Source organism: Falco rusticolus, chromosome 10 (assembly GCF_015220075.1).
Source record: "Falco rusticolus isolate bFalRus1 chromosome 10, bFalRus1.pri, whole genome shotgun sequence".
NCBI classification, from domain to species: domain Eukaryota; kingdom Metazoa; phylum Chordata; class Aves; order Falconiformes; family Falconidae; genus Falco; species Falco rusticolus.
Genome location: NC_051196.1, coordinates 13,884,232 through 13,956,320, shown reverse-complemented (window position 1 = coordinate 13,956,320; position 72,089 = coordinate 13,884,232). Strand labels below are relative to the sequence as shown.

General features: G+C 47.4%; 1 protein-coding gene across 4 annotated transcripts; it reads right to left on the bottom strand.

The window, feature by feature from the left end:
* Positions 1–26,813: 26,813 nt before the first annotated feature.
* BDNF (brain derived neurotrophic factor) lies at positions 26,814–66,034 on the bottom strand. Of its 4 annotated transcripts, none has more exons than XM_037403339.1 (2): positions 65,720–66,034; positions 26,814–27,795 (listed from the first exon to the last, which is right to left on the bottom strand). In XM_037403339.1, the coding sequence occupies exons 1-2, from the start codon at positions 65,720–65,722 to the stop codon at positions 27,034–27,036; spliced, it is 765 nt and encodes a 254-aa protein (XP_037259236.1). In that variant the 5' UTR covers positions 65,723–66,034; the 3' UTR covers positions 26,814–27,033. The 4 variants fall into 4 exon arrangements, with proteins under 4 accessions (XP_037259236.1, XP_037259238.1, XP_037259237.1 ...); XM_037403341.1 differs by lacking the exon at positions 65,720–66,034 and adding an exon at positions 64,763–64,859; XM_037403340.1 differs by lacking the exon at positions 65,720–66,034 and adding an exon at positions 45,678–45,958.
* Between the last annotated feature and the right edge of the window lie 6,055 nt (positions 66,035–72,089).

The window sequence follows — 72,089 nt, the reverse complement described above, 5'->3', positions numbered from 1 at the left end:
CCTGTTGTTTTGACTAGAAATTCTTGTGTGAGCCCAGCAACTTAGTGGTAAACATATTTCTAAGGACCCTACTCAAAATTTGGTCAATAACACACTTAGTCTTTTCTTACTTACATGAGAAGGTTGGTCTACCATTTCTGGCTAGACCCAGCTTGCACGCCTACCAAAGTGTTTTCCAAACTATTTATGTCTTAAAGGGAAAAAAATAAAAAAATCAGTAAACCAGTGAGTTGAAATCATAGAATCATAAAGTTGTTTAGGTTGTAAAAGACCCTGAAGATCATCGAGTCCAATCGTTAACGTAACTCTGCCAAGCCCACCACTAAACCCTGTCCCCAGGTGTGACATCCACACGTCTTCTCAACACCTCCGGGGATGGTGACTCAGCCCCGTCCCTGGGCAGCCTGTGCCAGTGCCAACAGCCCGTGCAGTGAAGACATTTTTCCTAAAATCCCATCTAAACCTCCCCGGCGCAACCTGGGGCTGTTTTTTCTTACTCTGTCGCCCGTTACCTGGGAGAAGAGACCAACACCCACCTCGCTACGGCCCCTGCCAGGCAGCTGTAGGGAGGGATCAGGCCCCCCCCGAGCCCCCTCCTCTCCGGGCTGAACCCCCCCGCTCCCCCCGCCGCCCCCCCAGCCTTGTGCCCCATCCCCGGCCGGGGTCCCCTGCAGCTGGCTGAGGGCGCTGCCCCCCTGGCCCAGGCCGTGGGCAGAGCCATGGCACAGGGCTGGCCCCAGCACGGAGCCCTGGGAGCACCCCGTGTGCCCGGCGCCCCCGGGAGGTGGCTCCATCCACCCCCGCGCTTCGGGCTCGGCCGCCCGGGCAGCTTTGACCCCAGCGCAGAGCTCGCCCGCCCGGCCGGCAGCAGCCGCTGGCACAGGGGGTGCTGGGGGAGACGGGCCAAAGGCTCCGCTGGGCTCCGGGTGGGCAGCACACGCGGCCTCCCCTCACCCGCTCAGCGGGTCGCCTTGTCGTAGGAGGAGATCGGGTTTGTCAAGGAGGACCTGCCTTTCACGACCCCGCGCTGGCGGGGCCCGATCCCCCGGTTGTTCTGCATGTGCCGTGTGACAGTGCTCAGGGTGACCTGCTCTGTAAGCTTCCCCGCGTGGAGGCTGACAGGCCTGTAGTTGGCCAGGTCCTCCTTCCTGCCCTTCTTGTAGGTGGACATCACACTGACTAACCTCCCATCTTCTGGCACCTCCCCAGTCAGCCAGGACTGTTGATAAATGATGGAGAGCGGCTTGGCGAGCTCCTTCACCAGCTCCCTCAGTAACCTCAGTGGATCCCGTCTGGCCCCATAGACGGGTGTGTGTCTAAGTGGAGCAGCCGGGCACTGACCTCCTGGGCTGTGGGGGCTTCATTCTGCTCCTCGTCCCTGTCTTCCATCTCAGGGGGGCTGAGTACCTGGAGAACAACTGAGGCAAAGAAAGCGTTACGTACCTCAGCCCTTTCCTCATCCTTTGTCACCACGTTTCCCCCACATCCACTGAAGGACAGAGATTCTGCTTACCCCTCCTTGTGTTGCTAATGTATTTATAGCCACATCTTTCATTATCTTTTACAGCAGTAGCCAGGTAAGGGAGAAGCAGTATGCTGAACCTGCTGAGAAAACCCAGCAAAAAGAGCCCTATTCCCTCCTGCCGCACACCGGGGGCTTGGTCAGGGGAAGTGGTGACCCACTGCTTGTTTCGGTATCACTTCCCATCGGTTTAAATAGCAAAAATAAACAGCAAAAATGCTGTTTATGCAGTAGCGCATTTGTGGGGCAGCAGCACAATTGTATTCTCTGTATTTCTGTTGATGATGTTGCTTTAAGGGCATGCTTTCCCAGGTCTTTGAAAGCTGGGAGTGGTTGAGTTGCTCATGGGTTCAGGTGAGGTGTGATGTGAACTCACACATGGGTGTTCCCCAGCAGCAGGGCACCCAAAAATCCGTAGTTGCAAAGTGAGGGCACCTTTTAACTCAGTTCATAATGTTTTAAGGACCTGAAAATGCTGCTACTATTGGGAAGCTGCCTTTTGTTTTCAGAGAGGGTTTTTGCAATCCCATTGCATTCAAATGTAGAGCAACGAGTCCCTCGTCAACCTCAGCAAAACTTTGTGTATTCACACGGACATTTCATGGCTATTTTCTCTGCACGTGCCATTTCACACTGAGCACAGCCAGGTGCAGTCTCTTACTCAGCCCAGAGCCTGGCTGCGTGAGGTTGAGGAAATCTCTACTAAAATTTTCTCTGACTTATTTTCAGAAGCCTTCTTGGTGCTTTTCTCCACAGAAGCCCAACCGCTAGCAAGCCTGACACTTGCAGTTCCTCAGAATGTGTTCCCCCCGCTCCCCCACAAGACTCTTTGCTACCTGGCTTCTGTGGCACATGAGCACATTTTTTTTTTTCCCCTAGCATCTATAACGTTATGCTATTCCAAAAACACAGGTAAAAAATATTGGCTAAAATTCTGACTATTTCTGTCCACAGGAGTAAAAAGTCAGGATGTCATGAGGCATATAAACTGTGAAGGAGTTCTTGCTGCTGTTATTTTGGATTTGTGCAACAGCTTCATAGGAAGTTCTCTAAGAACAAGTGAATTACTGTGTACATTTAGCATTTAATGTTTTCTGATGAGGGCATCTGAGGCCGTCCTCTGTTCATGCCTGAATATATAAGTATTTCAGAAGGGAATATAAAAAAAAATAACATGTAGCTGAAGGTAGAGTAGAGACTGTGTTTAAATATCTATGCTGAAATATAGCAATTAAGTATCCATTATCAGCTTTAAAAAAAAAATTCCACATTGGTGGAAATCAGGGTGCTATTACTTTTTACTGAATAAAAGACATATGGGCGATATGTAAGAACTCTTCATGTAAGAAAGTACAGTTAAAAAAAATTAATCAAAAAAATCAGGACTTGTTGGAAGAAGCAGCTAGCTGCATTCCTAGCTCTAAGACAGACTTCGCTAGTCTTTTGCTGTTACCTTCCCTGGGTGAGTAACCAGACCCTGCGCAGCTGCACGCAGCCACTGTGGTTGAGGAGCTCTTCTCTCTTGCCTCCCTGCCCTGGGCCGGAGTATGGCTGTGGTGACCGATGCCTGTGCCCGCAGGTGTCAGGCGAGGGCTCCCGCTTGCCTCCAAACACTTACTTGACGTGGCATCCCCGAAGAGCCTCTAATCCTTGTTTGCCTTGTCCTGCGTTGCTTAATAGCTAGTGACTAAGCACCATTCCCTGCCACCCACTGGCATATTTTCTCTGTTCTATGTTGTGAAAGCACCACGAATTCCTTTCCATGGGGTGAGGAACCTGCCCTATGTTGTTACCCAGCACGTTATGCAGGATCTTAGCAGGGAACTCTCACAGGCCCAGGAAAAGCTTAGCTCTCGTAGCTGGCATTTGAGGAAAGGCTCAGTTTTGGGAAAACGTGGTTATGCTCCTGCACTCTGTTTGCAGAGGCTCTCGCTGGCCTCCAGCAGCTGTGCACCAGCTTCCAGCAATAAAACCCACCAGAACGGCCCGCCAGCGGGGGCGTGGCGCACCAGTTAAACGGGGGAGCTGCAGAAATTGCCCCGGCTGTGCATGTAATGGAAGCAACATTTTGGTGGGCAATCATACAGCATCCAGGAAATCGAGATAATTGGGGGGGAAAGCACTGAGGAATAGTTTCTGGTGAGTAACGAGCAGATGCTCGACAAGAGGCACTAAACAAGCTACAGAGCTGCACCAGAGCAGGCGGGCAGCCTCTCCGGGGCCAGACAGCCGCGGCAGCTGCTGGTATATTCCTGCTCCGTGGGATAAAGAGAACCAGACAATACAGCCCCAGCACCGTGCCTTGACAGCCCTGTGCTTCCACGCTGCTTTCCAGAGCCCGAGTACGGTTTGAATAGTCATTAACACGAAGCAGGCATCCATCTTGTACTGGCAAAGAGACAGCCCGCTCTGATTTATGGCCCTACAGGACATGTCCGTACTAACTCTGGGTTTAAAATAAGAAGATTGTGTTCCTTAAAAGGAAAGAGCTTAAACACTTCTTGGATTTTTCTGAGGTGGTTAAGGCTTTTAGCTTAGAAGTCATCTCCCTGTATTTTTCCTGTTGCGTTCCACCAGCCAAGGGCTTCACCTGTGTTTTATGCAAGGCACAACTGTGGGATTTGCACCTCAAAGGTTGATTCATGAAGACTGTCAATACAGTATAATAAATGCCATTTATCCAAGCAGACATCAGAAGCAACAAACTTCCTCCAGCACTGAACATGCCATGGCAGAGGCTAGAAACGAGAGAGTCGTCTATGGAAACTGGTCCGTAAGCAGAACGATGTACCCGCAGCACGGCCCCGGGTCCCAGCCTGCTGCCCCAGCCCCGGCAGGGCCCAGTACCCAGATCACGCCACCCACGTAGGCATTCACCTCCGAGCACGGAGTGGCAGTAAACGCTTAGGTCTAAAAACCTGTAGGGAGTTGGCTGGCCTGGGAGATGCACTGAGCCAGTGAAGTAGGTGGTGATGGTGATGGGCTTACATCATGGGACAAGGATGCACTGCAAACCTTCCTTGCTATGGTAAATGTGGGCTTAAGGTAGCAAACCACAGTCCCTAGGAAAACGATGGCTATTTCTTATACGATGCAAATTTTAATAAGAAGTTAATTACTTACTATTAAATTCACTTACCAGGCCCCGCTCCTGATACCCTCTGACCATCTCTCATCAGAGGCAGACTTCGATGTCCTCACAGACAGGTTCAAGAGGACCACCAGAGGAACAGCAGTAGCACCTAACCACAGGGCACCAGATTTTGGGTGCTAAAAACATGAAATGCAAGTATGTTCAGAGGAGGCAAATCTGGGTTTTGCTTGCGGCTGTAAAAAGTTTAACACCACCTTTTGAGAAGATCACCATTGCTGAAACTGGTGTTACTGCCATTGGAAAAATAGCTCTTGACATATCTACAAGGAAAATCCCCAGGAGCAAAGATACAGCCATATACAAACCGTACACACATTATAAGAACTTCCATGACTGCAGACACACTTTCTAAGTATTTGAGCACCTAGCAGAGCAAAATCCAGAGTGGTGGTCAACATACCAGCCTGACTAAAGACAACAAATTAAATAATAATTTTGGCACAGTAAGAAACGTTCCTGAGACATTATATATGTGGTTATGATATAGGACCAGTCAAACAGGGGAACCCATACCCAAAGAGGAAAAAATTGGTCTCTGGGATGAAATAGGAATATATTTCTTTGCAGTGAATGTTTCCAAGATAATTCTCATTCCCCTGGGATAGCCTCACCAGAGGATATAATGGATAAATGAATGATTACATACGTCACAGCTATTGCACTTCTCATCTAATTATGTCACACAATAGGGTTCACTGGTGATAATAAATATAACAGATGAAGTAACTCAGATCAAATCCATACCATAACCACAACAACCACAGCTGAAGGATTCACCACCATCACACAAAGTAAAACTAGATTAGATGTTTTGGAAAAGACTTCCAGGCCCACACGACACAACAGGGCTAAGGGACTCGATTAGTTTAGTTCAAGCTCTTCTTATGTGTGTTTGAAATTCTGCATCGCTTAAAGGCTGAACACTAAATGTCATTACTATTTCTGTTTGATTAAAATAAAAGGAGAGTAAACTGTACCTATAGGACAGTTGCTTGAGCCAAAGGTACCATGATTAGCGGAGAGACCCTTGGCTTTAGTGATTTATCTTGAACTGTCCCAGAAGCATTTGCTTATCCTAAGCAACAGTTAGAAGAGCCTGTTTCACTTGCCTTAGCCAAACTACAGCTGAGAGGGGACATGACAAATAGCCGTAAGCCAAAGAAAACCCCATAACAAGAATAAGAGATATAATCTGAGCATGACCAAAGTTAGACCAAAAATGAAGGGGGGGAAAAAAAGGTTTCTAACCCCAAAAAAGGAACAAAGGTGTGAGAAAGTTTCTTAACAGGAATGGGGATGAAGAGCGGGAGAATGGGAGCAGAAAATCCTTTTTGTTTTAGCAAGGAGCCCAGTGGATGGACGGGCAGGACTACATGTTATGATGGCTTCTTGGTGCTGTGGGGTACACAGCTCCGCCTGCTGCTTCTGGTTTTGTGTCTGGTGTCCCCACTTTACAAAGAACAAGAAGTGAAAAAGCATGTTTTATCTCAGTTCTGAGGTCAACGTTGCTACTAGAAGTTTACTCTGTTAGTATGGATTGGATGTTCTTAGTACGTGTGCAGCTCTGGTCTCAAATAGCTATAGCAGAACTGGGGAAAATGAAGGCAAAAGGGCAACTGGGGACATAACCCAGAGGCCCCGAATCATGGGAGCAGGGAGCAGAGCAGGTTCAAGCATTCACCATTCTTTTTTTCACTACAGGCATTGGGAAGCATTGGAGGGATCCAGGAGGAGCCAGAGCTGAAAGAGGCATGCAGGCATGGTCCCTGGCATTCCCTGCCCGAGGATGCAACATCTGTGGGGCCAACAGGAGCCTCAGCGAGTACGGGCTCAAGAAGTTCCCTCATCTGCAAAAACTCATTTGCAGGAAAACCATTAGGGGAAGGATGATCTTTACGTGCTCTGGTCTTATTCCTCCGTAGCCTGCTGGAGATGGGCTACTGGGCTGCAGGGACCTTCAGCCTGGCCGCCCTTACGTTCCCTTCTGACTTCTATAAGATTGTGGAGGATGAATCAAAAGCAGCTTGTGGAATCAAGTAAGATAGATGGAGAAAGCATGGCTAGATTTGTTTTCCTTGGAGAGCAGCCATATGGAAATAGTATAATTAGTTCTGGAAATGAGTAGTGTGACTTAGCTATGCTCCCAGCCACCTTCTCCTCTGTTCAGTCTTTGACATCTTTCCAGGGAAACAGCCTCAAGTCATGGGAAATTTTCTGATTCTTCACCTTCTGCAGAGAATTGCTGACAGCAGTCTGCTTGGTCTAAGTGCACTTCAGTTTCTCTTGAAATAGTTTATTTGTAATTAACTTTTTTTGGCAGGGAATGAGAACCGATCTGTTGACAGTCGGAAGTGGTCGTAAGGCTTTTATATTTTCAGGCTGGATTGGAAAACCTCCGAGAAATACTGAGTAAAAACTGAACTCCTGGCAGTAATTGCATGCTATAGGCAAGATGTAGACCACCATAATACAGTAAATATGAAGGTAGACAACACAAGAAAGAGAAGAAAGGATCTGGATGTTTTTCCTCCTCATACCTTCCCACAAATTCATAATTGAAAACAACTGCATCATTCTGCAAAGAGAAAAATTTGTATCATTTGCCTTATTTCTTTATCCCAAACTTACAAAAAGTTCATAAAAATCTGGCGCAAGGAACATATCACAGGAGTACAACATCTTCAGTTTGACCATTTCTTACCCATCATATAAGGTAGGCTGTTACCTGGTATTCAAAATTCATGTTATAAATAATTGCAGTGATATGTTACTAAGAATGCTAAGATTTTGATTGCTTTCCAGCAGATTTCCAGCTTTCCAGACTGCACTTCCCCTGCGCTGCATCTGCGCTCTACAGATGTTTAAGCCGGAGGTGCTCTTCCAGCGGCTAACAGTTTGGCAGCATTTGCAAAACAGTCGGGGTGTTAAAACTCAGAACACGTTTGTAAAAGCCTGGTACTAGAAGGGGATGATATTGTTCGTATCAAGTAACGATACCTATGACAGTAATCACAGTGTCTTTTCAGCAACCTGTTTATAAAGATCAAAACCTGCTCCTGCCACCTATTCTCACACTAGGTCTGCTGCCACATTGAAAGCTATGAGTAGCCGACTACTAGCAGCAGCAGGTTTTACTAGCTGAGGGGAGGGAAAGCAGCAGGTTCCACTCTTCTTCTTTCAGTCCTCCTCAAGCAGATCTCCATGGTTTAGTGGTCATAACCAAGCAGGGACTTGGCTCAAAGGTTAAATGCTCCATTTGCTTTGTTTCGCGTGATTTTGAAGAATTCCCTCTTATTTTTGCAAAGACAACTGAGCACATAAGATGCATAGAACTGCTAGGAAGCAGGGAGACAAGTAGGATTGGCAATATTAGTGCTGAGGATTTAATTAATTGAGTAGTTTTTGATGGTATATTCAGCTGTATAACTCTCTACCTTTGTTCTGAAGTATATTAAAACATTTGTAGAATTATCTATCTTACCAACACTTCTGTATTGACAGGGCTCTCTGCTATAGCCATTACGATTTTCCCCTGGGAGGATCTAGCTTGGTAGCTTGCTAGTTTGAGTTAAACGACTTAAATGATAAGTGGCATTTTGTTCTCATTACACTAAGAAAAGTCAATCAATATGAAGCACATCAATGCATTAATGTAAGAGCAGAAACCAAAGAAAACTGATATTAAATGGAAATTTAGAATCCATTATATTGAACACTACAACTCAATTTCCTGAACTAGAGTTGACAAACCACCAGTAAATGTCCAGCAGGGAACAGTTCTGCACTGATTATACTGACTAGAAGATTTAATAGGTCTTTTTCCTCTCTAATTCCTACGAACATAGGAAAATCAATGTCAGCCCACTTAGTGAAAGTACCTTCCCCTCTCTCGCTTCAGACGTGTGGTTTGAGCTACTTACGCAGAGCAACGCTAACAGAGAGGCTGCTGTGCGTTACCTCTGGGGGCGGGGGCAAGCCCCGTACAGAAATCCCAGGGAAAACCCTGAACGATTCCACTTTCAGCTCCAACAAAATGTCTCCTCTTTTCCTGCGGAGGATCTTTGTTCCAAGCCTGGCTCTGGGAGAGGGGGGTGCCACCCCCCAGACGTACTACAACGCAGGGACTGGCCAGCAGAAGTGGGGGAGCAGGAGGGGCTGTGCCAGCATCCCTTCCTCTCCCACGGATGCTCTTGGAACACTGGCCCCTGCAAACCTGTGGAGAGGGGATGGGGCAGGCACACGGCTGGGACCAGGCACTGACTTCTCCCCCGTGATGGCTTCTCCTCTCTTTTAAGAGCCTTGATAAAGCCTAACTGAGGAACGTGCCAAACAGCCTGGCTATGTGGGTTTATCCAGGTTGGTCTCCTAATCACGTTGTCCCACGGGCTGCAGAAAGTTTACGCCTGAGGAGTGGCAGCAGCCACCTCCCCTGCATTGCCAAGGTTTTAATGCACTTTGCATTTCTGAGCTGTCATTTCATTTAATTTCCAGTAGATGCTCCTCTACTCTAGATGCTCACTGGAGCCAGTAATCGCTCCTTCCCTGAACGCCAGACCTTTACAGCAATGTTTCTTTGTGTATTTTCAGAATACAGGAAAACAGTCTTCAGCCATCAAAAATTGATCAATGGTACGAAACTGATTAATTAACAAGCAAAAAGGAAGGAGCAGAGCTATGACCCAGATCCTGTGCTACACCTACCCGGTGAAGCCCATGGTGAAAGGCTACTAGAGGAGCAGATTCACTAAGTTAAAGGCATATTGGTAAATGGTAGCAAGAATATGTGAAATCACATAGTACATCAGCAGTGCTGGTAAAAAGCAAGCGTGGGTATATGAGAAGCAATAAGATCTTGTTGTTCAGTAGTGAAATAAAGGAAAATTGAATAAAACATCCTCTTTGAAAGATTCTTTATGAATATAAACATACATTTCTCCACAAATCATTTCATGTTCCCATTTACAATATTGAATGTTATTTGCACAGCTATTTCTGAGCAATTTTGACATATTTCTCTGCTTTTCTTAAATAAAAAAAAACCCCACCAAAATCGTGTTTGGTGGAATTCTTTTCATTAAAGAAAGAGTCATAGGTACCCTTGCAACATCTTTTGGGGCAAAGGACACAGTTTAACTAAAAAGAAAAATAAATGTATATATATTTATATTATTTCTCAGCCATTTTAATCTGTATATCCCGTGCACACTGTGCTGTGGACACAAAAACCTGCCATCCATTAGAGAGCATGGAAAAAATTTTCTCCTACTCTGAGCTGGGTTGTACTGGAAAGAAAAGGTAAGTTCCTTGCCCAAATTTGTATTCATGCTATTTCTAGTCACACTTTTTATGTGCTCATGCTGGAAGTACCGGAATGATAAAACCTGATTCCAGGTGTCCCACATAAAGTAATTGCTCCACGTGAAAGGAGGCAGGATGCTTTATTTCCATAGGAGCCCCCTGTCCATATATCAATCCCCTGGCAGGATAAGGACCGACAGCACCTGCTTGGAGACATCCCTATTCAAAACCTTCGCCCTCTTCACTGCCTCTGACCAGTGCATGCCCTAAAACTCTTCCTCCTGCCCCTGCTTTCAAAGAGAGAGAACCACGCACGCTGACTAATGAAATGACTCCATAAATTCTGTGAAATTACCCCAAAGGTAAAAAAATACATCAAGGAAGTGTTGCTTCAGACTATAATTAGTGAAATCTACTGTGATTATTAATGAATGACGCCGAGCAAAGTTTTACCAACGTTGCGTATTACTATAGCGACTCATCAAGTCTTTGCCTGTTTTTTCCCCTGATACTTTCAGTACATTTTAAAATCAGTGGCAGCATTAACTTAATCTTTTATTTAGCTAATAGGAAAAGATTACATTAGAGCTTTCCTGGAATAAATGTAAGTGTACTTTAAACCGAATGCATAATGGCAATTCCCTGTTCAGCTGGGAACTGCACTAAATATGGCTTTGACAGATCTTGAGCTTCCATTGCAAGTGTCACATTATCTGACCTTTTTTCTTAAAGCTCTAGTTACCAGAATCACATTGTTATGTGAAAGTCTCGGCTTTTATTAAGGGAATAAAGGTTTCCAGCCCTGGTGGCTACAGAACAAATGTCAATTCCAAAGCCTTCTAAAGCAAATGAGAGGTACCTGAGCATCTACTGTTAAACAGCCATAATAACACAGCTCTGCACTTTGGGCATCGATAACCACGAGCGTTACAGACAGTATAGCTGTGTGGGAGAACACACTACTACACGCAGAGTGGGGAAAAATGGTTCAGTCATCCTCCCTTTACCTGAGCAGCCACCATTCAGGATCCCTGCCTGAATCAGGGGATGCCCATCTCCAGGTATCGTTACATATCCAGGCTTTAAAGTCCTTCAGCAGTGCTGGTGAAGCCTGTGGAAGAGATTCCACTCTACTGAGCTAGGATTAATTTAACTGCAGCTGTCTTATTTGTGCATCTGATAGCCTTTTAATTCCAACATTTCAGGCAAGGCTGTAACCTCGCTAGAAGATGCTGGCTTCCTTCCCTCCTCACCATCTCACTGAGCCCTGGTCCTCCCCCACCCCATTCCCAAGACAGTTTGTTTCTCATTTGAACTTCAGCTTCTTGATAGATAATGTCAACAGCAATTACAGCAGAGGCAAGTTTTGCAAACAGGATACTGTCGCTTTGCATAGAAGATAATCTTTGCTGAATGTTTTGCATGGGAACCTTAATTCAACATCAGGAGAAAGATGACTACAAAAGCGCCCCAAGCAGCAGAGTGTACACACATTGGTGTAACACTCACAGTAGGAGCTACAAACATGGTCCTGTACAGCACAGAAGTTACACCATGGAGTAAAGCCACCCCAGCATCAGTTCTGCCATTACCTGCTGGTCCTTCCTGGTGCCTCTTGCATCCCAAAGCTGCCTGCTCCCCTGCCAGTGTCCATAGGAACTTCAAACAGAGCAAACATAAGGGGAGTGGATCCTGCCATCACACCATGAACATAAGAAAATTGAGGTTACCGTGCTCCAGCTGAGCTGTGGGCAGAGATGGAGGGGTGCAAATCCAAGGGTGCAACACAAAGACCAGGTTCCTTGCACCTTCACAGTGCTGGGCTAGAAGAAAAAGAGGGTGGCTGGCCGTCCCTGGGGTACCAGCAGGTCCCCGGGCAGTGCCACTTTTGCCCTGTCCCGCATGGCGGTGGCCCTGGAGGGTTCAGCCTCATCCTGCCCCAGCCAGGCTGCCTGCACTGCCTTCACCTCTTTCTGACAGCTGCCTCTGCACCCAAAACCAAGCCCTTCCCTTGCAAACACTGCTTCCTTACTGCAGCACAGGGAAGGGAGACACAAGGTTTTTCTCATTTTCTTTCTAATGAAACGTGATGGGCCAATTTGGAAAAGAAAGGGGATGCAGTGATTCTGCCAATACTTTGCTGCAAGATCTTGAGTGAATCCCTTAAACACTCTGTGCTGAGTTTAGCCAACCATAAAACGCCTGCAGACCTCACAGCAGTGTTCTGAGAATAACAGCAATTTGAGATTTTCCAGGATAAACTGCTCAAACAGGGAAAAGCATTACGATTTATTGATGATTTCTTCAGCGTTTAGCATTTTCCACAGGCCATGGTTAGCCAGGAAAGACAGAGGATGCCATGGTTGTGATCTTTTTCCCTTCCATGCAAATGGTAACCTAGGCGATATGCAAACACATCTGCTTAAATCAAAGCAGAGTTTTACTCCTCACAGTTCCTGCTCGGGCACAAATAACGGCGGCAATTAGGGAGGTTCAGCAATACCATTCAAACACGGAGAGCCAAAGATGAAAAGCACAGAACTGCATATTTAAATAAGGCAAGACTAGTAAAGAAAAGGAATCTATTTTCAAAGGCCAGCTAAGCCATTAGGAAAAACAAACAAGCACTTATTGTTATTATTTGTTCCGTCTTCATGAGAATGTTTTTAGCACTAAAGAGATACTTACACTTCAACCCTCTGCGGTGTCTGTGCTAGATGTTAATTCTCACACTTATTCTTCTGCCTTCTGTGGCGTCCATGCAAGACACTAATTCTCAGGTGATAAATGAGAAACCAAACAAGACTTTTCCAGAAAAATGGAAGAAATCAGGCTTGTGCCTCAGGTAGGCTATAATTAAGCCATCAATTACAGTATTCACTATCTAAACCCCACAGGGTTGGGTTTTTTGCTTTACAGCTGGATGTGGTATAAACAACGTCCTTTGTACAATGTCTCTGCCAGTGGTTTTAATTGATTGCTGCATTGATGAGGTGCATGCAGATGTCTGGGGATTTCCTCCGAAAAGTTTGTGATATCTCATTGTAGCGCTCATGGCTTACGTGAGCAATGTTTAGTCGTTACTCTATGCTACCCCCATGTTTTTTTACATCCTCAGCATCCCCACAGCTGAGCTGGCTGCCGCGTGATGCTGAACGGCTGGCAAATTTGGAGGAGATGGATGGGGCTGTGTCTCTGGTACTGTTCTCTCTGCCCTGTTCGCAATTTGGGTGCAGAATGGAATGGGGTGACCTTACTAGGCAGCTCCAGAGCCAGGTGTGAAGAAACGGCAAAGCCAGCAGCGCAGGTGGCTGGCACGTTGGGAACCCAAAATTCGGGTCTCTGGGTAAGACAGACTGCCGAACGTCTGAAGATCAGAAACGTCAAGTTGTTTTTAGCAGTAGCAGGATTATTTTTAAAGCTCCGGTTTCTGCACATACCTTGGGCTGTCAGGAGCAGCATGAAGTGAGTGCTGTTGCACAACTGTGTATTACGGCTTGCATTCAAAGCTGGAGCGTGGGTGGAGAGGGACGGGTTACACATCCCTAGCAGGAACCCTAAAGGATGTCGTAACAGCCACATGCAGAAAACATCTGCTCATTAGCAAAGCCACTCCATTTCAGACACCGAGAGCACGCAAGCATGAACAAGCCCTGAGCAAAGGCTGCTCACGTCTAAATCCCCATGTCGAGCTTGTGGCCTCTGTGTTCGGCCGCCTTGGCCCCTGCAGGCTCTGGCGAACTCCCTGCACTCAGCAGCATCCCCAGCCTGCTGCAAAACATGGTATTTCGAGGTTGACCCCTCCCCGGCTGCCTGCATTGCTCCCATTTCTTTTTCTCCTTCCTGCAAACATGCTCACCCAGCTACCAGCGTTTCCCCCATGTTCAGTTTCTCTGACTTTCTTTCCAGTTGCTCTGTCTAGTTGCCTCCACATGCTGCATCTCAGCCTCTTCTCCCCCGGGCTGCAAGCAGCCAGGGAGGTGATTTCCCATCTACTTGCCAGGTTGCTCCTTCCTGGGGCAAATCCTGTCCCTTCTGCCTGAAATGGCTTTGTCCTGTTTTTTGTCTTCCTGGAAAACTTTTAACAGGTCTTACTCCTTCAGTGAGGCACAGACTTACACAGCCACCACCATCCTGCAAGTGTCCTGCAGGCTGTCCCACGGCCACTTCATGGGGACAGGCTATCCAGAGGTGTCCCGTGGAGGGAGAGTGGCTTTCCCCTAAGATGGCACATCCCTGGGGCCAGGTGGCCACAGAGCAAGCCTGTCCTTGCCCCAGGCTCTGCTCCAACGAGCAGTTAGAGAAAGAACAGGAGGGAAGTGGATTGAGGAGATGAGACCAATGATGGTGCAGTCACAAAATAGCTCTAGTTAAATTTCCGTGGGGGTTTTGGACAGCTAGTACCAGGTTCTGGTATTTTTCTCAGTCCCCGATTGCCTAGGCTCATGAAAGGTGGATGCTGGGACCCTCACATGCCCCCATCTCAAGGGGCTGATGTCAATACAGCCAGCTACAGATTAGAATTGTGTATCTGTGGAAATGAGCACAGAAATGCCTGGATCCCAGTGGAGCTGGACCCATCCAAACACCAAGCGCAAGATCTATTTTGCTGTGTATGCCAGCTCTGTGCAGGGGAAGGCTGGATCCAGGGACCTCACCAGGAGATGTCACAACATTTGTTTGCCAGCCAGCCCCGCCCGCCCCCCCAAAAAAACAAAACCCAAAACCTCCCCCCCCCCCCCCAGAAAACCCTATATATATTTATATAGTCTGGAGCCCATATTTTCCATCTTTTCAAGCCTGAAGTATACTTGAGGAGTCTGAAGTCTTTGACAGAGCTCTATACTTGCAGAGGGGGATTTTATTTTGAACATCCTTTAAATATTCTGTGGGTAGGAGTTTTTTCCAGTTTTGGAGCAGTGCGTGTATTCTGATAAGTAAAATCAGCCTACAAAGTGGACCTTTGCATCAGCAATCAATACAGCATATATCTGCACTAGTGACTCACGCAGCCTGTCATCGGTCTTGTTTAGTTATTTAATGTAGGCTTATATTTATATTAAAAAATATTTATATTGTGGATATTTTAACATCAATTAACAGATACTTCGCAGTACATATTTATAGGAAGGAGAGAGTTTGGTGTCCAGTGACACATTAAATTCTTCATAAATATGTTTTTCAAAACTTAAAAAAGTTTTCAGCATCATATATTGCTCCTCTCAAAAGCAGGCAAACTACAGGTCAGAAGTATGGTGGTAGTAGTTGAAAGAAACGCTTTTCCTAATCACATTAATATTTAGTCAAATCCTCTTGTATATTCCCAACCCAAATGGTGTCACTGGCCCAAATGCTTCTCCCAGGCACACTCACTACATCTAGAGCAGAGTTATTAAGGAATAACACCAGGTTTGCTGCCCTGTAGACCAAGCTGGCCCACAAAGATGGATCAGTGTGCCTGCCGTGCGAGGTGAGGAGGCAGTTTCATCTCCATGGCTCAAGCACTGTATTTTGAAAACAAGTTGTTGCAACTCCCTAGTTACTACTTGCAGCAACCAGAGTCTGGCAGAAGGTCTTTTCTTTTATTGGGTTTTCTTACTTTGGTTGTTTGTTGCTTTTTTCTGTTGGTTTTTAGCTTTGTTTTTCTTTTTTTTTTTTCTTTTTTTTTTTTTAATATACATGTTCAACAGAGTCCGTTTCCATCTACAAGGGCAGACACCACAGCACTTAATGCGAACTCACAGAAGCCTCTCCTTTTAAGGAAGCCAAGACACAAGGGGCTTCAAAACATTCATTAGCCACTAGAAAGGACAAGTTCTCCAAAACGTCGTACTGATTTTTTTCCCTGAAACTTCAGAAGGATGGGCAATTATAGCTTCCCTATGACAGAGATTTGCCAGGTTATGCAGCATTTCATGGGAAATACAACTTCACACTAGCTCCTCTCAGTGCCTCCAAGAGACAGTATTTTTCAGTCCCCATCCTTTGAGCCGCAATTAATGCCTAGCATTTTGGATCAGGTGCCAAACCTTTCCCACACTCACTGGGCTCACAGGTGCCCAAGCACGCTCTTTCCAGTGATCCTGCTGCCCGGTGCGTGCCTGGCTGCCTCCCTGCAAGCCCCAGCACCATGTGAGAGCTGCTGGCTGGGTGCTGGGTCTCAACAGCTGAGCAACGGAACCAACGCACCCAAAGCGGTGAGCCGACAGAGCGAGATGTGCAGCAGCCACCCCACCCTGTGCCCTGGGGTTTGCTGTGCTGCTGAGGATGCAGCGCTTTGAGGGAGTTGCCTTTGGGCGCATGAAGATGGGATTGGAGGCAGGAAGAAATTCGTGGTGGGATGGGCATCTGTGGGGGTCATGGCATTTGGGGCAGGCTGGGACAAGATGCAGCAAGGTCCACAGGACACCCACACCAGCCTGCCACAGGCAAGAGGAACCTCATCACCCAGCTGTGGGATGCTGGTGGAGCTCTGCACCCATATGGCTCACAGAGGCTTCCCATGAACACTTTCTGGGCTCAGGATAGCTTTATGATATAGGATTTTAAAAAGTCACTATTAAAAACCTCTCCATCTGAAGGTGGATCTGCAGTGGCTGCTGAGCAGCGTGGACTCCGAGGGGAAAAGGGTCCCTGTGGGATTTGGCACAGTGCAGCGCCCACCCGGTTGGTAGCCCTTGCTTGCTACAGCAGGTCTGGTAGCCCATCCTCTTCCTCCTGTGGCAGCTGAGCTTTGGCTTTCCTCCAGCCCCCAAACATGCTCATTTTCAGTAAGTTTTGGGGCTCCCCGGGCTGTGGGTTGGGAGGGGATGGAGGGTGCTGCCTGCATGGCGGTGGCATGCCCGCCCATAGCACGGGTGTATGCCCTGCACTGCCGCTCCGTCAGGGTGCTGCTGGGCAAAGGCAGCACCCAACAGGCTACTGACAGCACTCACACCCCAGGTGCTGATAGAACACCGACCTCCCCTACTACAAAGCAAACAGGGCACCAGCTCAGAAATAATTGTACTGCTCTAACACACACACATCACAAAACACTGCAGGACCCTAAAGGTGAGCCCTTAAGTGCCTCCTTGCTGGGACCTGACGATGCTTAGGGACAGACACAGCAAAACCCCCTCCTGGGTAAGGACCGAAAGCTCTGGCTATGATCTGTAGCACATCAAGAGCAGAAATAGATGGTGGCCACAGCCCTGAACCAGAACAGAGGGTCTGTGCTCTGTCTGGTGAGGGATTAGACTGCCGGGTGGAACAAGCTCATTTGCTTCAAAGCAAAGTGGGAAATCCTGGCCGGGGCCGCACAGCTGTGGGACATCTGCCCACGCCTGGGTGCAGGGCTGTGCAGCTAGCAACCTGCTAAAAAAATCTGATCGACAACATTCAGAGCAACAACAACAACAAGCCAAAACCTAGTGGGAAAGCAGAGCTGGGAAGCTTGAGTGTGCCTGAGGCCATGTGTCACATCTGTGTCACCACTGAGACAAAACGGGTTTCTCATCCCTGCTCCATTCCCTAGGCTAGCTGTATCTCAAATACACCCATGTAAATGTGAAACAGACCGCTGGCCTGACTTCAATTTGCCAGGAAGCCCAACTCACAAAATTTAGGAGCGTGAAGACCAAAGTAGCAGGAAGAAGTTACACATGTGGTTGTTTTCAGGCCAGGTCCTGCTCATTCCTCCACCGGGGTGGGTCAGTGGTCAGCAGGGCTGGAAGCCACGCAGGCACATGCCATGGGGGGGGGTCTGGGTCCTACTGCCAGTGCCCCCTGCCACGGGGGTTTTTTCATGCTACCCGGGAAGCACAAAAAATGCATTTCTGAAAAATCTAGCACCAACTGAGACCACCAGTCCAGCCACCCTCACACCTGACCTCCCACCGGTGGCCAACAGCCGATGCTCAGGGTAGGGGTAGAAATGAGGCAATTTCTTAGCAATTGCCCCCCAGAATACTCCTCCACCGACCTTCATCCCAGCCACCTCCTGAGCTGAAACTGATACTGTGCAGAATGACTTCTGCTAGGTTTGTTCTCTATTGATTTATTGAGTTGCTCTTCAATCCTCCCACTAAATTCAGTAGACACTGTCCTTTTCAGAGGCAGAATTAGGCTCTGCGATTACAGAGAGATTGTCCTATTTAAAGGAGAGAAAATGAAAGCTCCAAGAAGGGAGATTTGCAGAGGTTTCCGGGCTTGCAGTTTTGTTCTGAAATGCTCCAACACATCACTGCGTAGGTGGCCATTTCGGTAGTCTGGCACCAAACTGTAAATTATACCGTAGTTACTGCCCTGTGTAATACTTGACACATACTTTATTAGAGATGTTGCACCAGTTCTTAGAAACCGTGGATATCTGTTGTGTTGCGAAGCACGTAACAGAGTACCGTGGTTCTAAAGGGTAATTTATGATGGTACCATTGAGTAGGTAATGGCTTGCAGACCCCTAAAATCATCCCAGGCTACAGGAACACTTTATTTCAGGCTCTCCTCATACTAACTTCCCGCCTTGAAAGTTCAAGCAAGGCTTTAGATCATCAGCCCATCCGCTGTATTATTTTCAGTGACAGGCAGGGCTAATTAGCTTGTATAGCTATTGTTTGCACTACTTTATCCTCATTATTTCTCTGACTTGCCATGCAGGCAACAATTATAAAGCCGTAAGGACGTGCAGAGTTATGCCTGGAATCTCTGGTTTAATTTAGAGGAAGCACAGACGAGAGCAGCACGGCTACTGCTGGCCGCAGATGCCTACCTGGCAGATTTATGATGAGATTCCACGTGCTCATCTGCCTTTCCCCCGTGTCCCATGCTGCGCAAGCTGAATTTAACAGCTGGCAACTAGGGTCCTGCGGCCCCTGAGCTCGCTGGGTTTATCAGAATGAAATACCCGACTGTTGAGGCCTCAACGGATGGAGTCACATGAAGACTTTCAGCTTTTTGGGAAGCTAAAGGTAATGTATATTCTAAGGGAACACGCAAACCGATGCTTTGCCTCCAGTAGCCTCTTCTGAGCGTGTGCCCTAGTTTCCCCTTGGAAAACAAAGCTGCTGTTTAGCACTTCAGGTGATGAATTTCCATGTCACCAGACAGCTCATTTGCAATGAGACTCCTGAAAATAGGGACGCGGCTCGTTCCTCCTGAAGCGCTAAGCAGAGACTACCAGTTGTCAGAATTTAATTGCGGGGTCATCCTCACCACGCCATCCTTTGCAGTGAGCTACCAAGAACTCCCATTTTATATCCACTACAGCTCTACTGCAACATTGCACAGCAAGGTGAGCCAGCTGCAGGCTGCCGTGCCCTGCTTCCCAGGCAGAGGGTCCCCTTTGGTTTCCAAAGCCACATCCCCACGGCCCCTCTCTCGCCATGACAGCTCTTCAGCAGAGCCCTGCAGGGCTCGGAGCCATGTACCAGCAGCTATGAGTGAGCCTGGATGAGCATGTCTGAACTTATACCCCCTGAAATGGGGAGGTGAGTACTCCACACCAGCACAGCCAGCAGCAAGGAGGGGAAATGTAAACGAAGGAAAGTGTAAGATAATGTGTCTGTTACGAATAGTTAAGCTGAAGCTGAGTGAGGCTCTCTTCTGTACCCTTCAGAATTAAATAGCCAGGCTATGGCATCTCTAAGACTAATATGTTGATCAAATGCAAAGGAATAGTGGCCAAAAGATGTAACCAGCTAGGAAGTGGTTTGACATTAGACGAAGCGAGCACAAGTCACCTCACAGCTGCATCCCAGCACTGGCAAGTGCCTTCTGTTAGCAGAGAGATCTGCACCTACACCAGCATCACATCCCATCCACTTGGCCATACCCTCCAGAGCAGTAGCTCCAATGGGGCAGAAAGGAAATTAATTTACAAGGTGATGTAGTGGTTTACTTATTTATTTTTAAAATAAATTTACTTCTCTTGTCGCAGAGGCAAGCGTTGTAGCTTTCCAGGCAGGCTGCGCCATACCTAGATGCCAAGGATGGAAATTTTGATTCTCCCAAGAATAAAGCAGGCCAGAGGTACAAAATAAAAATAATAGAAAAAAATATATTGCACACTTTGGACAAGAAAGAGTTGTCTGTGGGCTTTTTGTTCAAGTCAATGTACTTCTTGTAACAAACAGGCCTTAATTTGTTGTGCTTATTCCTGCTCCAAAAAGAGCTGACTGGCAAAGGTGGGGGTGCCCATCCTGCTCTGAGAAGGATGACATGCAGCAGCAGCATGTCAGACGCAACTGTACTGCATCACATCATCTGCACTTGGCTTTTGGCAAGCCTCACTAGATTTGCTCTTTTCATGTTCCTCAAAGGTCTTTTGCGTACGTCCTTCCACCCAATTTTACAGCTGGACCAACCTGTGCCTGTACTACACGTGCTTGAGTAAGAGTGGAGTGTAGAACCAGCAGTGAATGGGCCTCACTGGGCTGTTTCATGGATGTAAATGACGAAGTTGGCAACGGTAACTATTTTTGTAACACAAACATGACTGCCTGCACTTTATATTGTCTTTAAATAACAGATTCCCAAGACTGGAATCCAAATATAGTGAGACTTCTATGAAGGACTGTGCTGGGGTTAGAGCAAAAATGAGACTCCCAACAGAGTGGTCTTTAGTTAAAGGTCAGAAAAATTTTAATTGGAAACCTTATTAGGACAATTTTAAATCCTTAGCGTAGAGGCCATTTGAAGGACTATTTAGTGCAGTAAGTACCTACGCTCTTATTTAGAGTCTGAGTAGTTTTAAAGGCTATTACAACCAACATAACACAGTAGGAGGAGATAGCGTGGTTTATGTACATGAACTGTGCCTTTAACTTGGAAATTCCAGCACTTTATAGACTTAAGCTGGACCAGATTGTTTGCTCAGGGTCTTTTTTTAATAAAGAGAAGGAGGGGACGGTATAAGGAAAGGATTATTTTAGCAAGAGGAAACATTTTCAGAGTGCAGATGCAGGAGATGCTGTTTCTGAAAGCACAAACCTCAACACTGCTAGCAGGATATATTCCATCCCTTTGCACATCACCTGAGATATTACTTTTATTAAATAAACCAAATGCTTTTGGAGTTTCTGCTTTGGCATTCTTTAATGCGATATGAAGGGAGTTTATACAGATTCAGAAGAGGATAAGGAAGAGCATTATTTCACCTTGAGCTAACGTATAAGAGCAGCGCCTGTGCCGGGAACTCAAGTTTCTGCTCGCTGGTATCAGTATATGCAAAAAAGTTTGGAGAAGAAAGTTTTTTTTTGCTTGTTTTCCCCACTCCAAGTCCGTTTTGTTCTAGCTGTCTACCTGGCCCTATCGGCAGGGCCTTCAGGACCAGTCACAGCCTTGTCCCATTGCCAGGTGCCACCAGCCCGGGGGTGGCGGGCAGGACAGCCCACTGCAGCATCCCCTGGCCACCTCAGGGCTTTCGAGGCAGCTCCCTGCCTCTTTCCACTGCTACATGGGTGCTTCGCCCAGCTGGTAGAAGCAGAAAAGAGGGATTTAGACGACAAGCTTTGCAGCTCTGTGCCAAATCCTCCTCCTCATCTTCTAAAATCCCTGCGTGAGCAAACTGGCAAGGGCTGCTCTGACGAGATCAGCAGTGTCTGCTGCCAGCCAAGGCGGCTGAGGGCTCCCGGCAGCAGGGAAGCCCTGGCTGCCTGCGTGGTGATCCTGAGCACTAGGGAATTACCAGGGATTGCCACCCCTCAGTTCCCTCCACACGTTATTCCTACGGAGCAGGGACTTGTGGCTACAGGTGCGGTGGCTGCCACCCCATACCTGAGTCAGCAATGCAGCACCAGCCTGACCAAGGGACACACCAGCAGTACCAGCAGCTGTTTTGCTTCTAGGTAAATACATATACACATTTGTGGCTTCAGTATAGACCCCCAAGAGAACCCCACAGGTTGCAGGTAGGTTTTAGAGACTCACCCTCGCACAGCAAAGCAAAAATCAGCAGTCACGTGCCACTTCCCTCAACGGGGGTTGGTGTAGCAAAGGGCAGCTTACCTTAGAGTGCCTTCTGCCACCATCTAATAGGGTGGGATTTGAAAAACTTGATTTGCAGAAGCATCTCAAATTCCACAGGTGAATCCAAATCTCATTTGGAAAAGCTAGACCCACTTATGCTGTCTCCAGGCTTCCTTCTCCCACAGACATCCCCAAAAAGCTGCCAGTTCAACTCCACTGATTGATACCAACACCACAGTCTTTGACTACCCAAAAGGGTAGCAAGTAGTTAAAAAATAATAAAAAAATGCCACAAAAAAAAAAAAAGTTCAGAAAAACCTACTCCTCTTCCAAAACACCCCACTACAGAACCTTCCTAACTTTAAAATGGCTTCACCAAGGTGGGGCCTTGGTGCTCTTTATATTTACTCCAATGAAGCGCATCCATTCCTTTTTCATTTTAATTGCCTTGCCAGGAGGTGTCTTCTCAGTGAGATCTTAATTAGAAGTAGCCTGTGGAAGTGTATTGAATCCACCTGGGACAAATTGAAATAGATATCCTCCCCCTCTCAGGGCACTGCAATGCAGCCTCGATACTCTCTTCAAAAATCTTCTTTTACTGCTTGCCATTGTTTTCTTGGCCGAGTAATTCAGAAGTGTAGCTATTAGCCTTTATTTCTGCTCCAAGTGGTAAAAGCTATGGAAATATCTTTTCCCCTACAGAGCTAGCATTTCGTAGAGCGTAGGGATGGACCGTTAGCTCCCGTATCTTCCTCTGTAGTTCAAATATGTATTTTGAGGGTGCCCATTTCACCCCCTAGGTACCTATGCCATGTGTTTAACAAGCCAAAGCAATCCCACCTGTCTCTGCCCTGCCTAGGGGAGGAGGCAGGATCCTCGGAGCCGGCTCCCACCGCCGGGAGCAGGCACATGGTGCTCTAGTAACGTGCCCCTGTTCTCCCACACACCAAAGATTTTAGTATCTGTTACTGCTTCCCTTAGCTGATTTTAAGACAACAATAAAGCAAGCGGCGTGCACGCATGTGTGTCTAATATAAATGATAATCTGCAGAGGTACCGCTGCCTCGGTTCTTGCAGAGACTTTGCTGGCGTTGGGCTCTTGGGAAATGCACAGCAATAGAATTTTTTAGGAGTTTGGGTTTGTGCTTTTTCTTTTCCTCTTAAGTTATATGAAAGTTTTCTATTCATCATGAAGATTTATTGATTGTCCTAGGGCTGTAGCATAATTAAATGTACAAAGGATTGGCAGTTGTAGTATTCTTTCAGAAATGCTTTACAATATGTTAAATCCAAGGAATTCCACTCCTAGTCCTCTGTGGGGTCATAAATAAGTTCAGTGCAGGGGATATAAATATACATGACACCATTTAGAAAACCAGGTATATGACTGGACTATGGCTATGGAGTTATGTCTCATTTATCCCTTAAGTTACTGAGGTTAGTAACCCCTCCCCCTCACTTCCATTACGCTCGTTATTGTACAGCTGAATAAAATCATACCTCTCTATATATGTCATTCATGGGGTTTCAGTCTCACGAGGACTCAGTGTGATAGAATTAAATGGAAATACATTACTCTGCAAGTATCCCCAAATTTTAGAGAAAGCCAGTTCTTGCTGCCCCTCCCTTCCCAATGCTAACTGTCCGGCTATGAAACAGGGGGCTGCCTGCCCTCCGAGGGAGATTTTATTGCTAAAATAAATTAAAAATTGTTTTAAAACAAAGAACACACATCTTTATAGTAAAACTCAAGTTTGTTTTACAATTAGAGAAAAGAGTCACATGGTCCCCCAAAAACCCCCAAGTTTTATATATATATATTTTGAAAATATATTTAAAAACATAAAAAACTCTATAGTTAAACATATATTATGTTAATCAGTACACTTAAATATAGCTTAATTATATTTACAATATGACGCGGTTGCTTTTAAATTTTAATGCCAATTTCAGTTTTTCCCAAAAAACATAAAATTATATAAATATACAATAAATATTTATGTTACACAAGGTGAATAATAGAGAACAAGGCCACAGACATTAACTTACATTTGCAAGAGTCTTTACTTTAACACAGCACTAGGCCTGCTGACATGCATGATATACCTTTGTCACAAACAGACCACAGCAAGAGTTTAATTAAGTGACATGAAAGAAAAGCAACACCCCCCCCCCCCCCCCACCCCCACCCCGAGCTCTGTTTTAACTAAGACTGCCAAGCCCGTGGTTACAGATGTATCAGGTCAGGCAGGTGAGAGCCACGGGACTGCGGTTTAATTGCCAATTTCACCTTATAGCAGTAGCCATGGAATCGGCATAGTACAGGGACGCGAGCATCACTCCAGGTGTACTGCAGGACACAGTTCCCCTGGAGGTTCTCAGCTCCAGCCCTTGGTCCCCCCACGGGTGGGCTGCCCTTTACCCCTCCCAACCTGCCATCCCACTGCCTTAATTCTGCCACGCCAGCACCACCCTTACCTGTGCCAGGTGAGCACTTCCCAGTTAAGGATAGAGCCATAACTAACTTTGGGAAATGAGGAACTTTATTTCTAGCATGTCTTAGGCATTAACACTTCTCCTTTGGAAATCAAATTTATTTGAACTGGGAATTATTTAATCCCTGCATCTGAATTAGACTGCTGTCACGTCCTAACTCTCATTTTTTCCCAGTCTAGATGAGTGATCTGCTTGTTACTCACTCATTAGCATCACCCTTTCCCCCTCCTAAGCCACCAGCCCTGGTTTTGATGGAGGGGACCGTTACACCATCTCTCTGCTGTGGCTTAGGAGTGTTGCCAAGAATAGCTCCTGAGCCATGTTTGGGTTATTGAATGCAAAGAATTATAATACACATACAGGTACTGGCCACAGTGGAATGAAACTGTCCATTACACCACCATTCAATTTGCATGAAGACCACGTCAGGGGAAGTTTGGAGACATTGCAGTAGGCTTTTTTAATTTCTGATTGCTGTCAGGGCACCTGAATACCTGCAATCGATTGGGAAGGCTGACGTCTGAAGCTTGGGTGGGTCACACAACCCTCCCTCCTCACTCACGGCCTGGGACACCCATGGCCAAGGCAAACGGCTTTCAGTGTCTGGGTGGGATGGGTCTCCACTGACAGCTGGTTATCCTGGGGAGGGGAAGCCCTTCTACCCTAAGTAGAAGAAATCACTGATTTTGAAGGTGTCTCTGCAAGCTTCCAGCATGGGTTTCTACTAGTAACAATATAAACTCCATGTTAAATACCCTCTTCAAAGAGAATTATTGTGGGGGATCATACTTCAGATAATTAAAAACCTGGACTGGGCAAAGCTTAACTTAACAGTGAGGCAGACTGACGCAGATTCTGCAGCGTACAGAAGCAGTTCTATTTTGCAGCATTTCCCCCTCTGTTCAGCTACTTTTCTTCATCTACAGGAATTACAAATATAGCATCTGCCTTCAGTGAGCTCACTAATGAGCTATTTCTGCCTCCCTGCCCACTGTAGTCGGTGCAGGCGCTATGCACAGCTCTCAGGCTTACAGCCTGCCTTACTAGAAATACTTCGGTTGGGCTAGTTAGAGAGATAGCACAGGGCTAAATACGTCTGCCAGAACCTAAGCAACTTTAAGCCAACTCCTCCAGCACTTCCTCTTTGCTTACTTCAAGAGTATTTTTTTTAATGCCAATATTCATTTCATAAAACAAGGCTGACAGCAGAGGCAGAGCCACACAAACATAAGTGCTAATTGCTTTCAAGCAGTGGCAGGGCTTCCTCCTGCCCCAGCTGTCTCTCAGGGCAGGGATGCTGCCACAGCTCACCCACCCCAGGCACAAGGCAAAGCTCTCAGCCCTGCAGGATGCACCAGACCAGGTTCAGTGCTGACTACAGATCTGGAATCACCTCCATCACCCCAAACCACTGCTGTTGATCCCTGAACCGGCTGAACTATTTAGTCCTGTGACCAACCTCATTTCAGATCCACTAGCATCTTCCTAAACCCCTTTTTCTAGTGACATTCTTCTCGTGCTTCACCAAGACATTTGATCCAAGCACAGCATCTTTTATTACATGAAAAATCATTGCTCTCAACACTCTGTAGAATATTTTCTGTATGACAGACTCCAGTTATATGGTAAGTGAAGTACTTTAAAGATCACAGCCAACATCCTTCTGGAGGGAGGAAAGGGGAGTGGGGGAACCCAAACACAAACAAACATGGTATAAGCAAATACAGGTCTCAAGAGACAGCAAATTAAAAAAGAAAAACAAAAACCCCCAGAACAATAACAATTAAAAAAAAAAAGAAAATAACCCAAAAAAAGCACGTTGCCATACAGTTACATAAGTGCTGTCTTTAAGCCTGAAGCTCAACAATGTGAAGTGGAACATCACCATTCTTTTTCAGTTGCCTCTTTTTTTTTTATTATTATTTTTTGTCAGTAGTTGGATTGCTATTGCAAACACCTTCACAACATACAAAAAAAACCAAATTTGTTTTTAATCCAGAATAAGGTAATGATTTTTTTTTTCTTTTTCAATCTGATGGGACTTCAAAATTAAAAGAAAAACAGTAAAACTATGACAACAGCACCTTGACATTGTTTTAATTCCAACGCTATCAGAAGTTAAAAGCAGTAAACAGATATAATACTAACAGGAATAAAGATACTTACTGTCTAAAATGTAAACGGAATGTTTTGGTTCAATTTATTTTTCTGAAAGAGGACAGTTTATCATCAATTCACAATTGAAGCAGCATGCAATTTGATTTTTTTTTTTAACTTTTTATATTTTCAGATCTTGGCAACGGCGACAAACCACAATGTTATCGAGGAATGTAATGCAGACGTTTTTGTTTGCTTGGGTTTTTTTTTGTTTGGGTTTTTTTTTGGGTTTTTTTTTTTGGTTTTTTTTGGTTTTTTTTTTTAACCTTGTGCGCAAATGACTTTTGTTCCCCTTCAGGTCATGGATATGTTCAATAAATAGATTGTGGAACCACTGTACTGTATAAACTTCAGTTATACATGCAGTCCATAAAATTATTTTTACCGAATAATTTACCCTGTTATGTATATATACAAATAGATAATTTTGTCTCAATATAATCTATACAACACAAATCCACTATCTTCCCCTTTTAATGGTTAATGTACATACACAGGAAGTGTCTATCCTTATAAAGCGCCAGCCAACTCTCTTTTTATTATCCATGGTGAGAGCTCTCACGTAAGACTGGGTAGTTCGGCACTGGGAGTTCCAGTGCCTCTTGTCTATGCCCCTGCATCCCTCCTTCGTGTACCCCTTGGGGTTGCATTTGGTCTCATAGAAGTATTGCTTCAATTGGCCTTTGGGTACCGGGACTTTTTCCAGGACTGTGACAGTCGCCCCTGACATGTCCACTGCAGTCTTTTTCTCTGCTGCCGTCACCCACTCGCTCGTGCTGTCACAGACGCTCAGTTCCCCACGGCGAGCTGGGTCAGAGTGGCGCCGGACCCTCATGGACATGTTTGCAGCATCCAAGTAGTTTTTGTACTCCTCGAGCAGAAAGAGCAGTGGGGGTTCCAAAGGCACTTGACTGCTTAGCATGACTCGGGATGTGTACAAGTCTGCATCCTTGTTTTCCTCACTGGGCTGGATGTCCTGGTCCTCATCTAGAAGCTCCTCTATGACATGTTCAAAAGTGTCCGCCAGCGATGTCAGTCCTCTTGAACCAGCACTGGGCCCGTTTAGGCTCTCAAGAGTCCCATGGGTCCGAAGACCTGGGTAAGCCAAGCTGCCTTGTCCTCTTACACTAGCTTCTTTCATCGGGGCAGCTTTCATGCAACCGAAGTATGAGATAACCATAGTAAGGAAAAGGATGGTCATCACTCTTCTCACTTGGTGGAACTGTTAAGGACAAGAACAAGGGGGGGGGGGGGGAAAGTTAACTAACTTAACAAGGGATCAAGTAACAAAAATTCACCTGAGCTGTCATAAGACATTACACATTCTCCACAGAGGTGTGCTGCATGCAGCCGCAACTTGTTACTGCTGATAAAGCACACTCTTGTACAAGGGTGTTCTTTGATTTAGAGTTTCAGATAAAGCATATGCCAAAGCTTAGGCAATATTGATACCAGCAAGTCAGAGCTCTTACATGCCGAAGTCTTTCTGTAGTAAGTATTATATTAGCTACTATGCGGGTTCCTTACTCATTGACTGATTACACCTATTTCCCGTAACAGCGAAGGCAGAACTGCTATTTAGCAATGCAACATTTCAACAATAAAAGGCAGCTTCGCAAGTTTCAAGTGCAAATGCAAACATTTGGTTTTTAAGATCTCCCTATGCCAAAAATACCCCATCGTTCTACCCACAAAAAACTGAACAGCACCAGGATAAATTGCATTTGTATTTTGAAAGCAACCTTCCAAACATAGGAAGGGCCCATACAACTCTGGGGTCTCAGCAGGTCAATTCCTCATCTAAAAGTAGAAGGTGCGTATGCATAAATATAGAACAAGGAAACTGCTCAGGACAGTATAATAAATTTGAGCTGGACAGATTGCTTGCATCATGTGAATGCCGTGGAAGGGACCTGCTGGAATACAGAGCTGCTAAGAGCTGTACTGAGATGACATACCAGAACCCCTGTACCATGCTTGCCCAGAGCCCCACGCCGCCCGCTCTCAAGCCAAAGCATCTATTTAACCCCAGTTAAAGCCCAGAGCCCAGCACAAGCACCAGCAGCACAGCCAGCCCCACTGCTGTACCAAAACTCAGCAGTTTGCCCATTTCCCTCACGTTCTGCTCCAAGTTCTGGTGCACGTTATGGGCCACGCTTGGAGGCTCCTGTGTGCGCTGGGCTCCATCCCTAGCGAGCGTGGAGGGGTAGCACCAGGAAGGAGTGCTGGTAAGAAAACTCCTCACCAGATCGGGAGCAGCACAAGTCACTCCATCAGCCCTCCCAACAGCTTGAACTTTCCCAAGCACTTTGCTAAGTCTCCATTGATTATACATTCCTCAAGCTAGTAAACTGGTTCCTCCTCAAGCGCAAAGTATGCGCTTTAGGTACTACTACAAGAGCCCCCCAAATCCCACAGTGACAGAGAGCTATACTTTCTGTCTGATCCCAAGTGCTACTACAACATCCATCACATCCAGTTGTTATTTTTCCTCCTTCCGATCCCCGCTCTCACCAGTTCTGCTTGCTAGAAAGCAATGGCATTGTTCACATTTTTGAAGCAGCAGCTAATACTTGTTTCAGAGCTTTTGAAGTTCATTCGGAAGTACCTCATACTTGGCAGCGCTCACAGGAGTAAATGCTATTTCTGTTTGCCAACAGGGTGCTATGTAAAAAGCCTTACTTCATCTCCTGCAAATATGCTGTGGGAAACTAGTACTCTTAAGACTTGAACATGGAAACACAATCTATCATAAAACATACCAAAAAAATGAAATATGTACTGGAAAAGCAGTGCCCAAATGGCAGGTCTCAAAGTTTACCTAATGGAGCATGGGGGTGGGAAGTGTCTGGGTTTGTGTCCATGCCCCCCTCATCCCCAGCCCCCCACTAAACAAGATTTTGGCCAAGAAACCTCTCTACCCCAGCACAACTCTTCCTTCATGCCTCCATCTCTCTTCCTGTTTAAAAGTGTTATTGTGGCATAGATTTATTAAGATTAAACAAAACTGACATCCGTGACTCACAGGAACATGGTGTTTGCTCTAACCATGCAGAACATTAATATTTTGCAGATTTTTTTCATCCTATGATTTTTAAAACATTCTACGGGGAGTAATATCAGATTTCTTCCTCAAAGGGGAGGAAGAGAGACACGAGAGAGATGACTGACAACACAAGGAAGGAGGTTATCAGTCTTCCTTTATCAAACACAGCGAGACAAGGCAAGAGGGAGAAGGGGCAGCTGGGCTAGAATACAAATGCAGAGCCAGTGGAACAGGCAACAAAAATAATAGTATTCATACGCTCCCTCTTCTGAGAGTTGTTTTATATAAAACATAAAAGGAAAAAAACCCCAAGCCCAGCACCCACATCACACTTTGTGACCACCAGAGCAGTGAACAGAACACAGATCTGGCTCCTCCTCAAGTTCCTGTTATTTTTATTAGAGTAGTGCCCAGAGGTCCCAGCCAATATCTTTACTCTGGAGAACAGAGTCTGTCTGAGCACGCAGTGCCCCAAAGGGCCTTCCAGCGCAAAGGAGAGAGGACATGACACAAAGAGGCACTAAGACAGGCACAAAACAGAGAAGCTCACACCCATCACCTAAGTACACCAGTTGGAGGCTGAACATTTGCTTTTCAAGCTAGGCAGGTGAACAAAGGACAGAAGGATTACTGGACCAAGCCACATCCTTCGCTGTTCTCGTTGGGCTGTTTACCTCTCACAGTAGCAAGGCACTTGGAGGGATGTGAAACAAATCAACAGCGGCTGTGCAGCTTCATTTGCAGGGACATGTTTCTTGCAAGGGACGACAGAAGGCAGAGGTGCAGACAAACCTCGCCAACTGACTTCAATAAACCCTCAGCACCCTCCGCCAATGGCGGGTTGGTCACCAGACCTAAGAGTCCTTCATATCTCACGTTAAATTAATCCATCCTTAATCAGTTTTGCCTTCCATTTAGCAAGGAAACTGCTGTCGAGCTTGATCAATTTATATCCCATCCGATGACATACAACTGCCACTGTTATCTGGGGTAGCAAGAAACAGTGTACAACTATGCTCTGAACACAAAAGACTTCAAGACAGCCATTATCCACACAACGTACTGATAACACACAAGAAAGTGTGTCCCCTGAAAGCCACCCCCCTTCCTCCCATTTCTAAGAGTAGAAGAGTACATCAAAGTAAGCTTCAACAGTGCAGACACATGGAATATTGCTAGCAAGCAAACACAGATCAGACATCTACTTCTTTGTAAATGAGTCCCAGACTAAGCCAAACTGTGCGAACAGGGTGCGAAAAGATCCTTCCAGTTTGACAGTGATTTGAGCAATATAGACAGTCCTTGTCTTTGGCAGCAAAACTATACCAAGTGATTTAATACAAAGGAGTGATATTTTAATACCTAGGAAAACTCTTCATTTTAGAGGCCACAGCAATTTGTAGTAGCTGCTGCCCCAAATCTACTTGTTTAACAGGCTATAGCAGAGTAAGATTTACATCTCCCTTCGCAGGTAGAAGCTGCTGTTTAACTGACTCATGAATGCACAGTTCATCTCTTACTTAGTGAGGCAGGACTAATGTCCCAACATAGTACCAAAAAGGTCATTTGAAACACTTTGGATGGCTGCTTCCAGTCCTTGCCCTCTGCTCCCCAGCTATCAAACATTTGTTACATTGCAACCATTAAAGGTACCGCCGGTCCTGGTATACCAAGTGCCTTGTAAATCCCAAAGAGATTACGTACAGCCTTCCAATTACAGGGCAGTCACTGTGTCACCCCACGTGAAAGCAGAACTGGGGTGGGAACATGGGCAAACTCTGTATTTTCCTGTTTTCCCGGCATGCCACTACTGAACAAGCTATTTCCCCTTTCCATGCCAGGCACATCCACCGCTACGAGGCCTTGCACAGAGATGCCCCATCATTTCTACGTACACCCATGCCTGATGCTGTCCTGGTAGACCGAGCAACTATCTCCCACAGGGGCTCACCAGCGCTGAGCATTTCTACAGTGGGGCAACCTGGGTGATACTGCATGTTCCCAGGACATCAATACAGCTGAATGCCAGACAAACCAGAGTAGCCGTAGCCACTTTCAGTCAGACATAAAGCTAGGAAAACACTAAATAGAATCACTGATGATACAGTCGCAATCTGTAATCTTATCGTGCATTCATCGCCTCCCTCCACAGCTGTAACAGGTTCAGGTCTCTACTGCCCACCTTCTAGGAACAACATCTGAAAAGGCTGCAGCTCTTCTGCATTCCTCCCGTTCGGCTACGTCACTGGACATAAAAGATCAAAGACTTCTCCAGGAGAGACAATCTTGGTTCAGTTGCTGTTCCACAGATTGCTGTATACACCCGCTAATTTGTCTAAGACAGATATATGCTAGCCTCCTCATATAAGACCCAGCCTTCAGCTGCTCCCTCAGGTCACACAAGACGTCTCTGTCGGAAATCACACCAGAGACCAGCTTCCTGAACGCCATCCATTCTCATGGCTGCAAGAGCATCCCTCCTTCTCTCATGCAGCATAGCAAAGCTGAAGCAATGAAAAGAGGTCACCCACCATGGACCAGATCTCAGGAAGACGTGACCTAGTTTGTACTTCAACAAAGTCCACACAGCTACAGCTAGAATAAGGGCACATAATTGTGGCACTCGTCTCCACTAATGGGAAGGAGGCTCATTAAATGAAGGTCATGTCAATTATCTACAGCTAGTTTACATATGCAGTCAATTACCTAGCTGTACTATTTATTTCAGTATTTGTATTTAATGAGGATTCACCGGTTAATTGTTTTATTCCGTTGTTTTTTGTTATTTTAAGCAGAAATCTGGCAGCTTAACAGGTTGTATTTCCAGCAGAGAGACCCGAAGAACAGCTGTGAGCACGTACTTGCTGTTCTGCATCCTGGTATGTGCCATGAAATAACTTTCAGTAGTGAATAGATTCATAATGCTTTTAATCTCCAGAAAGGAGTGTGTGGTGGAAGATAAAATTAGCAGCAAGGCGACATTCATTTTCTGCCTTGCCATTTTCTAAGACCTTTATACAAAAGTTCAATTTACTAAATACAACCGAATGGCACAGGCATGAGTTCCTGCTCTACGCATCATTACCAGAGTCCGTGAACAGATACCAAAACGGGATGCATGTCAGCACATGATCTGCAAAGACTAAGTGTACTGAGAACAAATAGTATTAACCTTTAACACATGCATAACTGGATGTCTGACACACTCTGGTTATCCTTGCGGCTATTTAGGCAGCTGACTATATAATTACTTTTTATTACTGAAAATAAAGCACCTTCCCCCCCAGTTCATACACATGCACACCCACATCCAATTTGTATGCTTGTAAGTTGGTGCTTCACATCAGGAAGAAGAAAACCATTTTATTTTTATTCTCATGTTGGTTTTCCCGAAGGTGGTAAAGTCTACTTAGCCACAATGCCAGAGATGGCAGAGACTAAGAACCATTCTGAAAACTAAGATAAACAGCAAGCAATTTTACAAGTAATTTGTGAATGACAACTTTTAACAGGAGAAATTTGCTTTCATCTTATGTTGCTAAATATTGCCCATGGTACAGCTTCTGAGAGCAAAGAAACTCCAGCAATGCCGACACTGGCGAGGGAGAAGTATGCATCTGTTTAAAGCACTGCTGGGGGGTTCTGGGGTTCTGAGGTTTTATCAGACTCTTCCCCCAAATTTTGTGATACACAAATCACAGCTGGGCCTGTCAACCAGAGGTGGGAAAGAACCCAGAGAAAATAATGGCAAACTAATAATGCCATGACATTACACCCCTGATCTTTCACAGAGTTGTGTATCAGAGTTTCCTACAAGCTTCCGTCATACCTCTGGACGCTCTGACAGCCATGCAAAGGGCACACTTGCTTCAAAGCTCCAAGGGAGAGAGTGAACTCAGCTGCTCTAACGGGTGCAGACCAGACAGTCTCCTCATTACAAGCATGCTTATACTTAAATTGGCCAAGTGCAGGACTACAAGGAGTTCCCAGCAGGATTTCTGTCGGATGGATCTCAGACCCATTCTGCCCATACCAGGAAACAGGCAGGGTGAGTTTTGGCAGTAGGCGCCGGTGAAGGAATAGGAGGCCAGACTCACAGATGCTATCGGAGCTTTCAGGGAGACAACGGCCACGGAAGAGAACAGATGTGCACTATTTTTATCCTTCGACAATGGGAACCGATTGTTGAGCCGGTGCCACACATGCTGCCCTTCCAGCTGTTTGTCCAGCATCCTGCACACGGGGCACTCACACCACACCGGGTTTGCAAACCAACCCGGCTCCGAAAGGGGATCTGCATGCATGCCGCTCTACCTATCAAACACAACATGCTCTACCACAACATTTGTTGCCTAAATTTCCCATTGGAATACCAAGGTATGCAGTGAAAGTCCTCCCCCAATAAAAGCACTACCAGGAGGTTTATTTTTTGCTCATCGGGAGTATCGTGAGTAGGGTAACACACCACACTCCCATTGCCATGCCAGAAATTCTATACAGCAGGAACATGACATCCAAGCCTAAAACCTAAGCATTAGCAAATCCCAATTTCAAAACTGACTCCAGGCTTAGAGAGCTGCATTAGTCTTTCTCGAGTATACATCAAGATACACTTATGCCATTACCGTGGTCATTCAGAAGTAACATTATGCAATCTCTGAGAAAGCAAGGTTCACCTATAGAATAGGCTACATAATACCCACCACAACACCACAAAAACAACCACAAAACCATTCCATGAAATAATTACTTTGTGTCAATATACTCTCTGGTTCCTCCATGGGAGAAGATAATTACAGTTCTCCGAAATCATTTGCTCCGATAGCCACTAGAGCTTTATGTAACGCTGATTCAACCCGTGCATGGAAGAACGTTAGGGCAGGACCTCAGACCTTTGAGCAGCATCTGCGGTTTGTGCTCCATTTCACTCTGGCTCTTTGGTATGAAATGCTGTGCTGAATCGTCACAGGACCGAGCTACTCTGCCAAGTACACACACGAAGCTCCCGCTGAAGGCAAGGATAATTGGCACCCAAGAGGAGGAACAGAATGGAGCACGTTGCATGCAAACTAGCGTGAGTTGGATCCTTTGTACTGTGACATGTGTCCAGCAGCCCGGGAACAACCCAGAAGCTGCTGTATCAGTTGAGCTTGGATCTTACAAGTGCCTATAAACTATTGAACAGCATGTAAAACATCCCACGCACCCATCGCTTCTGCTGCAAGTGGCAAGCTTCCTAGGACCTATAGAACATTATGCACTCAACAGGAACCTAAGTGAAGCTTAGCCAAGGCGAATCAATGGTTAAAAAGCACAAGCATCAGATGGAGCAGTTACAATGGTTTGGGCAGGCAGCGCTTTCCCTAGGGTAAGGGAGGAGAGGAAGGGCTATATCTCCTTGTTGCAAGACGCTTACCTTGGCTGAGACCCTGACTGTGTGTGGCATTGCTGTAAGAATGCCTTCCTTTTAGCCATAGCCAGCCCTTGAAATGAAGCAGATCAGTGTGTTGTGATGTGCGTGAACCATGAACTGGAAATGCCTGTTGTCAGAGCCCTGACAGGTATTAACAATATGCCTGCATTTGCCAGTGGTGTTATCAGTCATCTTTTGGCTGCCTGCCCTCGCGTGCAGGTTTCTTTCAACACATGCTCAGTCCAGTTGTTAGCCCAGCATCTCCATGGAAATACTTTCCGTAGACAGGGCAAGGGATGAGAGCTTACACCGAGGTACCAGAGCAGCTTCTGGGAGCATTCAAGTCCAAAGTTACATGGGAACCACCAGACCAGGAGCAGAAATCTAAGTTTGCAAAGCCACCTCAATCTACAGTAATGGAATAATGAGGAATTTGTATTGAACACTGATATACTCATTAGGAATCTAACCCACCTCAGTGGGCAGCCAGCACTGCATGTGTCCTGCTGCAACAATGGCTTTATCTTTGGAGATAACTCCGTTGGGATATTATGTTAACACAACTGCATTGAAAACACGTTGGTAAGAAGTGCACTTTCACCACTGTTACTTTACTATGACAATGCAGCACACCACAGGTTTCAAAGCATTATAGCTTCCAGCTTTTTTTTCCCCCACCTTTTAAGTGGTTTCCTGTTGAAACAAGACTTTTGAAATTGCTATGCCTGGTTCTCTATCCCTAATCTAGCTTTATAATTTGGGGGCCAACTTCAACCGGGTTCAATAGAGGGATACAAGTTTCACAGACAACACTATTTCCACCATCACGTGTTGTAACTGGCACACAAGTAGCTAAGACCCACCCAAAGCAGCTCCCTGCAGCTCCATCCTTAGCGAGGCAAACTCCGATGCGTAGGCTTACCCATGTGCAGAATTACAACACTGTGTACTGTTGCTTCCCTTTCACAAGCTCCACCAAGGAAAAGGGGTTGGAATTACTAGAAGGGGTGAGCAGGTACCTCTGGCAAAGACGCAAGTGTCTGAAAACAAGCTTCATTAATTGCACTGCTCAAGGTAAAAAACATTTAATGGATCATAAAGAAAGAGAAAAACCCGCACCTTTGCGGGAAAAAAAAAAAATTATCAGGTTCCTGCCTTCTCCCAGTTGCATAGAGGCGCAATTGCTCTCACAGAAGAGCATTACACTGCGGTTCCTGCAAATTACACAGACATGGGGTCCTCCCCCTCCTCAATTAAACATGAAGTTTACCTGGTTCATGACTCTCTGTACTTGCCACCAGATGTAACTATACATTATGTCATCACGGGAAATTATTTCCACAAAAAAATGTTGAGGTTCATTGAAACAATATGTTCCTGCAGACCTAATTCTGGTGGAGACAGACACTGCCTGGTGTAAATCCATAGTGCTTCGTTCATAGATTTATACCAGCTGTAAAGGTGGCCCAGTATTTATGCTGTCATAAAATTAGACGGGGCCAACACCTAAACTATAGCTAATAGCCACATCCCAACAAAATGTGACAGGTTTCAGCAAAACAGCTTCCTCGCGCTCTGGATTCCTGAGGGATACATGCATATTTGGTAATAATTACACTTTAAAGAGGAAGGAAAAAAAAAAGCTTTCTAGGTGTGCAGGCTAGCTTCTCCCTTCCCCCACTGATAAAGCACATAAATAGCCCAGACATGCCTATAAAGAGAAGTATGCACAATGCAGCCCAACACCACCTCACTCCTCGCTGGCGCTTGGGTGTCCTGTTTCCCACGCACGCCAACCCGCCGGAGAAGCGGCTTCACTGCCAGCATCCCGGTCTCGCCGTCAGAGCCCTTAAGCTCCAAAGGGTAGGTTTGTATATGGGATTTCAGCCATTAAATAAACTCTTCTCCAGGAAAACTTCAATACCTGTGGCTTCACGTAAGCCCTGCGGGGAAGGAGAGCTTCTCTTCAAATAGCTGGGGTGGGGGGAGGAAAGAGAAAGTTAAAAGGAGAAACGTTAAATTACCCAATTAGCCTGTTGAAAACGGCTGAGTGTTCTCCCTCTCCCAAACCTCTGCACAACAAAATCGAGTATCTGGAAGTCACCATCCTATTCAAAATCAAAAGCAGAGCTGTTTGATCAGAGATAATTAGTAGTTCTAGCCAGGAAAACCACACTTAGAAGTTGCAAGAGCGGAGAGACCCAGTGCTTATGGTGCTGCAACTCTCCACTCGTATGACATTTCTCGGAGAGAAGACGCTATCAAAGCTTCCAACGTGCTTTGCAAACACTGAATCTCAGCATAACTTCGGTGACGAGGAAAAACACCAGAAATCCTATTTTCCTTCTGGGGAGGCGGAGGCCCATAAAGGTGTTTATAGAACCCACCCCAGACTGCACAGCAAGACCAGAGGAGACGAGGGAAGCCCCTGCTCCCCAGCCCTCACTCCAGCCATGGTGCAAAGCTGCCTTAACCACAGGCATCATTCCCGTATTTTGCAAATCCCTCCACGGTAACTTAGATGTCTAACCTAGGAAGAGGCAGGGCAGCTGATTAAAACCTGAGGGGTATTATTTTGAATACATATGCTAGCTCACTTCCATCTGTGTTGTTAATTAGTTCCTGACTGTAGGTTAAATGTAGGGCATGTTGTCACGAGCCTAAGGTGGGGTGGCAGGACCTCCTGCTATTGCCATATGGCTTTTTGTTTCTTCCTTCGTTCTTCAGCATTTAGCCTCATGCTTCTCATTTGTGGGCTCAACCATTACATAACAAAGAACAAGAAAAGCAAAACTAGTGGGAAAACAGAAGCATTCCTCACCATTAAAACCTCTATGAAGTTGGATTTGAAATGTAATACAATGTCATCCAGAGGCTGCTTTTACCTGCAGCAAATAGGCCTTGAAATTCAGGAGAGACTCATTCCCATGGAGAACTACTACTGCTCAAGCAGGTATTTACCAGCCCTATAAACACAAACCAGGGAGTTTGCAAGGGACCAAAGGTCAGCTTAATTCGTGCAAGACTGAGAAGAGCAAGGCTATGCACACTCGTAATACGGATGCTCAGTGCTTACAGGGGTGAAGCCAGTATAGCAGCACCATCCCCATCAAAACAATAAAAGGAAAAAAAAAAAGATGACTGGAACTTGGTCCTCTTTTTTCCAATGCATCTCCACAGAATTTGTTAAAATAGAAATGGCTCAGGACTGTCCTCGACAAAACCACAGGTCGTGTTTTGAAGTATACCTGCACGTGACTAAGTACAAGATACACAAGATATCGGCAGTTCCCCTGCAGTCATTTTCTAGCGAGTACAGTTTGAATACCAACAGGTCTGGTGGTGCTCTGTGACTGAAGGTTTGCTCCAAAGTGTTCAATTTTGAGTAGACACAGAAGCTGTTTGGTGTGTTTTCTAGCTCTCACTGAATACTTGACCTTCTATTAGCTAAAGGCAGGGCAAATAATTTCTAGTATTTTCAAGCATAAGATTCTACCGTTTTCATAACAGTTACAGCAATCGGAGGAAGGAAAAAAACCATACAATCATATGTTGAACAAAACTGATAAAGTACAGGTGATATGACTTCACGCTTGAGGGCTATGGAATTCAAGAAGTTGTATCTAGCTTCAGACTTGGAGGCAGACTTCTTTGGAGGCTTAGACCTCAAAGTAGTTTCCTCATAAATCTTGTTTCTGCCTTTTCTTCTTAATAGAGGTATGTGGAATTGACTCACTCAGCCTTTTGCACCATCCTTGTTCATTGTTAACATTCCTACAACATTTGCAGTTACAATGGCAGAAAAGTTTTGCAGAGGAGGCAGCAGAAATTAATCATTAATGCAAAACCGAGAGAGAAAAGGACTTAAAATGAGTCTTCCAAGGAAGGTAGCTTTGCTCTTTTTTTTAAATCCAGGCGTCAATCGTTAGCTTTTAAGGGGAAAACTCATTTTCTGACATTGTTTTGCTAGTCATAACACAAATTCTGTATTTCTGCAAGAACAGGTAAAGCAGCACCATTTCATTGGCAGCAACTTGCCAGCATCGTACCATTAAGTACCCTGCTGCTGTAATGAGATGTGAAACATCCTTCTTTGCCTCCATTAAATAAAAACAATCCTTCTTCACCAGCCTGCAGGACATAGGCTGCCAACAACAAAAGAATAAATCATGACATTGACATAAACTGTCATGTTTATATCTGGAAGAGCAAAACCAGAGAACTTCAGATGTGCTTATTTCTCATTTTGGTTCAGCCCATTATAAAGATAAAGGGCAGTCATGATGTTCAGCAGCAAATTCGTACTTCACCGCAGTTTCCTGGCATGGGTTCTGGTTAAGTCACCCTTGCCAGCTTGAACTTGTTAGTGGCTTTGCTTCCTCCTTGGACTCACACTGGCTTTCAGTACAAATTCTATCAAATAGTATTTCTCTCTTGGCATTTACGGCTCAGTCAAACTGGATTATCAAGTCAAAAGGAATGTAAATAGCAAGTGAAGATCCAAGTCTTAATGCAGGCAGCCAGCAGGCACAATTATCTAGAAATACTGCAAAACAAGTCCTGTCGCTCATCCCGACAGCGTCCATACGCTTCTGTGGTGCAGTGACAGCTATGACTGAGGGGAGGTTGGTTTACTTAATAATCCGGCCCTTGAATAAAGTTTAGTTTTCCTTTCTTTTCATCTCGGTATATCCATTACTGAACACTCACCAAGAGCGCTATGGCCAGTATAAAGAAGGGTAAACTAAACCATATGGCTACTAAAAGTTGCATCAAGCTTAGAAAGTAAATGGCATAACGGACTAAGGAATCCGGAGATCATAACCTTTAATTCCTTCATCTAGACAAAACTGCATTTCTCCAGGAGCTGCTACATTTAAAGAAAGCAGTGTTTTGATCATGTTAGATCAGGCACAACATGTGCTAGAATTGGCACAAGATTAAGCTTCACTCTCTTTTATAAGGTATGTATTACAGAATTCTGGGGGGAGGGGAAAAAAAAAAAAGATAACCTAGTCCTGTTCTTACTGTTACAGCCTTAACTGCAGCAACATGCTCCAAGTCTTTTGCATGCCGAGTTAATAAAGAGAATAACAGCATTTTGCTCAAGACTTTGCCTAGTTCAATCTTTTCCTGGACTCCTCCTGCTGTGCTATGTGCGTGCAAAGGATGACAAGCCTACCTGCAGCCCAGTGCATGTACTGGGAAGACTGAGGTTGGATATGGAATCCAAGTGAGTCAAGGGCACGTTTTCAAACATTTTTTGGTACAACAACTCTCTCATACACCCTGATACGGTATAAACAGTATGCAGTTGCCTCCCGACTTGAATGGCAAATACGCCGGTATCACAGCTCCTCAGTTTCCCCACGGGAGAACTCTGTTCCCTCAGAAGCTATACATTAAGTACTTAATCACGATATACTTTACACTAACAGATTTCAAGTATCTTAAGAAGGTATCAAAACCATCACCTGGACAGATATGCAGTACCTGCAATCAACCACTGCTTTGCATTTTCAAGGCTCTGCGAGATGGAAGCGATCAGCTCCTGCTGAGGTTTAGTTCTGTGGGGTTTCTTACTCCGCTGGGCATTTGATAGCCATAAGCTAACAGTTATTATAAAAGCCCCTGAAATGTACTGTGTGTCTGTAAGAGTCAAACGGAAATGATTGCAGATAAGATTAGCAGTTCAGTGGGTAAAAAAGGCACATTGTTTCTTTTTATAAGTAGTTCCTCACAAATTAAATAGGGAACAGTGCTTACTCTTCTCTCCCAAATGCAGAGGAAGAACCCGCTATAGCCAAAGACTGATGTACAAAACAAAAATCAGAGGCTGTGAGCTCCAAAACAGGAAACTATGTCCTAAGAACCAAGGGGCAGATATAAAAAGCATATTCCATGTTGTTAGACTTGAAGTAGCAACAGATACCTCATGCCCAGTTTCACTTCGTTTAAGTTTTTAAATTGGGAAAATCCTGAATCTAGTGAAATCATGCTAAAGGCTGCTGAGTCGTTATACTAAGGAAGTCAGATTTATTTTTTTTCCCCGTTCCACCAAATATCTACTAAAGGACACCACCTACCAAGTAGGCTTCAATGATGGGATGGGGAACAAACACACCCACGTGCCAACCCAACTCAAATCCTTAAGGGACTAGTTCTACACTGCATTTTTTTGGTGCAAGTTTTGGACACGCTATCGAGTCTCACCAACAGCTGTAACAAGGCAGTGTAAGTTTGACTTGCAAATACTTCTTTAGGTGTAGCCTAAAGTCCAGCCAGCAAATGCTTTACTGAAAGCAGTGCTTCTTGTTAACCTAATTATGCCACACAACGAAGAAAAATACCACCTTGGTCACAGGGTTAAAAAAATTAAAAAAGCCCGCATGCATACACTAAATTTGCTGGTGTAGAGTGAGAGTGATTTGGATTAGCAACCTCACTCGTTTTAATTGTGCAGCCACACTTTGCAAGAGCCAGTCAGAGCAGCGTGTTTGGCTCGTGCATCTCTAGGTGGCGGTAGCTGCTCAGATTTTGACATGCCAAGAGATGCTCATCTCAAATTTAGCAACCAGTATTCCTCCCATCCTCCTAGAATTGCCTTTTCTAATTTGAAATGTGACCCCCTCCCCCATTTCTTCAGAATTTATAGTAGTCTGAAGCTGAGTCACAAGAATTTCTGCGTTTTCCTAACCAAGTACACAAGAAAAGAAATGAACTGCCAAAGTATTGAGGTAGTTTATAGCGTAAAGCATCGAGAGCTTCTTTCTAGTCGATCAAAGGACTCTGAGAAACAAACATAAGAACAATCATGCCTTCTGTTCTGTACAAATGCCACGGCCAGAAATAACTGTCCTAATTAACTGGTTTCAAAAAATGACTTCTCTGAAAAATACAACAGTCTTACCGAGGAGAGTATAAAACTGCTACAGCCTTATGGCAGCTGTCACCAGGGCATGAAAATTCACTAAATGAAGTTTCCTTTCGCTTCCTCCGGTTGTCCATGGTACTCATCCATAGACAGCTGTATCCATTTGCAATGCCTAAATTATGCTGTAATGGGATGTTCTGCTACCACTAGTATCAGTGTTACTAAAGGATTACAATCACATCAAATCAGCATCATCCCAGCCAGCTCCCTCTGCTCACAGTTTACGAAGGGTAGAAATTCTGCTTGAAATGTGGTTGGCTTTTTTTTGGTAAGACTGTTGCCTATTCAGTCAAGTCCACAGCATCTTCAGTATTTCAGACTTATGTCAGTTTTATGTGGATTGTTACTATTGGGTGCAGCAGTTGAATTCCACCAGTCTACAGTTGCCTGACAATTAGGTCCTGAATGTTGAGGAGGAGGAAAACATGAACCTGACCCTATGCTTTATGCCTGTGACTGTCCCGTTCTGCACACACAACTCCCACAAACAGTGCTCCTCACCAAGCTGCTCAGAGCCCAGAATTGTAAGCAACCCCGCCAACGTGAGGTTGTATCAGAGGACAGAGGCCACAGTATAACGGTTATCCTACTAACTCACACACCCCCCTACCTCCAAAAGTAAAGCATTTTATTCTTCTATTATTCTAGTGTTTCCAAATCAAGTAGCATAAGAATTCAAGTTGATAAAGTGTAAGTTTAAGACGCCATGGCAGAGACGCATAGCAAAATCTGCTATTGTTTGTACTTCAAGAGCTCTGAGGAGTCCCTGTCACGTACCAGGAACAGAAGACAGGCGAGACTACCTCTGCCCCAAAGAACTTACAGTCAAGAATAAGAGTGAATAACGGGTATGGCTAAGGAAGACAGTAAGATGTGGGAGCTGACAGACAGTGCGCACAGCCCACCAGCCCCACACCAGCTCGTACATCAGGCAGTTCGCTCTGTACACACCTGTACGGCTTCCTCCTGCTGGATTGCTGGGGAAAAGGGAGTTGTTACGCACAGCACCTTCCTAGCTGGAACTGAAGACAGTAGGTTATGGAGTTACCACCTCGTTTCAGCCATACACTGAAATAGCTTAGCCTCAGTGCTTTGAAAAGCTTCCTTTTAAAGGGTGTTCACAGCTAAGCATTACTAAGAATGCCAGTGTATGAACTGATCTAATAAATGATTGAGAGTTTCCTAATTAAGCAGCATTTTAGCTATTTAGGAGGAACCAAGTGCTCACAACACATGCTTGAAAACACGTCAAGACAAGTTAGCAATTAACCTATTAAAAGCATATATCCTCTTCTAGTGGAGCCTCCACCAATTCACACAATGCTTAACGTGAGGTTTCTAGTGTAGGCACAGGGCACATTCTTCGAACAAGATTTCAGCCTTTTGTACAAACCAGGAAGGCAGAGACGGGAAATACTTTTTGTTGCTGGTGGTGATTTTTGTTTGGTGGTTTTTTTTTTTTTAGTAGGAGTTCACTCAGCAGAGCGAGTTGTTTCTCATCTTCATGCAGGCTTGCCCACAGAAGGGAGGAGAGGGTCTCCTACTTGCAAGTTTCTTGTGACCTCCTTTTATACCTGCACCCCGGCAGAGTACTCCTATCTGAGCTGAAGGTGCAGATCCTTGTGGTTTCCCCAGAGTAACAGTTGCAGAAAGCGCTACAAGTACTGCAAGGACTTCTCTCTGCAGCTTTCAGCTCAGCACTGCCACTATATGCAAAGCTTTTAAGCAAAAGCACGCAGATCCTTATTTTCCACTATATTCTTTCACATTTTAACGAGTCTTTAAAATCCTTTGCATCTGTGCACTACATTTGATAGTATCTGAGCATATTGTAGTACTCCCCTAGCACTACACTACAACATAATGCCTTCACGTTTAAAAGCATGCTGCTTGAAATAAAACTTTTTTTCAGTTTAGCTTTACCCCCTCCAAGATAAAAGCTCTTTCCCATTCTCCTCCAGCGATATCTGGCATATTCAGATAAAGCATTCTTGATGCTTCTGACCCGGTTTACCCCAGTCCACAGCCGTGTACTGCCAGGCAGGATCTACCCTGCAGCCCTGGGAAGCAAAGAGCACTGGTGGCGTGAACAGAAGGCAGGCTACTTAAAAATGGGTTTTCCCAGCTGAGGTTCAGTGAAGCTGAACATTAAGTGGTAGTACTACAGCAGAAAATTGTTGTGAGTTACAGAGCCCTGTAGAAAGGCTCCTGTCTCTTGTCGCACTAAGTACCTCGCCAAGACATCTGCCAGCTCCTTCACGTATTTTCGAGTCGAAATGGAGCTGCTGGTTCGCCCTGAGACCCAGGTGAGGGACGGCGCTCCCAGAGCAGCCAGAACGCCGCGGTTCGCCTTCTCCCTTCCCCTCGCCCCGGGTGTGCTGACACAGCCAGCGCCCTGCTGCTCCGCTGGCGAGGGGCCACAGCGTCCCCCCGACAGCTGCTGCCTCCCCTCCTGCCAAACCACCGGGATTCGCGGCCGGACAGAGCCAACAGTGTCCCCCTCCACCTGTGTTCATCCATACCCGGACTACGGGCGGGCCACCCCCGGGGTCGGGCTGTCACCCCGGCGAAAGCCAAGCCATCGGGTGGCTCCGAGGCGCTCCCTGGCACGGGGAGCGGGATGAGGTGACACCTCCTCGCCCGGCTCTCCGCTCCTCTTTGAAGACCAGCGAGGAAATTCGTTTCACGTACTTCTCGCCCCATGAATTAAAGATGACAGAAATACTTGCTTAAGGAAAGCGTATCGCCAGGATAGATTCTTTGCATTCATTAGAACCGTGTTACTAGAAACATAAATAAGTAATGACTATCGATCCGGCAACAGTCATAACCTCAGAACAGCAAACTGCCATAAACTGAAGGGAAAAGTAGGTGTTTTTAACCGGAACGTAGAAACCCAGGCACCGACAGCACCGCTTAAGAAATGAAGCGGCAAGGCACGCGCGGGGCTCCGCGCTTCTGACCCCGCCGGGGAGGGGGCGCGGAGCCACCGGGGCGGTCGCGCAAGGCGGCGGCGCAGCGACCGCACCTTCGCCCCGCCGCATTTACCGTCTAATGCCGGTTCCTGCCCGCCAGCCCCGCGCCAGGGCGGCGGCACCCCCCGCCCGCGCACCGACCGGGCCGCCGCCGCTCCCCCCCCCGCCCCGCGGCGGCGAGGCCCCCGCGGCACCGCGCCGCCGGTGCGGCCGCCCCGCGTGCCTCACATTCCAGCGACGGCCGAGCTCCGGCAAGTGCAGCGCTCCCCGCCCTGCCGGCACCGCGCCCGGGGCGGCCCCGGCCCTCTCGCCGGCCCCACGGCCGGGCCCCGCCGCCCGCCCCGGCCCCCGGGCCGCCGCCGCCGCTGCTGAGGGAAGGGGCCGGGGCCGCCGCCCGGCCGCGCGCCCAGCCGCTAGGGGGCGGCGCCCGCCTCCCAACGGCTGCCCGCCGCGCCCCGCGCAGGGCGCCGCCACGCGGGCGGAGCGCGCCCCACGCCCGGCCCCGCGCCGCCGCCGTCGGGGGAGCGCCGCCCCTGCCCCGCCGCCGCCCGGCGCCGCGCTGCCCCTCCGGCCGGCGGCGGAGCGCGCTGCTGCCGCCCCCGCCCCCCGGCCCCTACGCCGGCCCCGCCGCGCCGACAGGTGCGGGAACAAAGGGGCGCGGGGCCGCCCCGGCCCTCCCCGCCCCGCTCCCCGCGTCGCCCCGGCCCTGCAAGTTTCCCGGCGGGGCGCCCCGTACCTCGTCGTCCACACAAAGCCTGTCCGGGTCCCCTCCGTCAAGTCACATCCTCTCCCGGGCGCCCAGTCCCACCGGCCGCCTCCCGCCGCCCCGGCAACACAGGCAGCGGCTCAAGTGTCTCATCAAAGCTTTATGAGGGGCGGGAGGGCAGCGGAGCCGGATCCCCCACCCCCGCCGCCCAACGGGAGCCTCCCGGCCCGGCCCCGCCGCCTCCCCGCCGAGCGGCTTCGACCCCCGCACGGGCGCCTCCGGCCAGCGGCTGCGGCGGCCGCAGGCACCGCGCCGCCCCGCGCTGCCCCGCTTAAAGCCTCCGCGCCGCCTCCCCGGCCCCGCCACCGCCCCCGCCCCGCCCGCCCGGCCCGGCCCCCGCTCCCCCGGCGCACCCCGAGCGGCGGGCAGGGCGCGGAGGGGCCGGGCCCTGAGCGGGGCGGGGGGGTCGGGCCGCCGCGGGATATTGGTTTACCTCCGCCGGGTATTAAGCAAGCCCGATGCATTTAAATATCGCTCCCGCGCTGACCTCTCCGTAGTTTGCCTATTAAGAATGCAATCAAGATAATAACGGGCATTGCTTATTAATGAGCGCCCCAGGTAACGTTACACCGGTGACTCGCCGGAGGCGCGCAGCGGGCGCGGGCGCTCAGCCCCCGCGGACCGGGGGCGGCCCTGCCCGGCCGGGGAGCGGGGCCGGGGGCGGCAGCCGGAGCCCCCCGTGGCGGTAGCGCCCGCCGGCGGAGCGGGGGGGCCCCGCGGTGCCCGCGGTGTCCCGGGCCAAGCGCCCCCTCGGCGGCGCCCCTCCGTGTGCCCGTCCCCCCCCACCCGGTCAAAAATCTGTCCCGCCGCTTCCCCCTTCCGCCTGCGCGGCACACGCGGTGAATTATTGATAGTGGAAATTGCATGGCAGAGGCAATAATGGCATCCCTGATTGAGTGGCTCCATTTGATCTTGGTACAGACAGGGAGATGGCATGCTCCCGGCCGGCCGCGGCCACGGCCCTGGCACAGCCACCTGCCTGGCTCCCAGCACCCGCCGTCGTGGCCTCGCCTCCGCCCTGCCCCGGTCCCTCACTGGTAAAACTGGTCCATGACGTCCCATCTATTCTGTGACTCCGTTAAAACCAGTATCTTGCTACGCCTTAAAGCCCAACTGCCACCTAATTGCAATTAACGCCAAAGGCTCGATCGCTCCAGCGTACTCGTGGCCGTTTATTTATCCTCGGAGCAATGTGTGCAACTCATTGCTGCCTTCAGATGGTCTGATTGCCTGTGTGCTTTTGCTATGAAACACCTGCATTTATTAGATCAGTAAAGCAATAAAATATCCCAGGCGTTTGAAATCTGAGCACACCTAAGGCCTTCCCCATAAAACGGCTTTTAATATATATTAAGGGAAACAATCCTGGTGGTTAATATCCTTTGCAGCTTTAAGAACGTCTTTAAAAATCATGTTCAAGTACCACATTACCATCCTTCTTGTACTTGGGGGTTTGGTTTCATGTGTTTGAACTAAAAGTGTCACTGAGCTGTGAAAACAGTTCCACCTCTTTTGTCCCAGCTATTTCCAGACGGGATCCACTCCGTTCATGAGAAAGGAGACAGTTTCTCCAAGTCCTCCCTACCAGCCTGGGCTGAGGAATCACGCCCAGTTCTTGCTGGCTGACAGCGAGTTGCTAATAAAGGCAGCTCTATTCAAATTCTGCCATTAGGAATACATCAGCCACCTCTTTTCCCACTATCCAGGTATGACCTTCTCTCTCCAGTGATACAGCCAGGTGGATGTCTGAGTGCAATTTCCAATACGGGGATCGTGATCGGAACTTGCTGAGTTAACGTGTCCGTTTTATTTTCCCATTTTGGACTTTGCTCAGCTTTCCAGGTACGACCGTGCAAGCAGGGTGCCTGGGTTCACCACGGCAGTGTGCTTCTAGCCAGCCTTTTTACATGGTGATAAGACAGCACAGCTTTAATACGCTGTGTTTGTAAGATCACGCCTGCAAATATTTGGATGATCTACCAGTCAAGCTTAACAGCAGCGGCGGAGGCTGCTTTAACCCGCTGTAACGTAATACCTTACACACACCTTATTCCTGGAGGAAGGACTCTTCTCCTGCTACACTAGACATGCAGATGAGCAGCGGCGAGTACCATGCTTTAAAAACACCGAAGCATCTGCTGGCTTGTTCTCGGAAGCGAAGGAGGAGGCACACATTCTGAAAAAGTCTTGCTTGCAATCAGAATGAGTTTTTTAATTTTGGAAAGGAAGCGTCTTATGGACCGCCTGACGAGTCCTCCCTCTGTGGTACGCGCTTTCAGCTCAGCTCTGCTGGGAACGTGGGAACCGCCAATTCCAGGCAACCCTGCGCCGAAATTCCCATTTTGCTCTGCTACAAACATGCTGCCTTTTGCCCCGGCGCAGAGATTTTCCCAGGGAAGAGGTGTGGTCAGAGAGCTGCTCTATCTTGCCAGTATAATCAGCCCTTTGGGGATTATTACCAGCCAGTGCTTGATTACTGGGAAAATGAAAAAGTAGTGGAAATAATGATCTGTTTGGATTTTTCATGCATATACAAGCTGGACACTGTATTTTTCATTCGGACCCTGATTTCAAGGAGAATTTTGTATGAACGAGCCCCAAAAGACTGGGCCCACAAAGTATTTATTACTTTGTGAAGCAACCGACAGCCGTCACATGGAGACACTGCCCTGGTCAGAGCTCCGCTCCTTTGCCCGCAGGACGTACTCTGAGCTCAGAGGTCTACATAAACCATCACCTTCAGAATACATGGGATCCGCAGGATGCAATGATCAGACATCCTGATCCTGTGGATTCCCAGGTGACCCTAGAAAGAGTTATCTCTTCTCGTGTCTGAAAAAGGGCATCTCCCACTGTCTCAGGCACGGCTATGTTTTCCCCGTTTGGGTGGTACAGGCATTGGGACTGAGTGGCACTCAAAAGCAAAGCATCGCCGCGGGCTGCATGGGGCAGAAGCAGGCAGGCAGGCCCTGTTCTGGTGATTTTGGTTTGGCTAACTCAGCGTATCGAGGCTTTCAGCGTCATTGTCACAGCATGCCCACCTTACAGCATTTACCGTGAAACCAAGTGTCTTTTTCCTATACTTAACTAGTTAAAGTTATTTTTTGCATACACAAATCACACCTCACCCTTTTCCATACACAGCAACAGGGGAGGAATGAAAAAGAGTTTGAGTCGTCAATCAACGTAACGTTGATTTATCCCTGCAGCAGTATCAGATTGCTTGCAGGGGGGTAAGACCATTGCTTTTTGCTGAATTCAATTTAAACTGTAGCATAGGCACTAATGATGCTGTAGATACTATAAAGAAGAAAGCAGAAGCATGCACATCTGGTTTCTGTCTCGGTGGAGGTTATGCATTATAGTGATTGATGCACGAGGTCCAAATTTACTGATAAACTAATTATATGATAAAGTAGTTTGTGGGGCTCTTAAATTCCCCCATTGCAATTGTAAGAGAAGCAATAAAAAAAAAGTCAATATTTGAAAAGAGTAACATTCTTAAAAGGTCCGTAGTTAGTCAATACATAACTGGCGATTCATCTTCCCCCACCTCCACAAATGTGTCTTTACATTCCCCGTTTTATTCATGTAGTATCTCGACCTGGTGTGTGAATGAGAAAAAAGGTCAAGAAGCTACAGTTTGGACCGCCTCTCACTCGGTTGTCAGGAAATATAAACTAATCCTGATTACAGCAATGAGAATGCTGTTGAAGTACTCAGGTTTTGACACTGGAGTATTTTTTCTATTAATAATTTTAATTGGCTGAGGTCAGTTCTTATATCGCTACAACCATTTTTATGTTTAATTATGTTTATTCGTGTTTCCTAGTTACCTATCTCTGCTATTTTTTCACATGAAAGGGCTGGAAAGTTCATGGAAATAAACTTTTCCAACTCAAGTAACGCTAAAAATTGCAATGGATTATAAACACAATTGGAGGTTGCAGGCCCGTTGCATTTGCAAGCAGATGACTGGGCTGTGACGCCACTCTCCGATGATTCACCCATCGCAGCGCACACAGCGGAGCCACTCATGGTCTGTACAAACACCAGCAGGGCTACAAAACCCTCAGCATCTTCAAGGACCGAACCCAGATTTTGCCCAGCTGTCTTAAAATCTTTGTAATCATCCAGGATGTGACTGAGCGGGGTGACCCGCGTGTTAATGCCCCGGGGTGGGTGGCACCTGGATCTCACAGCCTCCAGGTTTACCTTGTGTCCAGCCCGCAATGAGTTGGGGTGGTTGTGGTCTACAAGGAGCTTGCTGGGTGGCCAGAGTGAACCCGGGCCTTAAATAGCACAGGGTACTTGCTCCTAATATCAACCATAATTTCACCTTCAGTGAACAGAATCTGCTGAGAGGCCTTTCGGCCTCTGCGAAACAGCAAAGATGGGAATACAAACCCAAAGATCTTTCATTAGATGTAGTCTGCAGGCTGCATGTGTACAGGATAAAGCAGTGGAACCTACCCTTTCAATCACAGCCACCAAAACCACAGCATTTTTGCTGAAGAAAATGCTACCTAATAGCTCAGAATCATCACCCTGCAGCTACAGCAAAAGTGAATTTAAAACTCCAACAATTAAAATAATTGGTCTCTTCTCATGTCTAGAGGTATGCCAGCTTTCCATCACATGGGGGGATCTGTACCCTGGATCTTGTCCCATGCCTTCTAGTCAGGGATTTCAGCACAATTTATGTGCATGAAACTGCTTCTTTAACAGAGCTCTGTGGTAGGTGCAGTTTAGTCTTTTGCAAATGAGGAAATGCATGTGTCTATTATGTATAAATTTATTAAGCTGCTCATGAACATACTTGTTCAGCAAGCACGCCCCTTCTGTGTTTGTTCCTTGCCACCGCTCATGTAGTTGCCTCGACCGGTATCATCTGTCACAGAAGTGGAACATGAGTCATACGTGACGATTACCACATGCACCCAGTGATGCACGCACACTCCTCTCCAGCCAAATCTCCAGGCTTCCCTGTCCGGGTTCTGCATGGACCCCATGTGCTGCTGAGACAGTGGGACTCCTAAACCCCACATGGAATCCCTCATCCTCCCGCAGAAGGGCTGGGAGTAGCTGGTAGGATGATCCACCCTTCGTCCCACGGAGCCGTGCTGGGCTGGGGCGGAGGCTGGCTATTGGGGACAGCGGCACGACCAAAAAGGTGAGGACCAAAACAAAGAAAGGAGAGAACGAATCCAACCCAGCAGCAAAACCAAACGGGTTTGTCATTCCCTGATGCTTCAACACTCACTAAACCTGGGAATTTGTCTCCTGAGGCTCTCTGCCTTACTGCTGTCGCTTTGGAGGCATTAAACACCCGGCAGCTGAGCAGAGAGCAAAGTATCTGGGCTGTGCCCGAGAGTATCCAGTGTACCAGGTGTCTGGCAAATGGTGCCTGAGCCCTTCCCCGCTCGCCCCGACCTCCCCGCCGACAGCTCGGCCATGGCTCCGTCCCAGCGGACAGAGAAGAGGGCATGAAACAACAGCAATGACAAAAAAGCAGGCTCCGAGTGAGCCGCAGACAGGGGAGGGGAGAAGAAAATCCCCTCTCCCCCAAAGAGGTTGTGTGTGATTCCTCGGGATGGGGGAAACCCGAGCCAGGTGTGGAAAGACAGATGGCTAGAGATGCACCCCTGTGACGAATCCGGCCATTGGAGCTCTATGATTAAAGAAGATCAGAAAACTGCTGGTGCACTTGTGGGTGAAAGGTGTTGGGATTGACTCATCTCTCCTTTCCTCTAAGTATTCAGTGGGTTTCAATTAGATGCAATACAGTGGATTATTTTTAATATTTAAAGGGATCAGATTCCAGGGGCTCAATAAACTTAGCCAGGCATCTTGTCAGAGTAGCTACATGCCCTATCAAACCCTCCTCAGTGCGTAAATGTGAAGAGCTTATTTTGGGTATGTCCTAAAAATAAGCAAGCCCCAAACCCCCCGGCCTGCAAATGCTCTTTTGTACTTCGTTTCTATTTAAGCAACTAAAATCTCCTCTGACATCAAGCTCAAGCACTCCATTCGCCAGGTGCGGCCGCTCAGCGATATTGCCTGGAGGGTGACGGGCGATAAGAGATCTAAAGCAAACAGGGAGGGGAGATGGAGGATGGTGCTTGGCGCTGGGCACTGGTATCTGTGCCGGGGTGCCCACCACCCGTGGGGCCCCGCTCCCGGAGCTGGCAGGACGGATCCTCCTCGGCTATGCAGAGATCCTTGGGAATGGAAAGCATGTGTAAACATTAAATAGTTCCTCTAGCTCTCCTGCCCTGCGCTGCTGTCATATTAAGGCATTTTACAGTGCATTTAGCCATCGTCATCTTCCCAAAGAGGTTAAGGTGCTTTGGCTCCATCCCTCTTTAAAGCACAGCTACGTCAATACTTTTAACAAGCTGATGTGTTTAAAGATTATTTCAAGATTATTATTTTTTTTAAAATAGGATGTCAAGCTATTTTACCTAAAAAACAGCTCTAGAGTTCAAAACATTTTCCTTGTTAACCACCTAAAGCATTAAACAGAGAAGTATCTGAGAAACAGTAGATATTTTTGTTAATTGCAAACTAAAATTATCACTGTGGCAATAAAAATTAAATAGAGTCCTCAAAATGAAGCTCAGACCACATTGTGTTCTCCTCCAGTTACTGTGACTTGTGGCTCAGAAAACAAGTACTGGATTAGTCACATTAAAGCCAAAATTTCCCTTGACTAACACATTTCATTTGTTTGCAGTCTTTTTTGTTTATTGAACACTTGGGTTTATTAATCTTAAACTAATTTAGTAAGTGGAACCATGGTGTGTATAAACGTTACTACATTCCGCGTCAGAGATTAATAGGCAGCCATGTGTCAAGTCCGGCGGTTTTCACTTGCCCAGATGAATGCGGCGGGCTGTTCAGCCGTGGCGGAGGAGCATCCGGGCGGCATGTGAGCACCGACGGCGGCAAAAAAGTCAAGATCTGGGCCACCACCGGGCTATGTGCTCACCCACACCTCGGGGCATGTTAATGCACAGCAAAAGATGCCAACAAAGAGGGTGCCACCCCCTCTCTCTCCTTCCACCAAAACACCCAGCCCAACCCCAGGGAGCAGGACTTGCATGGGGGCCTTTATTTCTCTGCATTGGCCGGATGAAATGATTTAACTGACTTGCAGTGCAGAATCGCTCTGAATAGTAATTAGTACCGGTGTAGTTGTATTATAGTTGTATTTATGGTACTGCTATTAAAATATTATTTTCCTCCTCACAAGTACAGCACGGGAGGAATTGGATGCACAGCTGGTTCTCTCTCTGCAGCACATGATGAGCTTGGACGATCGTTTAGAAATGCAGAGAGGTGGGAACAGAGCACAGAGCGGATGTACAGCTACTCTGGAATTCAAAAATCCTGAAATATTGATTCAGAGAATCAATACAAATTTTGAGGTACTTTAAAATAACTTCCCTCAAGTTCGACACCATTTCCCAAATGGGAAAACTATCGATTTCTCTCTCCCAGCCTGCACAAAGACAGGGCGGCTCTTGGGGGGTAGCAGTGGAGCAGCAGAACCTCAAGCAGGGGGAAAGCGATGGCGCCCCTGCCATGCCCGAAGCCCCTCTATTTTAAGGGTTAGATGCCACTTCAAAGACTACTCAGGCAAAATCCACCCCTGGCTTTGGCGAGGCATTTAGTGGGGCCTTTTCTCAGCAGTTCAGGACTCATGCCATTGGAGTATAGATTTGTAAACAACATTATCTGCATTTATTGCCTGGACACTGTTTATTTTTCACATAGTTTATACAGCTGAAGCATAAACGCCTACAAGGGAGCAGTGGCTTTAAACACCTCTTTGCATTTCATTAGTTAGCCTGTTTAATCTGCTATAATTTATTGCAACTTGCAGCTGCATCATATGGCCTTATAGTACCTTTACATATTTGAATACAAACACCACTGAAGTCAGCAGGAATGCAAAGTGTTTAAATCAGAAGAGAACCAAGTGCTAGATTTTGAGTAAGGACTCTGCAGTAAGGCATTTAAACCCTTATTTTAGACTCCTGTTCGGTTTCTGTTTGATGCTTTACCCTGCTATATGCTCCGAGCAGAATCCCTTTCCCTTCCAGGCATGTATAGCTTCTTCCCCTTTGGTTTCTTAATTTGGGTTAGATCCCATAATATGAAAAATATACTCTGATACTGCACCTAGAGCACATTGATGAGGCCTAAAGAGCTCTTCTGTGATGGGAATTAAGATCAAAAAGGATATGGAATTTAAATATTCAACATTTCTTCTCAGATGTGAAACAGAAAAATTGTTTTGATGCAAAAGTCATTGCAACAGAATATGTTACTTAGACTCTGGGACCATATTAGGGTAAAATGGCTTTTTAGATAGGAATTGCACTGCAAGAAACTCCTTCATATGGAAATTATGACATTTTGTCTATTGCCTCTTACTACAAATGTTTAAAAGATCTGTTAAAAATAATCTTCTAAGAAGTTGTATCAAGATAAAAGAAATAAATAGGAACCGGTAAAATTTAGAGGCTTATTTCTGATTAGTTTCTTAATTTAGACCCTGTTAACTGCCAGAAAATTGCACCAGTTACCAGAGCTGGGAAAGCATAACTGATAACATAGCTTATTTTGCAGTTTGGGTTTGCTGTGCTTTTGTCAGGCCCTCACCCTCGCAGTAGACGAATGCTGGGTTAATTCCACATACTGCTGGGCTTAGAGAGACTCAGGAAAAAAGGCTGAGCCCAAGCACTAACACAAACGAAAGCCAAGTGTGCGAAAAACACATTCTCACTGTCTGTTTGACAAAGCGTTCCTAGACCTCCACCTGAATTTAGCTGATTGATTTTCAGCTAACTTCAGCTAACGATTGATCTTCACTAACATCCCACAAAACGCACGGACACAGAAGAAGGCGGACAGCTTCCCCCGCCAAGGTTTTGGACAGAGCCAGGCAGAACACGCTCGCAGACCGCTGAGGGACTGCTAAGCCAGCTTGCTGGGAAGATGGACCTCTCATCCTGTGTTCCCCCGTACCAGGCAAGATGCATCACTATTTCTTTTCCATCCGAGCGCTGCTCCCCCGGCGTGGGCCAGCCTGGGCTTGCTGGGACTCCAGCACTATCCATCATTTCTGCTTGCCCATCACCTGCCGGTGCTCCCACACCTCCTCGCTGGCAGGGGGCCAACAGTGGTCCCCAGGAGCCCCGCAGGACCACCCTCCAGCCACACAACCAGTTAGCCCAGGGACCTGCTCCTGGCCAGGGCTAGCCCAGCAGGGATAGGGATGGGCATTTATGCTGTTTTAAAGTGCCGGTGTAAGTGCGTTGTAGGCTCCTGATCTGGGCTGCTTTCTGGTCCAGTGCTTTTTCTCTCTCTCATTTCCCAAGGAGAGAGTTATGTTATAATTAATTGTTATAAATAACCTGCTAGATTCTTCAGATAAATGCTAACAGCCTTCCATCACTTTGTTTTTTTGTGTTTCTTTTTTTTTTTTTTTTTTTGCATTGGTACAATAAATAGGTCTTTGGGAGTATTCTCAGATTCTGAAAGCGCATCCCTTCTATACGTGCTTGAACCATTTGAACCATACAACCCTATAATTTTCCTTCCCTATCACTTGCCTACCTATGTTACCATATCCCCATCTAGCCTCTGCCTTGCCAAGCAGTGACAGTGCCTACAGAACAGATAAAGAGAAGATAACTCAGCCACAGCCCAGGTGCCTCCTGCTTGACGGTACCACTGGGCTGCCACTGCGGGAGCAGTGCCTGGGGGCACAGGGAGGGCTCGTGGCCACGGCTCCATCCCACCACAGCAGTGGTGCTGTGTCCTGGACCAAAGGCTCTGAGCACCTGTGTCTGAGATGCCTATGAGGAGTCAAAGGTGGGGTTGGACAAGACGTGACAAGAGGTTGACAAAACTTGCAGCGATGCCAAGCATTCAGGCTGAGCATCTGGAGCACACCAGGCACCTGCCTTGTTTCTTCTCCTCCACCGACCCTTCCATAGGGCTCCTTCCCTCATGTCGCACAACACACCTCCTCTTCCAGGGGCTCTCTGTGTCCTCCCCATCCCTTCCACATGGTTGCTCACATCAGGGGGTCTGCACCCTCCAAACCACCTACTAGCACAGTCCCCCATCCCTCTTATCTCCATTTCTCTGGCTGTGGGAACCGTGTGTGGCTCGTCACCACCTCCAGGTCTGCAGTGAGGGTGAGCAGGAGGCTATTGCTATGCCAGGGGGCATTAATGTTGACCTGCAGTTAGCTCCAGGAGCTTCATGGGGACAGCTGACCCTCTGTGCAGGGTCTCGGGGCTTACCCCAGCCTGCAGGCCACACTGGAAACCCACAGGGAGAGACAGAAAAAGACAAACTGATCCAAACAAGGTTCAGTTCCCCAGTCTGTCCTGGGGGAGCACGCTCTGAAGCCTGCCTGCCACTCAGTTTCTGAGAGGGAGCTGGCATCACACACACCATCCTCACTGTGTTTACAGCCCTGGCAGAGGTGAGCTGGGAAGTTCTGCTGCTGAGGGGGGCCCCAGGCAGCTGTCACACACTAGCAGCAGCTGGTGAAATAGCCTCTGGTGGTCAAGGAGGCGAGTCAGTACATTGCCTTGGTCCTGCCCTATTGCTCTTGGACTGGCTGTTCTGCCAGGGGATGGTATGGACCCAAAAGCAAACAGTTTTTAAAGGTCCATCCTCTTTGACTTTCCTCCTGGCCTGAAATGTACACCTCACATTAGTCTGAGTTCCCCCCCTTCTTTGTGTGGAAAATCCCTATGGATAAATGAATACGAAATTCTGGGCATTTCAAAATAACTTTCTAGCTTTGCCTTAAAACTGGCTTAGCCTCCTTGTCAGATATTTTGGGTTCCTTAAAATTTGTGAGCCAGCAAAATTTTCTTTAGGGAATGCTGCAGGAAATCTTTGATGGGAAAGTCAATGATAAAAATAACTATTCGGTGCCAAAGGCGGTAGACTGGGGATTAAAAACCCCTCTGAAGTCGGAGACGTTCAGGTCTCTGACAGAGCTCAGAAGAGACGCAAGAAAAGCGGTGGGTATCGTGGGCTATGCCCATGGTTGGGCAGCTGATGACTGAGTCTAGGTGAAGGATTTGGGAAGAGGAAAACAACAGGTGGTGGGCGGGAAAAGGCCGAGAATCAGATCTGCCTGGGGAATAGGTGGTGGATAGAGTGACCGACTGCTGATGTAGGAATGAATACCACAGAGAAAGAGAAGAATCAGGTGAATTTATGATTAAACTCTTACCTCTTGCACCACCAAGGCCTTTGTGAAAGACTTAATGGCAACAAAAAAAACCTAAGAAAAAACCCTAGACTTAAGTACTTGCTCCCTCAGAAGAGGATGAGAGCAAAGCCTGTGACAAATATTCGTCATGTCACTGAGAAAGGTGTTCAAATACCATGATGAATGATGAGTGTGGTATAAGGACTTAGAGTACCTCAGTCAATAAACCAAATTTGGGACACAAAAAGAGATTCATATGGGAAATACTGTGAGATTCACTCCTGTGTGGATGACTGTTTCAATAACCACTAGATACATTATTCTTTTTCTTTTTTTTTTTTCTCTGATGCAATAGATTTTCAGCAATAGAATAAGGGGTATCACACTTCAGGCTACAGCGAGTGACATGTACAGAAGTGAAAGACATCCAAGATGTATCATCATCCACTGGAAAATTCCAAACCCAGAACTTAGCCTCGCATAAAAACCGCTAGGGCTTTTTGTTTTCCTGGCCAATGCTATTTTATCAGATACCTGTTTACAAAATTCAGCTAAATACCCTCTCAGATGGTTTGATAAACTTTTGGCAGATGTGAATGAACATGTATTTGACAGAGCCAGCTCACCACCTAAGCAGCTCCAGTCTCTTGACCCCTGCTCATGACTCTCACTGCAGCCCATTCTCATTAGAGTTGGTCAGGTTTCAAAAGGTATTTGCTGTCAGAAATCAGCTGCCTTTTTTTTTCTCTCTTTTTTTTCCACTCCTTTTCTTTTGATAACCACCTGTTTCCCTGAATCCATTATCTTTTCATTATATATTTTGTTTTGAATCTGAATATTTTATCAAAAAGTCATTGTCGGACTTTTGAAGATAGCTTCAGCGGGAAATACTGAAAGCCTATTTAAAACGCTCTGTAAAACAATATAGAACTGAGTTTGTGTTGAAAATATTGGGGGAAAAAAGATAATTTTGAAATGTCAAATATTTTCACAACTCTGTCTGCCTCGTCAGCATGCAGCCTCTTCTGGTTGTTCAGGGAAAAACCTTAATGGGAGCTAAATGGTAGACACACAACAACCAGTGGGCCACCATACAACCTTCTTCCACCGCTATTGTTTTAAGGAGTTAAATATGTAAAAAAATAAAGAAACCTGAATGGAGGATCAGGGCTAAAGTCAATGCTATGACATTTCTACAGCTGTACAGGTTTAGTGTCTCTAACATCACAATAACATACTGCAAGAGTGAGGAGGTTAAGCTATGCTGCTATGTCTTAGGTGCGAGCAGACCCAACCTAGACAGCTTCCATCATTCTTTTACCACTCACAAGTGCTTCTTAAAAAATTTCTACTTATAAAGAGGCTTGAACATAATTTTAAAGTTAATTTTAATTTATGGTATTTTTCAGTGCTCAGAGAGGAGTTTGATAACATCTCTGTATTGTTGATGAACAAACTGAGGTAAAAGAATTGGAAAGATTGCCCGTACCACACACGAGCCATATAGAAACTAGACTTTACACCCTGTAGGTTATTAATGGAAGCAGCTGAGGACCCAGCCTCGCTGGTCTTCCCTCCTGTCTGTCTTAAAACAGGCTGTATGACCACGCATACAAAGCAAAGCCCCAAGCACTGCCCACATTCTTCGGCTCCTGCCAGACAGATGAGAGAAGGGTTAATCCAAAGCCTTCCCACTGCCAGGGTTCCTTCCTCCTCAACATGCCTCAACTCTTTTTTTTAAACTGCTTCAGCTTGTATTTGACCATTTGTTATAATAATGGAGTCTAGTGAGATGCTTGTGGCCCCATAAACTTCAGACATAATTTTAACTATGTCAGCTTTAAAAAGTCAGTATCTGCCTCATCAAAGGGCAATCTTGTCCAATGTGGGTGTCTGTACCAATTGTGTTTTGAACTGCAGCAATAATCCAACCAAACCATGCGAAGAGCTTTTCTACACCCACATTTCTTAATTATCATCATGAGACTGAGGTAGCCGAGACCAGATCTATAATGTTTTCTGGATGTCAAAATGCCCACACACCTTCTGTAATCCTTGTGCTACCAGCCCCCTTTCATATTGCATTTTAGCTGGTCCATCTAATTATCTATTACCACAACTGTTTACTGCGTTATTGCAGAGTCTCACAAAGGCTCGTCAGGAGGAAAGGGCTCTGTTTAAGAAAAAGGAAACAACTGTCTGATGAGACCGCCCTAGCTGCACAACCCTATAAACATTTTAGTGGATGATAACCCCCTCTTCGCCCCTTTCAGAAATGAACCTTTTTTTTTTTTTAATTATTTCTTACAGTCCAGTGAGACCTAGGGCTTTAAAAGTCTCTGCATACATCGCATCCATAAACAATGTATTTTCTTGGGAGGTTTGGGGTCTGCTGTTGGAAAGTTTGGAGAATAAATAAGTTCATTATTTTCACATGTGCTACAGTCAATAAAGATGTGAAATAGGAAAGTAGCGAAAATGTTATGACTTAATGAACACTTTGCGTAATCATTCTTGCCAAATGTCAAAATAAATTGGAGGCCAGAGTGTACGGTTTACGCTTGTTAAATTGGGGTTTTGTGTGCTATTTTGGGGAAGGAAAAAACAAAACAAAAAAAGACCAGACCACGAAAAGGCAGGGGGAAGAGAAAGTGTACACTTGGCCACTCACAGCAAGACCATTAGAGTCCCACCGCTGATATTCCCCACGGGAGACCATACAACAGCCTGGGACTGCGGGGAAGCCACTTACCGACAGTGAAGCTGGCTCTATGGCCAGTGTCCCAGCCCAGAGGCTCTGCACTGGCCAAGAAGGAGCAGGAACCAAACCCCAGCAGCCCAGTTTACACCCTGGGCTGGACCTGGCTAATCCCTGCCTCCCTGGGAAGCAGCTTGATGCTGTCACATCCATTTGCACCTTCAAAAGACAGTTTTCATCAGGAGACTGAGTTTGTGCTCTGCCAGGAAGTTCAAATGACAACGGGAATAAGGTGACTGGAGCCAGATTTCGCTTTTGCTAGAGGCTGAAATGTGAAATGTCTGTCCGCTTTACAGCTATCCCATCGGATCCAGTTTTGGCATAGAGCTACTAAGAAATGCAGCTTTTGCCTCTGTTATGCAAAGACTTCTGCTCGTCCAAGCCACGAGTACCTTGAAAGCTCTGAGTTTAGAAACATCTACACGGCTAAGGACCCGACTGTTTGAACACCGAAGCGTGTCACAGCTATTTTCCCTTTGAGATTGCCTCAGGAAAAGACCAATTAGGATTACGTGATAAGTAAAATTGCTCCCATACTTACGTGATTAGGAAAATAGGTCTCTCAAACTGCCTGTTCAAAAGGAGATAAAAGCAATATTGTCCTTTTGTGGTTAGATTTTAACTTATTTATGTTTTTCCCCATTGAGTACATGTTCTAGCAGCACTGAGAGGCCACAGGCACGTGCTTCTTACTCCACCTCTACTTCTAGTAATGGGAGTGCCACGAAGGTGCCTGCATTTCTTGCCGCCTGCGTGAAATGCGTGGATACATTTATGTGGCTTTCATTTATTTTGTTTCATGACACAGGGAGGGGGGAAAAAATCCTTTTCATACACCTACATCTATCACATAGCAACTAAGAATAGAAGCAATATTGAGACAGATGGAAATGTTAACGGTGACAGCTCACAAGCACGAATCACACATTTGTGAAATAATGAAATGGGTGGGCAGTTGTTATATGAACTCCATGTCAGTTGGTATGTTTTCCTGGCTATAAGTTTGCAAGAGTATGTCTCAGATATATTTTCAGTTAATGGGAGAAGTCAGTGCCCTGCCCTGCTGCACACCTTGCCGGCATGTGGGTGTAGGGATTCATTGAGGCTGGCGAGTGGTTTGCACGCAAAACTGCTCATCACGCGCCCCGGGCGCTGCAGGACATCCCCTGACATGTCCCTGCCGTGGCATTTCAGTATTCCTAATGATGTGGTGGGAGAGACACACAAAGGAGGTGTAAAAACGTTTAGAAACCCAAACACAAGGGAAACATGGGATACTCACACTTGCTTCAAAGTCTTCCTTGCAGGGATACAAGTATTACCCTTTTTTAAATGTATCATCTGCCTGTGTTCTGTGGTCCCTATTACTAGCTGAGCTTGCCAGCCACGAACCGGAATGAGGATTACAAAATCAGTCCTGTGTTTCTCAGGTCATTTTCTTTCTAGTTCTTCATGCCCCAAAAGCCACCGTCTCCATTTTAAGGACCACTTTGACAAGCCTGGTTTTGCTAACCCCAGTTTCCCAGCCCCATTCTCAAGTTAGTTCCAAGGGGAGGGAGCTGTGGAAGTATCCATGTGCATTTCACCTTGTGCTACCCGTCTCTTTCCCCAGTGTAGGGAACCTACTAATTTTCAACAACTTTGAGAGGTACTGTTTCTTACGGATGCTGTTTACAGCACTTGACGTGACTATTTTTTGCTAGAGGAATGAACTAGATCTCCCAAAATCTTACGGATGCTCTCTTTGTTTGTGTATCTGATTAAAAATAATTCCAGCAGCTACATCTTCGAGTGCTCAGTGGTGATTTACTACAGTGATTCATGGTAAGACTTACAGCGCTGAGGAAAATCTGTCCCTTGGGATTCATCCACCTTTCCAGAATTTCTCATGGCAGGGCAATCATATGCCACTGTATTTAGGAAGCAACGTGTGGTTACTAAATGGCAGCCAGTCTGCATTTTCCCTGGGCATTTCTGAGAGCTCAACAACATCAGTGCGACAAAGAAACGAAATAAAGGACTTGCTGTACAAAGGCAAATGTGCACATCCAGCCACCTCAGATTAATGAAATGTTAGACATAATCCTCCAGCATACATGCCTGTGAATGGTGGCCACTAAAATAAATAGTGAGAACTATCAGACCATTTGAAATAGGAAATTATTGAATGATGCTGAAAATCAAGCGGCTATCCAAATGGAGAGGTACCGCGAATGACGAACTTGCAGAGGGACCATGCCTACGTCAAATAGCACATTAAATAAAATCTCACACTGGACACAGCCGCCTGACAGCCACCAAAGCACTGAAGACAACACTCGTGGTATCAGGTGAAAGAAAAGGAAAACAATAAAAAAGAAGCAAGAAAGACTGCCACGTCAAAACTTTGCAAGTGGAAGAGATATTTGAAAGAGGTCGGACATTTTACAGTATCATAACCATAAGAGATGAAAGGTGGTGACAAACCACCACCAAAGCGGTGACAGCTCTTGGAGAAATAGTGGATACTAAAAAATCAATAAAGCGACTTGCAGATTAAGGTATGAGTCACCGTGAGCAAATGTGACCAAATACGGCCCAATGTCATTTGTTAGCAGTCGTCCGTCCCATGCGCCTCTGCAGAGAACGATTAGAATTCAACGCAAACACGGCAATAGGGGCAGGAAGGGAAAAATTGGAACCAAGAGGTTTTTACAACTTAGTAAGGAAGTAACAGGTGTAAAAATAAAAGTAGATATGCAGCATTATCCATGGAATGGAAAATTCACGTGAATAGAAGCTCGTCAGCAAACTCCTATGTAATAGGACCATTTATTTGGGGAAGCGGATGGGGTTTAGTAGGGCTCATCACCACTAGATCACAGCAGATGTATTCAAATATTAGCGCTACCACCTGACTTTTTCCAAAGTGAAAAAAGGGCAGAGGACGTTTCATTATGAATTTGATGAAACCGATCCTGCAAACTAGGTGCGTTTGAGTTTCATCCAGGCTGCCGGTGAGTGATGCTCCTGAGACCCGTGTCTTCTCCGGCTAGTTTCACCCGAGAGATGCCTCTCATCGCACCCTGACAGGCATCCCCGGCAGACGCAACTTCTCCAAGTGGAAATGGAAAAATACACTCGGTAGGGCCTTTCCCCGGGCTCCCACCGAGCGGCGCGGCCGGGCCCGGGGGCGGGGGGGGGGGGGGCCCGGTGCCGAGCCCAGGCCGCCGTTAGCGCATCTCCAGGAGAGAAAGGCGGATGTTTTTCTTCAATGGGAAAAAAAATTAAAAAAAATAACCCCCGCCCCCAGCAGATACTAACGCAGAAGAGACGCCAGGTGACCGACTTTAGGGGAGCTCCGCGCCGGCGCCCCCCCGGTGCCGTCCTGCAGCACCTCCATTTTGGCTGTGCGCGCCGGTGCCGCCGCCCGGCCCGGCCCCGGTGCTGCCCGCGGCACCGTCCGAGGGCTGCTGCCGACGTGCCTCTGCCGGGGGGTGGCACACGACACAAGGGGGGGGGGGGAGAGGGGCGGCATCCCCGGCCCCCCCTCCCCGCGCCCCAGCTCCGCAGGACGGTGTCTCCCGGGGGGAGGCGGTCGCCGTGGCAACCGCGGCGGGGGCGGGCGGGGGTAGCGGTGGCGGGGCGGGGGGGGACACCGGCGAGGGGAGCCTGGCCCCCGGGCCGGCCCGGCCGGGGCGCACAGAGCCCTGCGCGGCGGGGATGCCGCCCCCTCCCCCGCGGCGGGCGGCCCCGGCGGTGCCAGCCCCCTCCTGCCGGGGGGTTTCCCTCCTCGGCGCCGCTACGTGCGAGCCGGAGCGGGAGCCCGGCGGGAGGCGGGGGCGGCGGGGCCGCGGGATCCTCCCTCCTCCCTCCCTCCCTCCCCGGCGGGGCCCGGCGCCGCAGCGGGGCCGGCCGCGGGGCTCTGCCGCAGGGAGCGCCCGCCGCCCCCGCGCCCTGCCGGGGCTGGGGGCGCCGGAGCCACCCGGCCGCCCCTCGGCTCCCCCGGGGCGGGGAGGGGGGTGGCTCCCGGCGGCCGGGATCCCCCCGGGCGGGGAGGCGCACGCTGGCTGGAGCGGGGCGGCGGAGCCAGCGCGGCTCCGTGCGGACCCTCCTCCGCGGGAGCGCACCCCTCCGCGGCAGCGCGGGTGTGCCGCTGGGGCGGATCAATGCACAGACTCCGTGCAGAGCCGGAGACCCCCCGAGCTTCTCTACCTGCGAGCACTGCTGCTACCGCCGCTGCTCCACCAAACTGCTGACTTTCCAGAGCTTATTTTTAGCCCGGAGACTAAATATTATTAGCTACATTTCTACGTAGGAAGAATCGGAAGGGCGGGGGGGGGGGGGGGGGGGGAAGGCACCAGAGAGAGGGAGATGAGCCTAAAGCTTATCCGAATGATCTCCAGGTGGGGGGGCTGCGTTTGGATTTCAGGCTTGTCAAACACCTTCCCCCCCCCCCCCCCTCCCCTTTTAATTATAGCAAAGTAGATGCGGATATTGGATCATCAGCAATGCATGCACGGCTCCCCCTTTCAGTCGTAGGTTGCGTACACAGAGGGGCCATCAGTGATCCCTCAAGCTGGGGACCCGCTAATCTCCATGTAGGTAAAGATCAGCTGCGTCTCTTTATCTATGTAAGATCAGTTGTGCACAGTGCCAGCTAGAGCTCAGCTGCATTTCTTTAGCTATGCAAAAATCAACTTGCATTCTTAGCTAGGAAGAAAAAAACCACCACAACACAAACCCCAACACACACCACCATCGCATCTGCTTATCTAGGTAAAGATCAGTTGCATCTCTGCCCAAAGCATGCACACGCACATAGAGAGACGAGATTCCCAGATTAAATCAGGCACAACTTAACTCAACTCGTAGTGCAATCTCATCAAGCTTCTCCTACCTTTTCTAGCCTCCACACACCGAGCAAGCCAGCAAGGTAACAAAACTAGGCAAAGAGCAGGCACCCATCCCCGCGCCACGGAGAGAGAGAGAGAGAGAGAGAGAGAGAGAGAGAGAGAGAGAGGCAGGAGCCAGAGGGGGGCCCGGGGGGGTCAGCCCTCCGCTTACCTTAGGCACAGCTAACACCACGAGCAGTGGCTAGATCGCGGAGATAAACACTGGCATTTCCCAAGTTGACACCGTCAAATCAACCCCCGGAGCTTGCAAGACTCTGGGTGTTGGTTTTTTTTTTTTTTTCCTTTTTTTTTTTTTTCCCCCCTCTCCTTTTCCTATTCCAGTCCGCACCGCTAGGAATTCAACTTCGCCCAGCTCCGGCGGGGCGAGAGGGCGGCGGGCGGGGAGGGGAGGGGAAGGACAGGGGGGTGGCGGGGGGCGGGGGGGAGCCGGCACCAAGTGCCAGGGGCTCCCCGACCCGCTGGGGCGCGGAGCGGGCCGCGGTGCGGTGCGGGGCCGGGGCCGCCACCGCCCCCCCGCGGGCCGCCCCCCCCGCGGGCCGCCCCCCCGCTCCGCTCCGCGCCCGCCGCCGCCTCTGTCCAGGGTGCTGCCGCCGCCGCCGCGCCCCGCTGCGCGCCCCGCTGCGCGCCCGGGCCGCTCCTCGCCCCCGTCCCCCACGCGCCGTCACGTGCCGCGGTCGCGCCGCTCCGCACCCCCCCGCCGCTGCCGGGGCAATGCCCGGCCCTCGCTCCGCGGCGGGGCGCGGAGGTGCCCCCCCCACCCCCCCGAGCGTCAGCCGCCTCCCGTGCCCGCTGGGAGCGAGGGCAGGAGGGAGCCGGGAGGAGCGAGCGCCCGGCCGCAGCCAAGTCGCCGGCAGCTCCAAGTTTCTTCGACGCGGTGTTTCCATCGCAGCCTTAAATCAAAGAGCGTTGCAATTAAAGTTACACCGGCTAAAGCACAATTCCTCCGGCCTCCGCGGGTTACGCGCTTTGGTATATTAAGTACTGGAAAGCCAAGCCCGTGATATGAGATACTGTCGTTAAGCAACATCTCAAGCTTTCTTTCTGTTTTTTGTTGTTGTTTTGTTTTTTCTCTCCAGTTATAAAAATAGGCTTTTTTATTGATACTTACCATTGTTACTTTGCTGTCCTGGAGACAGAAGTGTCTTAAAATCCAGTCTCTCCAACAGATGCTGGAAGGTAATGTGTCTTGTTTGAAGTCATCATGTGAGAACTTCTGCTTTGCTCAGTGGATCGCCCACCACTTGGTGTGACTTATGAATCTAATAACCCTTTGCAATATCCGCAAGCTTAAACTCTCCACCACCTTGGTGCCTACAGAAGACAGAAAGCAACTGGCAGGGAGTTTTAAAAACCTATAGATTTACGCAAACGCCTTAGCTCAGAGTCACGTTTCCCTTTGAGTTCTTACGTGATCTTAATGAATGAGAGGGGTTACCAACTGACACGGTATAAAAAACGTGATCGCAGCCGCCTCCCAGGAAACCGGAGCGGGACAGAAAGTTCCCGAGGAAAGTCCTCGCCGGCCGGGCGCGCTGTGCAGTGAGCCCTGACCGCCGGCCGCGCTGCTTCCAGCGCCCGGCTCGCACCTGGGGCCGTGCAAGACGAGCTGGCTCTGGAGATTTGCATTGGTGACAGGTAAGTAAACATTTGGCTTTTTTTTTTTTTTGTTTTTTTTTTGTTTTATGTCACGTTCGCTCTCGCTCACACGGGAAGTGCTCCAGGGACTTGTTGCATACTAGCTCTTGCCACAAGAGGAACCTGGCAGAGCTGCCAAGACGAGCTCCCTTCGGGAAGCCCCTGCCTTTTCCCAGCCCTAACTTCCCAGCACACTTTTCCTCCCCCTCCTGGCTGTGCCCGCGCCGGGAGGCTCAGCCCCGGGGGCGCGCAGCCCCGCGCCGAGCCCCGCCGCCGGGCGGGGGGAGGAGGAGGAGGAGGAGGAGGAGGAGGCGGCGGCGGCAGGGGAGGGAAGGGCAAGGGGAAGGGGAGCGCATCCCGGGGACCTGCCCCCCCTCCGGCCCGCCCCCGGCTCTGCCGCTCGGCCCCGCGGGGGGCGCAGCCCCCCTCCCCAGGAGAGGGGGTCGAGCCCCGGGTTGCTCCGGCCAAGTCTCCGCAAAGCCCCCGTCCCCCATTTTATCTCGGTCTCTCCCGGCTCTGCAAGCCCCAGCGCGGAGCGGGTGCGGGGGGCGAGGGGGCGCGAGTTGCGTTGCCTTTGGAGGCGAACTGCGGCCAAGTGAACCCGGACTCTCCAAAGTTTGTGGCTGCTGCCTCTCGTACAGCAGAAAGCAAGACCAAGACCCAGCAGCTCCTTGCCCGCTCCCGTTCTCTCCCGGTTGACTGCTGAAATCACATTTACGGGTCGTTTCTCTTCAGTGTCCGTCTCCCGCCGCCCGCCCCACGCCCCCCCCCAGCCCCAGGTACCTCTGCCTGGGAGCCAAAGCAAGCAGCCTCTTCCATGACAACCGTTTATGTTGATCCATGCAATAACCAGCAGATGCTGCCCTAGGACTGGTACAGCTGGTGCTCTCCTGCCTCGGCTGTCCTGGGGGCAAGGTGTTAGAAGAAAAGTCAAGTGGTCTCCAGCAAAGCTGCCCCGAGGAGAGCTGCTGAATCCCTTCGCCGGCACTACATCCTTGCTGTATGGCATGCAGCGGGCAGAGCCGCTCCGAAGGGCTGTTGCTGATGTAAGGCTGCACCGAACAGATCACCCTATCAGTTGTCACCCGAGCCCCATCCCTTAGTACTGATCTTCAGTCAGGAAGCTGAAGTTTTCTTCCAACAGTTGGAAGTGTTAGGAGTTGGGAATACCATTCTTTAAATTACATTAAAGGGGGAAAAAAAAAAAAGCGCACAAACGTTTCAACAAGTGGGCTTTCAGTGAGTTCTGCTTTCTCCCAGTGTTCTAAGCAAACAGCTCCTGCCTCTCTCTCAGGGGAGTAAAATAACTATGCTAATATCTACTTTGGGTAGTAAGTCACATGTTTTATATTTTGGCTACACAAATACGTGTCTAAGTCTTAGAAGTTTCTGACTCCATGGAGTCCTCAGTGGTTTTGGATAAAGAGAACTTTATAAAGATGCAATATCAATTAAAAAAACCCCAATTCTACATGCTTATTTCATAGCTTAAGAAACATAGGCTTTCATTGAGAAAGTAATTCCAGCTGCATCACTTGCAAGAAAGTATCTTATCTACAGCACTGTTCCTCACCTACTTCTCATCTCATTAACTTCTAGATATTTCCATTTTCTGATGAAGGTTTTAGTTGTTAGAGATGCCCAGAAGAAACCTCTGCCAGGTCACAGTATTATATTGATGTAGTAACGTTAAACTTACAAAAAAACTTCCATGAAAGCTTACCAGGAGAACCACAGTAGACACTGGACATGTCTCATCCAGCTGCGTTTTCCAGAGCAAATTGGTGGCATTTGCCAGTAATGCTAAGGCAGGGTCATGCTGACAGAACCACTAGCAAAGATACTCCTTTAAAGAGCTAACTAGAAGAGCTCCTAGTCCAGAGTTCTGCTTTAGATAACACAAAACGACTCCACCACCTTCACTGGAGATAGGTGACAACTGGTAACCCATCTCATGCTCGTTAGTCCACATTAAGCACCTGTTTGCTGAGGAGATAGTTTGCTTTACATTGCTTCAGTCACATCAATCTGAAGTAATTCATGAAAAAACACAGGCGCAGGAATCAAGAGAATGGTACCAAAATGTATGGAAGAACAACAGGTCACTGGTAGGGTAGTGTGGGATGCTATAGACCACGGGAATTATCTGGCAGAAGAGAACGAGGTAGTATAAAGCAACCACAGTCCTTTCCTCATAGTGCCATTCACTGGCAACAGAACAGCCCAACTTGTTCTGAGGGACCAGAGCTGGCGATAGGACATCAGTCAATGCACAAAAATGATGGAGGGGAGTCACCGACAGACAGCTGAGAGAGATTCCTGCAAGAAAGGCCTTAGAAAGGGGATGGAATAGAATTAAACCCAGATGTTTGTTGAGTTTCCAGCCATTTCCTTTCCCTACATCTTGTTTCTGACTGTGGTTTTGTTATCTAGAAGGGCTGATGATCCCTGTGCCATGGGAACCCAGCCACGAAAAATCACTCAATGTGGGTAGGTGCAGAGGACTATTTTTTTCCCTTATAACCGTAGAGGAGCACAATTGGTTCCAAGTTACTTGTTTGACAAGTCATACACTTCAGTAAAAGTCGGGACTAGTGGGCAGAGTTTGGTCCACCGTTTAAAACTAATAATTGGGTGATCCGTTTACAGGGTGTTGAAACAGGATAGCTGTTAGCTTTTGCCAGAATGACATGGCACAGCATTTGCTATATTCAGGTAGTTCATACATATAAGGCAATGTACATCTCTTGTTCCAAGTCTGTTTATCTTGGATTTACATTGTTACCAGATGAAGTATACAGCTGTAGGACTTGACTTCAGTGGGACTACTCATATGTAAATAGTGACATAACTGTTTAGCAGATGAGGCCTCATTAAGCAGGAATCAGTCATACATTTTTCCCCTCTCTTAGACAAAAGAATGTGAAAAATACTGCAGGAGCATTGCTAGAAAGTCACCCTGCCTTGAACCAACCTGCCAAACAGCCCAAAATCCCAAGCGAGCTGCAAACGTTCCTTCCCTGCCTTAAAACATCTTTGGAAAACAATGAGCTATTACTGGTTGGCTTTTTCACATACTTGAAAGGCTACCAAAATGCATGGAGGACTGCTAAGCCCACGTTAAAAGACGCCTTATATCCATTATACACAGGCTGCTCCTTCAGAGATCACTGAAAACCCACCTCAAACACCAGTGTTAGCAATCCGAGCAGAATCAGACGATAACAGTAGCTGTCAACTTCATGGAGATGCTTCTGAAATAAGAGCTATATTACATCACCGCTGGTGTGAAACAGGGCTGCCAACTTATCTCCATGCCAGCAATCTAATGGCGTGTTTGAAAGAAAGGTCCCCCGGGGTCATTGTGTGCTAGTTCGGCTGGTAACCTCCTGCTTCTTCAACAGGCAGATTTGGCACCTGCCCTGCTACTGTCCGGAGGGTAAATACCATCCTCCTACTATGTATTTAGGGTAACCTCCCATCAAGTGTTGATTTTCTGTGCCTGGTCTCCTCCTCCTGGAGATTATCCCGCTCTGGTATCTCCATCTTTTCCCCGATCTTCATGCTGCAAGCATTAGCAGTCTTTCACTCTGCCTCCTCCCTCCCTGGAAGAGTTTTCCTTTCTTTCCGAGCCTACTCGTCTTCAAACTGCTCCCAACTGCGTATATTCCACGCTGGTAACATGCAGATGAACATCGTAGTCATGATCCCACTCAGATACTAAACAAGCCTCCCACCAATGCCTAGTCCTCCTTTAAAGTGCTAGAACATTTCAGCTTGCTTTCAGTCTCCCGAAAGCACCAGGAAATCCTCTGGAGTAGGCAGGCAGCAGCAAGCGTGCTCGCTGTGTTGTACCTCAGAGAACGGCTTGGCATGGGCTCACCTCCAAGCGCACTTCTGGAGGGAAGAGAGGTGAGACCCCTGAGGTGGGGTGGTGCGTCCATAGCCAGTGCAGAGCCTCGGCTCCTGCCGACCTCACCTCAGTGCCCCAGGAGAGGGGCTTCAGCATCAACGGGAGGCATTTTGCATGTTGCTGTCTTTTAAAAATCACAAGCAGTGCCAAGCTCACGGTCACGCTTGGTAAAACCAGGAGAGAGACCCAAGGGCAGCTCGAGCTCGGTATGCCCAAAGAAACCCAGACCTGACACAAGTCATGATAAACTCTGGGTTTCCATCATCAGAGGTGCTTGGAGCAAGCACCTTGAGACCGGTGCCTTGGCCAGTGTTCCTGCACCGTAGAGGCAACAGAACAGGCTGGAGTGGGAGGAAATGTGGCAGAGGTAAGAGCGGGTCTGCCAACGTTGTGTCAGCCACTGATTTGCTCATGCTGGGGAAATCCTTTGCTCTACACTTTTGGCTGGCTCTAGGTCCCCCCACATCGCTTCCACAGCATGCTGGGGCTGTAGCGAAGGTTTAAGAATAGGTCTAAGAGCTTTGCATTAAGTATTTAGTTGCCATCAACTATTTAAAAAAAGTTTTGCTTAAACTATTTTTGTTATTTATGGAAAAGGTGCGTTTCAGGAAAACTTCCAGCATTATTGTTTTCCTCAAACAACTGCTGATGCAAATGTGGCTCAGACTACATCTTATCTGCTTGTGTGGCACTCATTTAGGTTACCTGCGAAAGACAGGAGATGAGATAAATGTAATGGAAACTATTGGCCCATGTAAGTTCTCCTGGATGACCTGAGCAAAATGAGCCACAGGGTATCTCTTACTAGAAGAAAACCAGAGATAGGGAGAGAAATCAGAACCTGGAGAAAAAAAGAAACATGACAGCTGTAATCTGTTACTATTGCAACCTGATTATGGCCTTTGTTGCTGTGGCCGGGGACCCTTTCTTTTGGCTTTAAAGACTATGTCTTGCTTCATGTAACCCCAGGGAAAGTATTTTTGGACACATCAACCTTTAAAACCGACTCTTTCTTCAATTTCCTTTAAAAAGAGCAAACATACAACACGACTGTGAACAAAATAAGCTATGCCACCACCTCACCACATTTTTAAATGCTGTTCTGTACAGTCCTGAGTTAGTAAAGAACTCCAGCACTTCCAGTACAGAAATAGCCTTACAAAACTAAAGGGGATTAGCCTTAATTGTACTTATGAGTGAAAAGTAAACACATACTTCAGTTCCTTTCTAAGTTTATGTTTATAAGGGAACTATCTCCCAAACCATATTAATCTACTTCTCGACAGTCAAATACCCTATCAGCTTCCATGGGAGTTCTCAGCAACAGCTGCGGATTTGAACCTCATTGAGCATGATGGAAACGTGTTATTGTTAAGAACAAAATATCTGTTGAGAAATTATACACTGAGTTAGCAGAGAGCAAGAGGAACTGGGTGCATATCGTGTAAAGATTATTAAGGGATGCTGGCGAGCTCTGATTAAGAGCGACCCTTGACTTTGTCTCGGCATGTATATGATGAACTCTTTCAAATATAATTGTGTTCTCTTTAAGTCCTATGTGTAAAAAAGGAAGAAGATGAGATAACAGAATAAGAGGGGAGCAGGGAAATAGTCATGTAGGAGAGAAACACTAAAGGAAAGGAAAAAGACAGAGAAACTCTTGTGAAGCTACCACTGAACCAAGGGTATTTAGTAGAACAGTAACCTCCATCCTGGCTCTTGCATAGAGTTAACTGAAAAACCGGTCCCTGCACCAGCTATGTTTGCAACTGTCCAGTATATTTTTATCCTGTCATTTTCTGATTAAAATGACAAACAAATTCTCTCCTGATACAGTATTCACAACAGCCAGGAAACAGCGCTAATGCTGACCTAAATAAATAAAGCTTCACCTGCGTAAGAATTCCTGCAAGGATCCTTTAACAGAAGG